The sequence below is a fragment of the Cyprinus carpio genome, chromosome A18, assembly GCF_018340385.1.
Source record: "Cyprinus carpio isolate SPL01 chromosome A18, ASM1834038v1, whole genome shotgun sequence".
In the NCBI taxonomy this organism is placed as follows: Eukaryota; Metazoa; Chordata; class Actinopteri; order Cypriniformes; family Cyprinidae; genus Cyprinus; species Cyprinus carpio.
In genome coordinates this window covers 29,696,262-29,765,468 of record NC_056589.1, presented here as the reverse complement: position 1 = coordinate 29,765,468, position 69,207 = coordinate 29,696,262, and the positions used below count along the sequence as shown (strand labels likewise).

The 69,207-nt window shown below is 41.3% G+C and overlaps 3 protein-coding genes across 7 annotated transcripts in view; 2 read left to right on the top strand and 1 right to left on the bottom strand.

The window, feature by feature from the left end:
* Positions 1-9,814: 9,814 nt before the first annotated feature.
* LOC109091462 (zinc finger protein basonuclin-1) lies at positions 9,815-16,814 on the bottom strand. Of its 2 annotated transcripts, none has more exons than XM_042775791.1 (5): positions 16,349-16,814; positions 14,239-14,341; positions 13,088-13,323; positions 10,750-12,482; positions 9,815-10,488 (listed from the first exon to the last, which is right to left on the bottom strand). In XM_042775791.1, exons 1-5 carry the CDS (start codon positions 16,355-16,357, stop codon positions 9,966-9,968), a joined length of 2,604 nt encoding a protein of 867 aa, XP_042631725.1. In that variant the 5' UTR covers positions 16,358-16,814; the 3' UTR covers positions 9,815-9,965. The 2 variants fall into 2 exon arrangements, with proteins under 2 accessions (XP_042631725.1, XP_018960779.2); XM_019105234.2 differs by having other exon boundaries at positions 9,815-10,560; positions 16,349-16,811.
* Positions 16,815-51,827: 35,013 nt separating this feature from the next.
* hdgfl3 (HDGF like 3) lies at positions 51,828-56,124 on the top strand. 2 transcript variants are annotated; one of them, XM_019070919.2, is made up of 6 exons: positions 51,828-52,122; positions 52,883-52,959; positions 53,071-53,209; positions 53,278-53,430; positions 54,110-54,247; positions 55,204-56,124. In XM_019070919.2, the coding sequence occupies exons 1-6, from the start codon at positions 52,039-52,041 to the stop codon at positions 55,228-55,230; spliced, it is 618 nt and encodes a 205-aa protein (XP_018926464.1). In that variant the 5' UTR covers positions 51,828-52,038; the 3' UTR covers positions 55,231-56,124. The 2 variants fall into 2 exon arrangements, with proteins under 2 accessions (XP_018926464.1, XP_018926463.1); XM_019070918.2 differs by having other exon boundaries at positions 51,829-52,122; positions 55,201-56,124.
* A 9,502-nt stretch (positions 56,125-65,626) lies between these two features.
* Positions 65,627-69,207, top strand: part of LOC109045226 (homer protein homolog 2-like) — an 18,269-nt gene continuing 14,688 nt past the window's right edge. The window contains exons 1-2 of one of the 3 annotated variants that reach the window (XM_042775789.1): positions 65,627-65,811; positions 65,939-66,024. In XM_042775789.1, coding sequence (XP_042631723.1) covers positions 66,023-66,024 — 2 coding nt within the window. In that variant the 5' untranslated portion in view covers positions 65,627-65,811; positions 65,939-66,022. Of the gene's footprint in view, positions 65,812-65,846; positions 66,025-66,451; positions 66,787-69,207 lie in introns of those variants that run through there. The other 2 variants (XM_042775787.1, XM_042775788.1) reach the window with 2 other exon arrangements.

The following is a 69,207-nucleotide window of genomic DNA, read 5'->3' as shown; positions in this document are numbered from 1 at the left end:
AATAAATACTATAAAAACCTTAATATAAAAACAACATTTATTATTGAAAACAATACTCGTCCATACGTTTAAAAATCTCACTATCTGTGGTTCAACGTTAAAAAGACCAAATATATTGGTGGTGAAGTAGTGGGCCTAGGCCGTGGGGGGCAGGCCTTGGCCGAGGCAGGAGAGCGGCCAGAAGGAGTATTGAAGGACTGTGCATTACCAGAGCTGGACTGTGCTTCAGCTCTTGGGTTTTTTTTTTTTTTTTTTCTAATCCTAACCAAACCAATCAAAAAACAGCCAGAAACACTCAAAACCAAGACCAACCCGACCAAAACCACCCAAAACCTAACCAAACCACTCAAAGAACACTCAGAAACACTCAAAAACCACTCAAAACCCACTCAAGAACACTAAAAACCAACACCAAACCACTACAAAAAAACACTAAGTCCAACCCATTTGACTAAGTCACTACCAGCCACATAGAGAAACTCGACTCTAGGGCTGGAACTAAGAAACTCAACCATAGCCCTAGCACACCAAAACTCAAGTAATGGAGCAGTACCATATCTCGGCGCCTGGTGGCGCTAGAGAGACGGCACAGGGTGCATTCGAAAGCCCACTCCCTAATTAGTATACCCACCAAGTTTCAGCACTCTAGGACTTATGGTACCCGAGATAAGGGGGGGGAGGCACTTCGGGGGGAGGCACTCTTCGCATTTATCTATATAACCTACAGTCAGAAACCCTCAAAATCCACTCAAAACCACTCAAGAACACTCCAAACCACTCAAAACCAAGACAGACCCTACCAAAACCACCCAAAACCTAACCAAACCACACAAGAATCTCAGAAACACTCAAAAACCACTCAAAACCAATCAAAACAAAGACAAAACCACCAAAAACCCACCCAAAACCTAACCAAACCAATCAAAAAACAGCCAGAAACACTCAAAACCAAGACCAACCCGACCAAAACCACCCAAAACCTAACCAAACCTACAATGAAGAATACAAATTATTTCAGAAAAAAAAAAAATATTTGCCTTATGCAATTCATAATTTTTTCTTCTATTACATCATACTGATTTTCGTACTGGCATTTAATGTCACAGTTTAATGGGTAAATTATTTTATCAAAGAGAGAAATTCAACAAACAAACACACACACACACTGTTAGGCTTTTATTTGTGCACAAAACATGAATTGATGGAATTTGTGGTCGCTGCTTTGTCCGATGAAGCATGATGTGACATTTGAACAGATGCATCAAAGCTTATGTCAAGAATAAATGGGCGTGCCAGATGAAGCCTCGATTTGAGGCTTGTGTTGTTAACATAGAAACATGTGACCAAAGACAAACGAAGCCTCTTCTGTTTAATCACGTGTGCGATTCACTTTGTGTGTCTGAATGTTTGAAACCCTAGATTTTACTTCATGAGTAACTTTTCGTTCGGACTTACTCTATGACATTTTTAAATAACCAGTCATACAGCCTTATATAAAGAATTCAAATTATTTCAGGAAAATAAAATATTTGCCATATGCAATTCATATATTTCTTCTGTTACATCATATGATATTCATACTGGCAATAACTGCCACAATTTAATGGGTAAATGAATTTATCAGAGAGAGAAATTGAACAAACACAAACATACACACTTTTAGGGCTTTTATTTGTGCACATGAATCATTCTATGGAATGTGTCGGGGCTGTTTCATCCTACTGAGCTTCTTTCAGAGGGTTTTGGCTGCTTTCCTTTTTTACTAACCACCAGATAGCGCTGTTTTCAACACTTTGAAACTTTGAATCTTTTCCCGAAACAGTCAGAGGCAAGTCTCAGTGCTTCGAGGCTTCATTTAACCATCATTACCTATCACTAAAACAAGGTAAATGATTAAAAATAAAGTACAATAAAAAAAAAAACTACATTAAAAAGTTATTCTCACTCACTATGATATCAATCTCCAACAGGATTATTCACTTTCCAACCTCCATCTTACACTGACAATCCTGTGAAACTTCAGCTTGTGAGCATTACTAGTTATGGGCACTACCATTGATAAGAAAGCAAGTGACTAGGAACTACCTTCATGAAATAACCAAATCTCAAGATTATAAATTTTTGGTACATGCATTAATTGACAAATTATTATTTAACAGACATGTATGCATAGTTACAGTAATTAAATAAAAAAAAAAAAAATCAATATTATCCTCTAGTTTGGTTTCTCCCATATCCCATAATGCACCCGGCACAGATACAAAAGTTAATTTCAGGAGATGATCTGGTTTTTCACCCAGTGTCAGGAGTATGAGATGGTTGTGCACTTTCTAATATCTTATGGGAAGTTTTACTCAAGAAGACAATAAAATTATGGCCCATTTATAGAGTTCAGGATGAGTAGACGGGAAATGTTAAAAGTATTTTAGAATGTGTAGGGAAACAAAAAGCAGGACATTTTTATTACATTTTTTAAAAAGAAACTGGATAAGAGAATATATTGTAAAGGCAATTTAGTACAGTAGGTGGCAGTAATGCAACAAATTGGATGCCAGCTGCCTTAAAATCCCCAAGAAGTCAAGTCACTTTTATTTATATGGCACTTTTAACAATACAGATTGTGTCAAAGCAACTTTACAGTACTAAATAGAAAAATAATGTCAATAATGCAAAATGACAATAGTAAATACTCAATTTTCAGTTAAAGGCAGTTCATCATTAAATTCAGTGATGTCATCATCCAGCGCAGTTCAGTTTAAATAGTATCTGTGTAATCAAGTCAACGATATTGCTGGATATTAAGTCTACCCAACTAAGCAAGCCAGAGGCGACAGCAGCAAGAAACCAAAACTCCATCAGTGACAGAATGGAGAAAAATCTTTGGGAGAAACCAGGCTCAGTCAGTCAGATGAACCAGCAGTTCAATTCCAGGCTGCAGCAAAGTCACATTGTGCAGAGAACTCATCTGGTTCCTGTGGTCTTGTCTCGGTGGCCGTGTAGGAGACAAAGTCTTCACTGGGGATCTGTCTCTGGGGCTCATCTAGTTGTCCTGGTCTCCGCTGACATTCAGGGCTGTAGAGGTCCTTTCTAGGTGCTGATCCACCATCTGGTCTGGATACGTACTGGATCCGGGTGACTGCAGTGACCATCTGATCTGGATACATACTGGATCTGGTGGCTACGGTGACCTTGGAATAAGAAAGAAACAAACTAATATTAGTGTAAATGGCATTCTTCTAAAAATGTAGCAAGAACATTGGGTGTTATGGGAAGTTTTCGGCCGGTTCTGGTTGGTTGTCCTATTTAATGCAGGCTAACAATCCTTTAACGGATTTGGATATTAGAAGTGTATTAGTATGTTATGTGTAAGCCAGGTTAAAGAGATGGGTGTTTAATCTAGATTTAAACTGACAGAGTGTGTCTGCCTCCCAAACAATGTTAGCTAGGTTATTCCAGAGTTTAGGCGCTAAATAGGAAAAGGATCTAACACCCGCAGTTGATTTTTGATATTCTAGGCATTATCAATTTGCCAGAATTCTTGAGAATGCAGCAGACGTGGAGGACTATAATGCGTAAAGAGCTTGTTCAAATACTGAGGTGCTAAATCACTCAGGGTTTATAAGTAATAAGCAAGATTTTTCATATCTATACAATGTTTAATAGGGAGCCAGTGCAGTGTTGACAGAACCGGGGCTAATATGGTCATACTTCCTGGTTCTAATAAGAACTCTAGCTGCTGCATTTTTGGACCAGCTGAAGTTTGTTTATGCATGCAGATAGTGTTGTTTTTTGATGACATTTCAGTCTAGTTTTAGTCACGTTCATACTCTTTTTAGTCTAGTCTAGTTATAGTCGACAAACTGATGACATTTTAGTCTAGTTTTAGTTGACGAAAAACTGATGACATTTAGTCTAGTTTTTAGTCAATGAAAATGGTATTTTAGTCTCTTTTTAGTAATGAAATTCTATTTAACCCAGTCAATATAGTACAATTACCTAGAAGTATAGACAAAACCAACATTTTCTTTTTCAATGGATTCTATGGCACCTTTAAAATGTATTTGTTGTTCAGTAGGGATTTAGCTCTCGATGGCGCCGCAGACGGCTGCTTCAGTGCTTGGCTCTCCAGTGTTTGTACTGTTTTTGTTCGTTTTTCCTGTTTTTTGTTTAACAAACACGATCAGTTTCACCAGGGAAGAACTGCTGAACATTCGGCAGAACACACCACAAGATCTTTTACCGGATTTCAATTATTCAGACGTTTTACTGAACGTTGTTGTCGGCGGAGCAGCGGCGCTGATCAAACGCTTCAGGACGCGCAAACGGGGGAAGCGAGCTGGTGCGCTCGTTAGACTCAGGAAGCGCGGATTTCGAACGCCGTTGCCTAGCATCCATCTGGCAAATCTCCGCTCTCTACCCAACAAAACGGACGAAATCCTTCTGCTCTCTCGGACAAATAAGGATTTCTCACACTCTGCTGCTCTGTGTTTCACGGAAACCTGGCTCAATGACGCCATACCGGACAGTGCGCTCCATCTGCCGGGCTTTCAGCTGTTCAGAGCGGATCGCGACGCAGAATCAACAGGGAAATCGCGCGGCGGCGGGACATGCTTTTACATCAATGAACGGTGGTGTACAGATGTAACTTTGTTAAAGAAGATGTGCTGCTCAGATCTCGAAACACTCTTCATTAACTGCAAGCCGTTCTATTCGCCGCGGGAGTTTCACCTCGTTCATTCTGGTGAGTGTTTATATCCCTCCGCAAGCGCACGTAAGTCTGGCTTTACAGAAACTCGCTGACCAGATTACAGAGACAGAACAACAACACCCGGACTCTGTTTTAAATCATTCTTGGGGACTTTAATAAAGCCAATCTCTCCCGTGAACTGCCAAAATACAGACAGCATGTTACATGTCACACCAGAGACAGTAATATATTGGATCACTGTTACACCACAATAAAGGACGCATATCACTCTGTTCCACGAGCAGCTTTGGGACTGTCTGATCACTGTCTGGTTCATCTTATACCAACCTACAGGCAGAAACTTAAATCTGCTAAACCTGTAGTAAAGACTGTAAAGAGATGGACCAACGAAACAGAGCAGGATTTACAAGCCTGTTTTTGACCTCACTGATTGGAGTGTTTTTGAAGCTGCTACCACCAATCTGGACGAACTCACAGAGACCGTAACATCATATATTAGTTTTTGTGAGGATATATGCATTCCTACCAGGACTTATTTAACATTCAACAATCATAAGCCATGGTTTACAACAAAACTCAGACATCTTCGTCAGGCCAAAGAGAATGCCTAAAGAAATGGGGACAGAGTCTTGTACAATCAGGCCAGGAACACACTGAACAAAGAGATTAGAGCGGCTAAAAAGACCTACGCTAAAAAGTTGGAAGACCAGTTTACTTCCAACGACTCAACTTCAGTGTGGAGTGGACTGAGAGCCATCACTAATTACAAGACACCATCCTCCTGCACTGAGGCTAATCAACGACTTGTTAACGACCTGAATGAGTTTTTTATTGTAGATTTGAAACCCCCAACACCCATTCTGACCATCTCTCTACACAACCGTTAACACCTCCTGCAATCCCCCTCTCCACACCTCCTGCTCTTCAAATCTGTGAAGATGATGTGCGCCAGGTCTTCAGGAAGAACAAAAGAAGAAAAGCACCAGGCCCAGATGGCGTTACACCAGCCTGTTTGAAAACCTGTGCTGACCAGCTGGCCCCCATCTTTTCACAGATCTTCAACAGATCTCTGGAGTTGTGTGAAGTGCCTTCCTGCTTCAAACGCTCCACCATCATCCCCATTCCAAAGAAACCCAAGATTACAGGACTTAACGACTACAGACCTGTGGCTCTAACATCTGCCGTCATGAAGTCGTTTGAAAAACTGGTTCTGGCTTATCTGAAGGACATCACTGGACCCTTACTGGACCCCCTGCAGTTTGCTTACCGAGCAAACAGGTCTGTGGATGATGCAATCAACATGGGATTGCACTTCATCCTGCAACATCTGGACAAAACAGGGACTTATGTGAGGATCCTGTTTGTGGACTTCAGTTCGGCTTTCAACACCATCATCCCAAAACACCACCAGACCAAACTGACCCAGCTCTCTGTTCCTAGTTCTATCTGTCAGTGGATCACCAGCTTTCTGACAGATAGGCAACAGCTAGTGAGACTGGGGAAATTCATGTCCAACAGCTGCTCCACCAACACTGGTGCCCCTCAGGGATGTGTTCTCTCCCCCCTGCTCTTCTCGCTGTACACCAACGACTGCACCTCAAAAGACCCCTTTGTCAAGCTCCTGAAGTTTGCAGACGACACCACACTCATCGGTCTCATCCAGGACGGTGACGAGTCTGCTTACAGACAAGAGGTTGAGCAGCTGGCTGTCTGGTGCAGTCTTAACAACCTGGAGCTGAACACGCTCAAAACAGTGGAGATGATCGTGGACTTCAGAAGAAACCCCCCTGCACTCCCCCCACTCACCATCATGAACAGCACTGTGGCTGCAGTGGAGTCATTCAGATTCCTGGGAACCACCATCTCTCAGGACCTGAAGTGGGACAATCACATTGACTCCATTGTTAAAAAGGCCCAACAAAGGCTGTACTTCCTTCGCCAGCTGAGGAAGTTTAACCTGCCACAGGAGCTGCTGAAACAGTTCTACTCAGCCGTCATTGAGTCTGTCCTGTGCACTTCAATAACTGTGTGGTTTGGTTCAGCTACAAAATCAGACATCAGAAGACTACAGAGAACGGTTCGGACTGCTGAAAGGATTATTGGTACTCCCCTGCCCACCCTTCAAGAACTGTATACATCCAGAGTGAGGAAAAGGGCTCAGAAAATCACTCTGGATCCCTCACACCCAAGTTACCCCATCTTTGAACTCTTGCCATCTGGCCGGCGCTTCAGAGCCGCAAATACCAGGACAGTCAGGCACAAGAACAGTTTCTTCCCCCAGGCAATCTACCTCATGAACAGTTAAATGTTCCCCACTTATACAATAAAAATGTGCAATATCCTTATATTTATTTGTTACCCCTTCATCCTAGTACATCCCTGCATCTTACTCAATCCAATTCCATTATCATTTATAGCACAATTGTTTATACACTTATTTATCTGCAAAGGGTTTTTTATTTTTTATTTTTTTGACTGTGTGTTTTTTTTGTCTTTTTGTGTACTGGAAGTTTATGTCACTAAAACAAATTCCTTGTATGCGCAAGCATACTTGGCAATAAAGCTCTTTCTGATTCTGATTCTGATTCTGTAGGGAGCCAGTGCAGAGTTGACAGAACCATGCTAATATGGTCATACTTCCTGGTTATATTAAATTCCTTTGAAAATCCTGCTTTGAAACTATGCTTTGTTTGTAAATTAATTGAACAGCAGAATTTGTAATTTTTTTTTTTTTTTTTTTTACATAAAAAGAAAAATAAATTGATAAAGTAAGATAAGTACATGCACACACATACAGCAGTTACACAAGATGGGTGGGAAATGCCAGAAGATAGTAATTGTTTTGGCCAAAAGTATTCTAATTAATCAACTGTATACTTTTCTAACATTTTAAACATGTGACAACTTGACCTGATGTGAGATTTGTGCTGAGAACACAATTCAACAGAAGTTCTGTTCATCTCACGCTCATGATCCACGATCACAGTCATAATGAACTTCAGCTTATTTCCAGTTCCTCATCCAATTCAAAAGAGTGTGCATGTTGACCTGAGAGGTGGCATGTGGCTAGAGACAATTTAACATTGTATGCCATATGTATACTTCTTTTTTTTATACTTAATTTCATTTACATACTGTCTGTTTTTTATGCCCTGTACTCTGAACCTAATCACAGGTATGTCATATATGAGGTATGTTCATATCTGAACCCAGCGTAAGCTGGGCAAATGACAAATACAAACACAAAACAAAACTGTATGTTGCTTTAGATGAAAAAAAGTTTGAAAAATACATAAAATGTTTGGTCAACGAGGTCACAGCTTCTTCTCAAATGTCTGAGAAACAGACATCTTGTCTGATGTCAGGCTAAGAAACACAGACCTTGTCAAACTTAAGATTGTGAATGCTATGTTTGTCATTATATGACTGTCAAACCACACTTAGCTCGGAAAAGAACAAGAAAAAAAGTATATTTTATTTCTTCCCCCCTGCTTGACTATATGTATATGTATAAAAGTATACGTTTACTGATATTTTTAAATAACTGTTTATTAACACAGACAAAATTATATTATTGAACACAAATAAATGATTGTGGGTTGGATGGTATTAGAATCCTGATAACCCTTCTCATCACATTTCATTATACACTTCTGGTGGTGGGCAGGTTACAAAAGATTTTACACATAAAACATAGCTAAAAGAATAAATGTCCACAGGTTTGTGTGTGCTTGTGGGAACCTCATCGCTCAACCAGTGTAAGACTCGATTCGTTCAGCTCTGATTCACAGACAGCTTTATATGCATCAGTATATCCTCAGCGTAAGCCTTCAGTGGTACAATCCTTTGACTGTACTAATATTAAACATATTATATAGCAACATTACTTTAAACTGATGAAAATGTGTTAGAAAACTGAATCTTAACTGAATCTTTCATATGTGTGCATTACAGCATTCACAAAGACCCTGGTGTGTCCATGTGTGCAGTCTGATGCTTATGTTGTTCATGCTGCTTTACACTGTCCTGGATTAAGAATCTTTGGTCTCCACATGAATAACAACTATGGCAATATAGCTGAAAGCAGCAATGAAGGGGCCAAGCACAACAGTGGCAAGTCAATTCAATAGGACATTATTTAAACGTCAAAATGATTGAGATGCAATGAATTCATACTTAAATAACTAAGACAATGAGACAGATTTTCACGACAAGAAGACAGTGTGAAGACAAAGTGAATCCTGCCAAATAAACATTATCACAAAAAATGTAGTACTATGCCGCATAGTTGAACAGTTACAAGCAAAAGAAATTGAAGATTGAACTGTTTGCTGCTATAAAGTTTAAGAGACAGAAGCCAAATTTGTTACAGGGACATCACAGAATCCCCCAACACAAGAAGAATATGAAAATGATTAAAAACTGCAGGTGTTTGGCCCCCTGAAAATAAAATGTACACACAATAACTTACTCAACAGGACCACAACGGCCTCTTTAAACAGCATATCGATTGAAACAGCAACACAATCTATCAACTTTACTGAATCTTTTGTGACAAAAACAAATCTGAATAGCAAGCAAACTCAAATATACTATCAGAAAATTCATTGCAGCACATGATAACGTGAGTCCTGCACCTTCAAATGGCTCGTGCTCCTCATCACTCTCTCACCAACATTCAGTAGTGCTCACACACTCTTTCTAACAATCACTCTCTCATCTGCTGTTGACTCTGTCATGCTGTATCAATGTTCTGTCTCTGTCTCATGCTGAGGACGGATGTGTTCCCTCAATGAATAAGTGCAGAGAAGGGAAACAATACATGATTGTTATGTGGCTTTGGATAAAGAATGAGGGGCTTAACATACTGTATAACAGCACTGATTGTTTAAAGGATCTCTTAAATTGATTAAAATGATTCTGTATGTGCTTTCTCATGTGTCTCGTGTGGAGAGCATCTCTGTTTCTTTGATCTTTTGCTCTGTCATTTCTTCAGTCATTTTTCTAGGCATCTGTCCTGCTCTTAAAAAAATGAATAAATAAAAGGAATGTTTGTCAAGTAGATATTACATTAGAGATGAAAAACATTTCTCAACATTAAAAAGATAAATGACATTGGGTTTATTATAAATATGATTGTGTCCTTCCAGTTGTGCTTGATTGTGCAGTACAAAAAGCGGAGTGCTATTGAACCCATATTGTAAGAAGTAAATCTTTGACTATGTATATATAAGAGATATGGCTCTGAGTGTGTGCCCTACTCTTGATTCATGGAGGTATTCATTGCAAGATTGCGGTGTAGATTTGGATTCTGACTGTGTCTGTTGCGACTCCGAACAGAGGAGAATGTAGTGTCACACCCTGGAACTTTGCACTTGTGTAGAAGGCGAAGGTGCACCGTTTTGTAATGAGCCCTGAATGTGCCTTTGTTGCTGTAAACTTTCTGACAGAGATGGCAGGTGATGGGTGATGAGCCATTTGTCTGCTGACTGAGGCACGGTGGAGACGCGGCCGTTCCAATGCTCAGCCCGTCACAGCTCTCTTCACTGTCCTCTAGGGGAAACCCTTCCTCACTGCCCATGTCTGAGTCCCAGGAAGAATGGGCACTTGCTCTGGTGCTCAGGTCCAGTACTGCTTCATTCTCCACAGTGCCCTCTACTAGCTCAGATGCTCTCTCTAGCGATTTACTCATGGGGTAGACGAGACCTGTCCGGTGACTCTCTTTGAGGATGACAGACAACTGGCTGAGGGGCTCTTTGTGAAGGAGGTCTGGATGCTCTCTGCGGAGAGAAGATGTTCCTGAATGATCTTTGGTCAACAGCCTGTGGTGCAGATTCAGGTTTGCACTGTGTCTAGAGAATTAAAAGCAAAAATTTTGGAAGAGAAAACCAACATGCTTTTTTTTTTAACCCTTCATGTATTTATTAAGGCAATCCTCAAACTCTTAGTCCTAATACAACAATATGTCATGTGCTTTTAAAAAACTGCTTGGTGTAACATATTACACACACATTAATTTCCCTCAAGGCTAACCATCTTACCTGTCTCTGCTGCGACGGGATGGAAAAGCAGCATTGCAGCCATCCACAGTGCACATGTGCATCTCCTTTAAGTGCACATTTCGATAATGCATTTTGACACTGTAAGCGTTTTTAAATGTCTTACTGCAGATCTGGCATGGGTGCGCCTGCTCGTCTTTATCATCTGGACATATGGTCTCTGGGTCGCTACAGCCATCTGCACAGTTTTCACTCATGTGTGTGAAATGGGCAGGTCGGTGGCCACAGGGCTGGTCTGGCTGCGAACTGCATGCTGGTTCTTCACATTTTGATGACTCCCTTTCTTTTTCATCATTCTGTTTAGTGTGAAAGAAAGAAGTAGACGACAGTGAAACGATACGACTTTCACCCTGAGTCAGTTTCTCCCATTCTTTGTCCTGTGAGTCAGGGCCGGATCGAAAGCCACAGTCCACATGTTCTTGCCCCATGCTGCTAACGTCACACTTTTCTGTGTCTGTACAGGGGCTGAGGGCTGGAGTCTCCTCCTCGGACACGCCCTCTGCTGCCAGCTCATCCTTCTCGATTTTGATAGGCATGCTGGACTTTCTAGACTTCTTTTTGGGCACCGGCTCCGAGCCGGTCTGCATGTGACAGGTGCTCACAGGCACTGAGGAAGACAGAAGCGGGAGAGAGGGCAGGCTGCCTGGTGTATGAGCCAGCTCGGCTGGGGTCACCAGGCTTCGATAAAAGGGAAGCACAGGCTGTACAGTCTTTAGATTGGGAAAGAGGATGCCACTCTGGCTCATGCTGGATAAAGAGCCATGGAGCTTGTGCTCTGAGTTGCGGATGATGAAACTTGAGACCGTCCTGCTTTCTGGGATGGCAGCAAAATCTCTCTTCTCACCCTCGGCTCCATCCTCCTGCCTCGGGCTCAGACCACCCCGCAGGTCCTTGTCACGATTATTGCGGTTCATGGGCATGTGCAGCCGCGGGTTCGGATTAGCACTGTGCCTGTTCCGACTGCGTAAGGAGCTGAAGACCATGTTGCAGCCCTCGATGGTGCACTTGTGTTTGATCTTCAGATGAACAGCATTATAGTGTATTTTCAACGTGCCTTTATCATAGAAGGTCTTCTCACAGGCACTGCAGCAGAACACACGGCCCTTCTTCAAGGATCCGCTCTTCTCTGCACACCGCATCTTGTTCTCAGGAGACATGTGTGTGATTTCAGAAGTGATGGAGGGCGTGCAAGGCGTGGAGGGAGATGAGTTTCCACTCATGTTAAACTCTTCTGACTCCATCTTTGGAGATTCGGTGTCCAGCAGCAGTCCTCTGATCTTATGGGGGCCTGAGTCGAATGGGCCAGCACCTTCACAGCTCACTTCGGGTGTCTCATGTCTCGTCTGTGCCTCCTGGTGGCTAGAATCGGTACTGGAGCTCAGCAATGGTGCCGGAACAGAATTCAGTAGTTGCAGTGGCAGCATGAGGGCCATACTGTTCACAAGCGTTTCAAAATGGTGTCCGTTACTGGAACCGGGTGCTTCAGCTTTAGCCGGCAGACGCACAGGCCGCTGCGTACTGCTTTCAATGAAACTGCGGATGTCAGAATTGGTCCTTGTGGTTGGAACTACAACTGCCTGTCCCTCTTTATCCTGCAATGCCATGAGCTCCACGATGGACTTGGTCTCTCCGAAGCGCAGGAATTGCTGCAGCGTAACGATCTCCTCTTCAAAGGTCATTATGGCCCAGCGGTCCAATACTTTACCAGCCACATCCTAGACACATACACACAAGGAATATCATTTGCATTATCAATTCTAAACTAACAACTGTTCTACACCTGGGTCCTAAAATACTACATAACTTCTGACAGATTGACAGAGTTACTAAATAACAAGTCATCCATACATCTAATGCATGTGGACTTGAGAGGTCTAATTACTGCAGCAAAGCAATTCATTCTGGAGTGTAATTTTTCTTCATTTAGATGATGCAGGTTTCCCTGTCAAAGTGGGAGGGCAGGGGAGAGATCAGAGGGGAGTCAGGCAAGTCTTTCAGTCCGCCTGTAATTACTCTTGAGTGCCAGCAGGCTTTGAAAGTCATGCAGCAGCTTCATGTTGAAACCAGAATAAATATTTCATCATACAGCATTCATCTGGAGGTCTGAAGAGGCTTTAACTTTACATTGTCCACTAGAGGAACTACCATGAATTTAATTCAACCACCTGAATACCTGATAAGCAAATACAACTAAGAAATCTCAGTGGCTCACCACTGAGGAAAAGTGTGACAAAACTGTAATTATCCATCTCAAATTGAAGTGTGGTTTTCTGCATGTCGGGTCAGTGTGAGTCGAGCAAAAGGATCAGCAGCAGCTCACCTGAAGGACGTAACCACGGATGTAGTCCTGGAGAGTCCAGTCCAGTGCATTTAGGATCTGAATAACCTCCTCCTGCTTAAGAACACTGAAGAGTCGGTCCAACAAGATCTTGAGACGCACTGGAATTGCCTGCGTCCCATAAAGCATCAGACTACAGATATCAAATACCACATTGGAGTGAACAATCTCCACCTGGCTTCCTTGGTACATGTGATGAACCTTCAGCTTACTCAGAGCTGCAATTCAGCAAAACAGACACTGGTTTATATGCAGAAATCAGCAAAGAATCTTTATATGTTTCATGAAAACATTTCTGTCATTCATGTCCGAATGTGTGTATCTGTTGTTGTTTTTTTAAGTAACTTTAAGTGTGCATTTTTATCAGTTTTAGAAGAATTCTTCATGTTGCATACGCATTGTAATAAAAGTGTTCTAATTGATTTGCTTTTGTGGATGAGAAATTACAGACAATATTGTAAATGATCTATGAAAAATAATGATTACAGCAAAAAAGAAAGGCATAATTAATTTAGACTGATTTAGTATTAAAATATTTATTTATTTATTTATTTATTATTTTAATAAACCAATTGAAAGAATGCTGATTATCACCACAAAATATTTTTCTTTAAAGAAAAGCACAAAAACATTACGAGGCATTTACTATGGAAATAAATGTGGGTAAATTCTTTGAGGATTTAAAAGCAGAAATGTGAAGCTTATTTTATAAAAGTACTTCAGATCTTCTGTTGAAAGCTGTGTTGTTTGAGCTCATAATTTTGATGGTTGTTTTAGGCATTAAATTGTCATGGAAACCAGTTTGTAAAATTGAATATAAATCTTTACAAAAAAAAAAAGGTTAGTAAGCATTTTTACCCAAATATAAAATCATCTTAACATGTACGGTCTTGTCGATATAATTATGCCTCATTCAGTATAACACAATTTTTTTTTAAGAAAAATCAACATAATTTATCAGTTGAGCTTAACTTGGATTGAACCCAGAATATTCCTTTAAAGTGCTGTTCAAGAGGAGAAGAGACAAAGAGTCAAAGGGAGAGAAAGAGATAACAGTCAAGAGTGTTAACTGTGGTCTGAAGTTGTGTGAAAGTTTGTGTGAAATGTAATATTGTTCAGAATGTGAAACTCACCATGGGCAACCCAGCCGTGCCTGCAGTGCTCACAGAGACGCCGCCTCAGTTTACCAGGTTTGAAACTGTCACAGTTGCAGTTCACCACCGTGCAGCAAATAGCCTGTCAAACACATACAGTAACAATGTCACTGAGCTTTAATACAGTCCACACATTTATTCATCACAAATAGCCCGTCTTCTATCCAATATGCAAAGTTTCATACTTTAATTTATAAATACACTTGTGTGTGTGTTTGTGTGTGTGTGTGTGTGTGCGTATACATATATATGTGTATGTGTGTGTGTGTGTGTGTGTGTGTGTGTGTGTGTGTGTGTGTGTGTGTGTGTGTGTGTGTGTGTTTAAGTATCTATATCGAGAGAGAGACACACACACACTCTGTATTTTTCTCATGCTGGAGAATAAAAAACATCATCATCATTTCTTACCTATCAAAAAAAAAAAAAACACCAGATATAGACTCATTTTCAAAAATTTTCACTTTTTTTTTTACTGTTATGCTAATAATGAATTAATGATAATTTTCTATCAAATCAGAGACTAAATAAAAAAGCAAAATAAATAAATAATAAAAATATTCCTCTGTAATACTTATTAATTAATGTCACTTTAGCATAAATCAACAGCTCAAGTCTATATTGTGATAACACAAGGTAACAGCCAATATAACCGCATCATAACTATTTTTCCTCAAACTGTAACTATGCAAGACATTGGGACTTACACACACAAAGAGAGAGCGATCATTGAAAATGCACAAACTTCCCAATGTACTGTACATATTTATATCATGAGAGGCACTAGAAAGCACAAAACATCTTTCAAAATAAAATGATTTAATGCATTAGGTTACATCAAAGAAACTTCTGAAGTGGTTAATTTCTGAATATATATCAAATGTTTTCTTATGCTGGCTTATGTGTTGTTCATTTTCCAAAGCTCTATCATTACTGTTTTCATTACATTCCTTTTTATGAAATACATGTGAAAATGTTTGTATTATATGGCATTTCAACAGTTTAATAATACAGCTTTATGGCTGATGGTGCGACTGTTTTGTGAAATACATTACGGCAATGATAAAACATATTATTTTGGATTTTATTGTTTAAGAAATAATAACATTTCTTAAAAATTATAACAATTTACTCTTTATTGATTGATGTAAAATTTGTAAACTTTGAGACCAGAGATCACAAGTAAAATCATGACTGATACGTTTTAAACCAGAATGTCCCATAATATCAGCCAAATATTAGTTTAACAAAGTGTACAAGTTAGTAGTTCTACTGGGACCACAAAAACATAGAATTAAGATGTGCAAGTATATGAAGAAAGAAAAGCATCAGCGGTGAAAACAAGTGCAGCGGTGAATCTCTAAAACAAAATGTTTGACTGTCAGATCTCATAAAACAGGCCTGTAGCAGCAAACAACAGTGACAGATCAACATGAGCTTAATGAAGTCAGCGCACACACACACACACACACACACACAAAGCTTTCACGCCCCAAGGCCATTAACTGTGTTTGCCCGCCCAGAAACGGGGTCTTAGTCCCACTTTGGGACACTAACTCGTCACCATTAGCACAAAGACAGAGACCGGATTTGATACAACTCAGAAAAAGAACAGTTTGACTCCTGTTGTCCCATTAACAAAAATCTTTCAGTGATTGTCTATAATGAATGTGTCTTTCACATTGGTCTTTAGATTAAACAAGCATTCCACACACAAACATTATGGCAGAGAATTACTCCTGTCTTGAATTACATTCCAGTGGATGAGCAACAAACACTCACACACTTGTGAAGACACATCACACCCATTTGAAGAGCACAATAAAGTTTCTCCTGAAAAATTTAGCTAGTAAATTGCTCTATTTTTTTTAAAGGCTCTTAAAAATAGATTCATATCTATTTGCACAGTTGAGCTTGTTTTTGTCCCGCACACCAATAAACACACACACAGCACAGAACCGCTCACAGAATAAGAAAGCTTTTAAAAAGTATATTTTTCTCACCATAATGCTGTATGCACATAACTCACAATCCTCTTTTGTTCTTATTTAATTTCTCTATGAAAGACTCTAACCCAAACTACACTTCTTACCTCAGACATTTTGATCAAACTGAAGTTTCCAGTGTTTCTGAGAAGTTTGCCATTCCAGCAGCTCCTGTCTGTACAAGTTCTACCTTCTACTGCGAGAGATCCATCACTCACAGTTCAGTCACACTCACCCACACAACACACACTTTCTCCTGCAATCGACAATCACTGCTCTCGTCCGCAGGCCCGTGTGAGTGTGTGAGCACGTCCAGAATAAGTGTGTGCTGGAACTGGGCGCTGGGGAGTGGAATGAGACCCTCCTACCCGTCGAACTCTCTGCCTCTCACCTTAGGAGATCTCTCTCTCTCACACACACACACACACACACCAAACCTCCCCCACTGGATGGCGGGCCAGTCCCCTCACAGCTGGCTGGAAGAGGGCATGACACACGTCTCTTACAGAGATTTGATCAAAAGGAATCACAAAAGCTGGAGGCTCCTAATGCAGTCAGGAGAGACTCTCTACCTCTGCTCTCTCTCTCCAGCAGTTTGAGTAATGCATTAAATCAATGCAGCCCGGCACAAGACACACTCAAGCACTGGATACTGGATGTGTGTGTGTGTGTGTGTGTGTGTGTGTGCTTTATCAGCCTCTGATCAATCCCAGCAACTTATGCTTTTGCTCACCAGAATCTTATATGTTTCATCCAATTCAATGTTTTCTTTGCAGTGATTCAGTTGTCACATGTCTGCTTTAAATATGGGGCGGGGGGGTTCATTTAAAAAAAAACCTGGTTGTATTTTCTCTAGAAAAAAAATAATGGAATTTTCACCGAAGCACTTGAATTCAAAAACAATTAATTAAATACACATTTCTAGTAATCATGCCTTGAACGTATGGCAATCAATCCATGAAGTTTATATCTACTGAGCTGATGAATCGATATTACATTTGGTGCAGTCACTTGACATTTTAATACACCAATTACACAGCAGGTAAAAACATGCTGCGTTTAATCCAATACAGAGCAGGTTTTAACAAGTTTTGTCTTCTTTAACTCTCAGAGACGGATGAATGAGTGGGCATCTCCTCTCCTTAACTACAAATTTACAACAAGCAAAATGGCAGGAACTATTACTGTGTAACTAATATAGCTTGAAATATTCGGTTAAATCTGTATTACTTACAGGAGATCAAAGCTTTATTTGTAAGAGGCAAATTTTATGAAGTCACACATGGGAAGCCCTCAGTCGTGCAGCGAGACCCAGAGGACGCTTATCAAATCAACATGCAGAAATTGGCTGGATTGCAGTGCTGCTGTTTGTAAGATAGCTTTTTTAAAGACAGAATTGGTTTTGCTGATCTTCTCCCTCAGGCTGCGGTCTGGAGTCGAGTTTGACGCCAAGCAGCGGCTCATTCTGGCAGACTCCCTCCTGCGAACTCCATTTCACATGCAAACACAAATCGCTTTATCTACAACATACAGGGATATATGAGAGTTTTTTGACACACCAACAGTTATAATATCATTTAATTAACACTCACAAATTAACTCCAAACATTAAACAAAAGTTAAAACAAAATCCAAAGAGAATATCCAAAAAAATGAACTTAAATAACTCACTTCTTGTCATTTACACTACCAGGTAAAGTACACGCATGATGTGCTGTATGATTTTAGGCAAATATATCAAAGAATTCTATTGATCCCAGGGGGAAAAAATGGGCTACCGTTAAACTACACTGGCTGTTCATCTAAACATATTTGACCCAATCAACTTAAATAACGTTCAATTTCTATAAACACATTTACAATAAAGCAGTGCTGATTAAAAAAAAATGTGATATTATAATCGACTAATGAGAGTGTTGGGGGGGGGTGGGAAATAGTTTGTTTTCTCCGTTTCAGTTTTTTTTTTTATTTTTTTTTTTTAAAAATATTTGTAAAGATAAAATAACACATAAAAAAAAAACTCTTTACACACACATCTCACACACAAAAATTAAAAAAACAATACACCACAAAAAAATTCACACTCACACTCCTCTGAAAAACAAAAAAGGAAAAAATTTAATAAATATCCAATTGGGTGAACTCATTACAATGCCGGTACATTTTAATTCATTTTAACTGAGTAATCATTTTCCTTGTAAAATATTTTTCCTGTAAAATATCAGGTTGTTTTTCACCAAAATCACTCAGAGCACTTTTAAAGTGATCAGAAGACTGGATGGATGTTTTTGCTGATGCTCTTGGGGGCTTTTATTAAATGTCAAAAAAAAAATAAAAAAAAATAAAACAATGATGTACTGCCATTGCTAGGAATAAAGAAGATAGAAAGGTTTTGAGAGTAAATTACGACAGAAAACTGTTCCTTTTAACCTGCCTAACTCTGCACCAAACACTGAGACTCTCTCTTTCTCTCTCTCTCTCTCTCTCTCTCTCTCTATAATATATATATATATATATATATATATATCTATATAGCATATATATATATATATATATATAAAAATACATTATCTGCTGCACAGTTGTCAGTTCAGTACTGCACAGTCAAAGCATTTCATAGATTATTGCAAAGAAATTACTTAAAATTACATTTCAGTGATTCTGTTAAATTCACTAAAGCATGACACATCTCTGCAGCACCAAACTCAATAAAACATGTTAAATAAGCTTTCCCTCACACCACTGAAAGGATGAAAAGCCTCATAGTGGTTTAATGAGGATCGTTTTAATCCAAAATGTATGGGTAAAAGCTTTGTGCCTGCAGAGAGTACTTCAAAAACACAGAGAGCAGCGAAGAGCAGCTTCTATCTCGTAGTGGCTCTAAAAATACTGCCTTTGAACAAGCTGGAGGCCACGGCAGCCATGAGAAGTCCTCGTATTCAAATCCGACACCCATGCCACTTTCAGAGAGATGTTACGTCGGATGGTTGTGGAGGAGCTGTGTAACCTCTGACCTCTCTCTTCTCTGCGCTCACAGAGGAGCAGGAACGAGCCCTGGGCGAAGCAAAGACAGCTGTATGTAGACGCAGAGCAAAGGTAAGTGGGATAACGTTAAATCTGACCCTAACCCCAATCCAAACCCAAACCCTGGAATTTGCAGAACCGCAAATGGCTGTCAAGCCCAAAGTGATGGTGAAACTCTCAGTGTGTGCGTGGAATCAGGTCTGGACGCTGCAGAGGATTAATAAAGTGCACAAATATCAGTTCCAGTCTGCAGCGTGTGTGTGTGTGTGCACGTCTCATCGCCAGTCTGCTATTGATCAGTCCAGTCCACATTAAGGAGAGATGCTTTTATGATAATCTGCTGTTGTCCATGTAATAGCTACATTAGACACGCTGCCTGCACATCGGACACCTGTTTGGTCTCTTTAGAATTACCGTTTGCATTACAACACAGTTTAATGGCCTTTTAAAAGGGGTGGGGGGTGGAAAACTTTCCAGAAGTTAGAGAGCACTTCAAAAAGCCATCAGCAGATGAATGATGGCGAGAGAGATGGACCATCATTGTGAAGGTGGGACACACGCTGCTGAATGCTCGCTGACAATGTCTGCACTTCCTCTTCTCCAAATAATTTCATAATAAACATTTGCGTCTGAAAATGCAGCCGTCAGAGGACTTCTCACAAAACCAACTGAAACCGCATGCTGTTACACACACATGTAACATGTTTTATCTAGATGAATCAATGATATAGCAGAACAGAGGGAGTGACCGAGTGATACAGAGAAAGAGAAGGAAAGAGAGCGAATGGAGGGATTGCAGCGGCCACCTGGACTCCATCAGTTTCAGCAGCGTAAACATCTCCTACATTCCTGCTGCCACGCTGGCCTGAGGGGTCAGAGGTCATGATGACAAACGCATGACCCAGGAGCCCTGTGAGGAGGAGAAGCTTCTGGAATCTTTCAGCAGGGGACGGCATTCAGTATTACCAGCCAAACACTACACGCCCATCGCCCAGCCATCCATCCTAACAGCACGGGAAACACTGACATTCCCATCAGACACACTCACTCACACGCACACACAAACACACATGTGGCAGTCGGCAGCACTATCACTTTGCAAACATAACCCATTCTTTCACATGTATCTTTCTCTCCACACACAATCCTTGTTATTAGTGACATTAGTGTCAGCTGAAGGAACTGGTGTGTGTTGAGTTGCTGCTAAGGGCCTGCAGTATGTGAGTACTAAATGTTAAAACTCATCTAGAATTACAATGCTGTGAGTGATCTGCCAAACATAATTTTCCAGATTAGAGCAATACAATCTCTGAACATGCTTTGGCTCAACAGTGCCACCAAAAACTGTGTGTGACTATGAAAATATATTTAAGTACACCGATCAAAGTGAAACTTATCAATAGTTAGGTTAGGCTGATTTTTGACTGTGCGCCTGTTCATTATCTTACTGTAATGTAACCCAATTAGTTTCAGTGAGAATTCTTTTCTGAAAGCGTATTATACAATATCAGTGTAACATAAATAATTCATTGGAATGGAATGTAGATGGTGAAACAAGTCATGCGTCCAACCTGCAGGTGTAACCCATCACGCACACACACACAAGTGACCCGGTGTCAGCGAGGGGTGCAGGGAGCAGTGTGTCTGCATGAAAGTGTGTGGATGTGGGCAGGGAGCTGGTTTATTTTAGTATGTGGGTGTATTTGGTGTTTCGTGTCTCCATCCTCTCATCTGTTCATTAGGGTGGAGACAAACTCTCTATGCTGTTTGATTCTCTTGTAACTCTTATGACCCTTTTCCTCCAAAACAGCCTCTCTCCACCTGTTAACACACACAATCTGCACAAATGTGACAAATAGAGAGATGCTTTCTACAAAACCGAGTGAGATTTTTTTATTGCCAGTCTCTTGTTCAGCTTGGTAGCTGAAGTGAAGGGTAAATGTTTAGGTGTTTTACAGAAGTTGTTGGTGGAGAGCAGAAGTTTTAGGCTGTTATCTGTTGATCACAGACGGAGGCATGCGCCGCCCCAGGCAGCTGATGTGTGTTGGGGCTTGTAAGTGTGAAAGCTGCTCTTGGCCCCATGAATACCGTCAGTCATGTAAAGAAGCCCTGCCAGTGCTGAACATACCTGTGCTACCATTCTCCCGCTAGCACTCGGACAAGTTCAACCTTCCCTCTGACTCTGTCACAAGCGGTTAGCTCTACCCACTCCAAACTGCCGCAGAAAGATCATCAACTGCATGTGATTCCACATTTGGTTTCTGACGTTTTCCTTTAAGGGCTGGTGGGGGGGGTGGCGGTGACAGGGTGGAATTAGAAAAGCATGTGGTGTCTGAATTAACTGTGAGACAGATTCACATACTTCCTGCCACACTGCAGATGCCCAATGCTGGAAGCCAGCCTCTCATCACACACACACACACATAGTGAGGCAGCCTCCCAAGAGACATGATTCACCTGAAGGAGCCAAGCACTGCCAGATGTGTCGGAAATGGTCGGGAACCCACGGACACACACACACACATACACATTCATACACTAACACAAGCTAACACTGTATGCAGCATATGCTTTCAGTCAAGGGTGAAAAACGCAGGCACCAGCACATGCCAACAGCCTTTCAAGAATCAGACTGCAGCTTAGCGCACTGATCCTGCTAGTCAGCAGATACATGTCACCATCCAACAAGTCAAGGCTGGTTAAATTATAAAACATCTTAGGGACCTTGTCCAGACACCCAACCTGGACTAACAAAATATACCTCTACATCTCTCTCAAGTGTCTTTGGGCACTCCCACAATTCAACACTCAGGAAAGACAGAAGAATACCAGTTCTCAATATAAAATAGTCATGTGAAATGGCAATTAAACGTACAAGAGCTCTTGACAGAGAACAGGTCACATCAGCTGGATGTTTATTCAGTAAATCAGTCTTGAGCGCAAGTCCCGCAGTTGTGTAGGTGTGTTTCGGCCGTGGTCGCTGCTGGCTCACAGATGGATGTGAAGTGCAGCAGCTTTGAGACGCTCATGTGGCGGCTGGAATGTAGATGTTGCACAATGAGCTGATTGTTTCATGGCGATACGTGTCTGAGCCAAAGACACACCTGCCCAAACGTGGCCACAGCTCTGACACAACTAGAGCAACATCTATCAGCAGTCACACACACACAAAAGCCATTTTCTCTGATAGAGAGGTTTACAAATATCCCACCCTGAGGATTTTCCCAGCTCAAGCTTGTCTGCTTTAATATCATTTTAAGGGATATTTGAGCTGAATAGCAGTTCTGATCACTCATCAGTCTCATAATCATACGGTTTTCCCTGTTCTTAGCATATAGTAAGTTTACATACTACAGAATCTGCAAGTTGTTCATTAAAAATAATAACTGAAGTTACACAAATGACCCTGTGCAAAGGTTTACACATGATTAATTTTCAATATGTTCCCAGGCTGATTCACGACTATTTTTTGTTTGTTTTGTGATCGTTTGTCAGTCCCTTGTTTAACTGCCGACTGTTCTTCAGAAAAATCCTCATTCTTCAGTTGTCCAGCATCTTTACGTTTATCTACACTGTGGTTTTTGTGGCACTGAGCATGTAATGAAACGTCACTCGAAGTGGGATCCATAAGCAGGCTTTATTAACAATAATCAGGGTTGTACAGGCAGTGGTCAGGATCAGCAAACACAACAGTGTGGAACAGGCAGAATCGTGGTCGTTAAACAGGCAGAGTGTCGGGGTATCAAGCAGCGTATCAAAGTCCAATAATCAATAGCAATAGTCAGAAGGCAGGCAGCAACAATCGAAGACTGTGAACAGACAATATCAGCAACAGGTAATCAAACAGAATATGAATGCTCAGAAATGTACACCGTAGTAAATACAAGACCTTCGATGAACACAAGGAAACTGGCAGCTTTATACTGAAGTCCAATAAGCTACAGCTGTAGCATAATCAGAGTCCAAGGACGGGGCTTGTGGGAAATGTAGTGCGAGTCAGTGTAAGTGAGTGAATGGATGCGTGTGCGCTAGTATTCGTGTGATGGAGCCCTCTGCTGGCCAGAGGAGGGAATCATGGGGTTCGTCTCCATGACAGAGGTTTTTCAGGATGGTTGTGGTGGAACTCTTCCACCAGATTGGGATCGAGAATGTCGTCAGCATTGACCCATGACTGTTCCTCTGGGCCGTACCCCTCCCAGTCGACCAGATATTGAAGTAGACGGTCCCAACTACTGGAATCGAGCAGCTCTCGGACCTGGTACGCCTCCTCACCCTCTACCAGGATGGGTTGGGGGCCCTGATCACCGGACCTCCCTTCTCCCTCCTCATGGGGACTAGCAGCGGGCTTGAGAAGGGAAACATGAAAGGTGGGAGAAATACGGTAAGTACTGGGCAATGCTAGATGGAATGAAACTGGTGTAATTTGGAGTGTTATTTGAAATGGACCCACGTACCTTGGACTCAGCTTTTTGCATGGAAGACGGAGGCGTAAGTCTCGGGTGGATAGCCAAACCCATTGACCTGGCCTGTAGTCTGGACCGGAACGTCTTTGTCGATCTGCTTGATCCTTTTGACGATGGATTGCATGTTGCAGATGATTGTGCCTGGTTCCAAGTGGCCTCACTTTGGTTGAGCCAGTTGTTTACAGCAGGGACATCTGAAGGCTCACCGGACCAAGGAAACAACAGAGGCTGGAATCCCAGAATGCACTTGAAAGGAGTCAGGCCAGTGGCTGGTTTGAGAATGGAATTTTGGGCATACTCAGCCCACATAAGGAAGCGGGCCCAAAATGTCTGATTCTGAATACAATAGGATCTGAGGAAGCATGTTAGTTCTTGGTTGAGTCGTTCTACTTGACCATTAGCTTGAGGGTGGTACCCCGAGGTCAAACTGACATTAATGTCTAGGGCCTTGAAGAATTCCGCCCACAGACATGATGTGAACTGAGGTCCGCAGTCAGACACGATGTCCTCTGGTAGCCCATATAAATGAAAGACCCAGTTACATAACAGCTCAGCAGTTTGCACAGCAGTGGGAAGTTTTGGTAATGGGATGAGATGGCAGGCTTTGGAGAATCTGTCTATTATGGTGAGGATGACTGTGTTACCATCTGATTCTGGGAGATCTGTGATGAAGTCAATAGCAATGTGTGACCAGGGTCATTGTGGAATGGGAAGTGGCTAAAGAAGACCTGCTGGCAGCTGTTTAGGTGTCTTGTTGATGTTATGGATTTGGCATCTCTGGACAAAGGAAGTGGTGTCTTTGAGTCTGTTCCACCAGAAGCGATTTTGCAGTAGATGTATGGTGGCGGTATTCTTTGAACCAGGACGATAGCTGACAGTGAAGTTAAAGCGAGTGAAGAAGAGTGACCATCTTGCCTGTCTGGGATTGAGTCTCTTTGCTGTGCGAAGGTATTCAAGGTTCTTTTGAGCAGTCAGTACTGTAAAGGGGCAGTTTGCACCCTCAAGCCAATATCTCAACTCCTCAAACTCAGCTTTCATCACCAGCAATTCTCTGTCCCCAACATCATAATTACTTTCAGCAGCATTCAGTTTTCTGGAGTAGAAAGCACATGGGTACAATTTAGACATAGGACCCTGGCGTTGTGATAGAACTGCACCCAACCCGGTACTGGAGGCATCCACCTCGACCACAAACGGGAGTAAAGGGTCGGGGTGATGGAGTATAGGTACAGAGATGAAGCGCCGTTTCAACTCTTGGAAAGCTTGGCAGGCTGAATCTGACCATTCCAGTCAGCGGACCCCTCTCTTGACCATGGACGTTAGAAGACTGGCAATGGTACTGAAGTCATGGATGAAGCGTCTGTAGAAGTTGGCAAAACCCAGGAAGCGTTGAAACTCCTTCAGGGTGACGGGTTCGGGCCAGTTAAGGACAGCATTGACCTTCTGCTCATCCATCGTGACCCCCTCAGGACTGATGATATAACCCAAGAACGATGTAGATGTGCTGTGAAACTCACTTCTCTGGTTTGGCATACAGTTGGTGATTTATGAGACGTTGTAAGACAGCTCTGACATGTATGTGTTCGTCAAAGGTGTTGGAGTATGAGAATGTCATCAATGTATACGATTACCATCTTGTTTAGCATGTCTCTGAACACGTCGTTAATGAAGGATTGGAAGACTGATGGACTGTTGACCAGGCCGAACGGCATCACCCAGTATTCATAGTGCCCAGTGGTGGTTGAGAAGGCAGTCTTTCACTCGTCCCTCTCTCTGATGCGGATGAGGTTATAAGCGCACGTAAATCCAGCTTGGTGTAGAATCGGGCTGAGCGAAGTTGTTCAAGTGCTGATGGAATCAGTGGTAATGGGTATCGAAATTTCACTGTGATTTCATTCAGTCCACGGTAGTCGATGCAAGGACGTAAACCTCCATCCTTCTTGTGCACGAAGAAGAAACCAGCAGACACAGGAGACGTGAATGGACGAATGAACCCCTTCTCTAGTTCCTCCTCGATGTATTTTTTCATGGCTTCGGATTCGGGTTGAGACAGTGGGAATATATGACCTCGGGGAGGCATGTGTCCTGGAAGCAGATCAATAGCACAGTCACTAGTACGATGTGGTGGTAGTAGTAGTGTGTTGGCTTTGGACTTACTGAAGGCGATGGACATCGGCATATTCTTTAGGCAGGTTGGGTATGGACAAGACCTCTTGAGTGTCAATGACTGTACAGACAGGTAATGGTTTGATGGTAGACAGACAGGTGTGTTGACACTGGGAACTCCACTTAACAATTTGACCCTCCCTCCATGATTTTGGAGGATCACGGCAGTGAAGCCAAGGCAATCCTAGAATAATAGGAGTGTTAGAAACAGGAAGTATATATAAATTAATCTTCTCCTCATGAAGAAGCCCGGTGGACATTTGGAGTTCCTGAGACATAGACTTTATCAATCCAGAGCCCAGTGGGTGGCCATCTATCGTCTCTACCGAGAGAGGAGTAGAACATGGAATTAGAGAGACAGCATGACTATGAGAAAATTCCTCAGACAAAGTTTCCTGCCACTCCTGAATCCAGCATGGCAGTCGTAGTTACTTGAGTTCCATTCATCCATAGAACAATGGGAACAGTAACACATTGTGTGGGGCTGATGGAATTTAAAGAGGGACTCACCGATCGTAAAGATTCAGTAGTGGGGTGTGCAGGACATGAGCTCCGTTGATGACCAGGCTGACCACAGTACAAACATAGGCGATTGGTAAGACGATGATTCTTCTCTTCAGAAGATAGATGATAGGCGTTCACTTGCATGGGCTCGGGTGACTCATTGGGTAGAGTGGTGAGTGGTAGCATGGGACTGCATGATCTGGAACGTCGTGATCGTTGTAGGTTGTCTATGGTAATAGCCAGTTTGATGAAATCTTTCAAGTCTCTGCCTTCATCTCAGAAAGCAAGCTCAGTCTGAAGTTCATGATTTAATCCCTTTCGAAATAATACTTTTAAAGTATCACTCACCCAGTTGGTTTGTGCTGCAAGCATGAGGAAAGCTAGAGCATACTCAGCTGCCGTGCTTCTTTCTTGTGACAATTCCAATAGGCGATCGCCTGCCCCTTTCACCTCTTTGGGGTGATCAAAGACCTCACGAAAGCATTGCAAGAACTCTTGAAATGTAGAGAAAGCTGTTCCATCAGGACGCCACACAGCAGTAATCCATTCAAGCGCTTTCCCAGTCAATAGAGAAAAAACGAATGCGATCTTACCAGACTCAGTGGCATTTAACATGGGTTGCTGTTCCACGAAGAGTGAGCACTGCAGTAGAAAGCCTTTGCATTTCGTTGCATCACCATCAAACTTCTCTTGGAATGTGAGATGCAGGGTAACGTGGGTTGGCGTCTCAGCCGCGTGTGTAATGGCAGCAGGCTCAGATGAAGCGGTGGCAGGTGCCACGGTATGGAGACTTTGAACTGCCTTGACCAATTCCTCCGTAATAGTTATGAGGTGATTCAGCTGAAGCTGATTAGTAGCAATCTGACTTGCCTGGGAAGCCATCGTAGCACATAGATGGTTGAAAGCCGCTGGATCTTTTGCCGGCAAGTCTTCTGTAATGAGACGTCACTCGAAGTGTGATCCATAAGCAGGCTTTAATAACAATAATCAGGGTCGTACAGACAGTGGTCAGGATCAGCAAACACAACAGCGTGGAACAGGCAGAATCATAGTTGTTAAACAGGCAGAGTGTCAGGGTATCAAGCAGTGTATCAAAGTCCAATAATCAATAGCAATAGTCAGAAGGCAGGCAGCAACAATCGAAGGCAGGGAACAGACAATATCAGCAACAGGTAATCAAACAGGATAAGAACAGTGTAAGTGAGTGAATGGATGCGTGTGTGCTAGTATTCGGGTGATGGAGCCCTCTACTGGCCAGAGGAGGGAATCACGGGGTTCGTCTCCGAGACAGAGCACAACACATTTTGGTTATATAGATGTTTAGAGAAACCTCAATATAAGCTCAAGATGGTAAGAGCTCTGAACTAAAATTTATCTCTAGAGCACATTATAAGGTACATGCACATAGAAATACTTCACACATTCTTGTTCCTTAGGCTAAGAAGTGAAAAACAAATGCAATGATGAGGATTGCTCCACTTTTAAGGTCAATTTATAATTGGGATAGATTTGAGTCTCAACCATGATGTTTTTTAGGGGGTATCCTCTGTAAGTATTGTATTTTGTAAGTAATTCTGTTTATGATTGATATAATAGCTTATGCTTGTCAGTGAGGTCTAAAACAGAGATTCCCAATCAGAAAACCAGGGACCACTGTAATTAGTCTTAAAATTATTTTAGTGGTGCTGACATCATATGCATTATTTTATTAAAACAGGAGGTCTTGACAAAAGGGAACTAGTTATTTAAACTATTTAAACTTAAGTAATTTTAATAATTTAATATATATTAGGTCCCCTAATTAGGTTGTCCACCTATATGCTCATGTTAATGCTGTGGATAAACCAACAAAAATAAAACATAGTACTAAAGGAAAGTACTGAGAATAAATTCTCGTATTTGTGCAAACCCTGCAAGGGGTTTATAAATGTAATACACAAAAGTGGGGTACAGAAACATATACACTAAGTTTTCAGACGTATGAGAATTCACACATATATTTTTGGCCACAATTTTCTGGGATCACAAAAAAAAAAAAAAAAAAATCTCTTGGTTACAATGTCATGAAATGTCAGGTTTATTTGTATTTAAGACCACAAACATTTATCAGTTGTTTAGCAGACACTTTCATCTGCTGGAGAGTTCTGGGGTTTGGTGATCATCTTCATGGATCAAAACTCCAGACTTTGTCCCTGCTGTCTCCAGATCAAGGTGAGGTTTTCACTGCATGACATCGTCAAATTTTTTCTTGTTTCTGGAAAACAAAAATTCTCATGTTCTTGATATGTATGGCAACACGCAGACCTGTACAAACACTGTGGGATGTGAACGAGCAGATTAAAGTGCACAGCTCTTCACAATTCCATCACTCCTACACCACCTATATGAGCTGTTCATGAGACGCAGCACACAGGCTTTTCATAGATAGAAAAACAAAAGTGGTCTTACACTTTCAGCGTTTATGCAGTTTAAGGGTTCGGCAGCATGACAAGGTCTTCACCATATCTGCGCTGTCAGTCATGAATGTCAACATCTGGCTGGTCTATGAATGATAAGAATGTTCCAGCATTTATTGTGCTTACTGCTGGAGAAGAGCAGCCTGTGAAAACAGACAGCAGAAACTCTTGGTAAAACAGACGTGCAGCATCTCTGTGGAGAATAGTCCTCTCTCTTTTCTTCTTTCAGATGAGCTGAAGGAAAATCGATAGACTCTGGTGTAATGCCTGCGATGGCACTGGTAATCCACAGTTTGCATTAATGTTTCACACACTGAGAGAGCATCCGTCTGCTTCTGTCTCCCTCCCAAACAGAATAGCCAAGCATTCAACTAAAGTCATTACCAAAACATTTTCTGTGTGAAATCATAAACACAGTCTCATTGGCGATGACATGTATCCCTGACTAAAGAAAAAAGGAATGGAAAGTTACTGGATTTCAGAATGAGAGCTGTAGGGTCACCATGAGATAACACACTTTTCCCTCATGCAGCACTCACTGCTCCTGTGTGTGTGTGTGTGTGTGTGTGTGTGTGTGTGTGTGTGTGTGTGTGTGTGTGTGTGTGTGTGTGTGTGTGTGCACTGATGGTCTCGTAAATAGCTGGATCTCCTCCCTACACACTGAATCATAATCTCCCAACTTATGAGGAATTCACTGTTTATGGCACAGTTTCCATGTTTTCGTTCCATGACATTAGAGGAGCGTAAATCAGCCGTGTGACGGCTCTGACTGGTACGGAAGGGAAGCTGCTCTGAGAAACACCCACATATTCCACCAGATGTGCTTTATAACCCCCCACCATCGCGGCACACTGACACCACATATTCACTCTTTCTCTTTCTCTCTTTCTCTCTTTCTCAAGCAAATCTTTGTGTAACTCCACAAGTCAAAAGGATCCTGATGACAAACAAAACCAAATCAAAGGGATCAACCTTGCTGTGAAAACGCCTCACTGTACTGAGTGAAGAGAGCCTGTCTTCAATGCTTTGCAGGCATCTTGAAGGCCTTTTCACACCAAACACGAAACAAAAAAAGCTAAATGAATGGTTGACAAATGTCTGTTTCAAGGGGTCAAGGTTTTGCTAGTTACAATATTGCTCTGTTTGCCCCTGCTGGTAGATGTCATAATTACACACATATGCACAAAAGCATTATTGATGGTCATTCAAAAAATTTGTGTATTCTGACTAAATAAAATATTTTTCAAGGTGGATTTAATCTGCAAATATTATGTTGTGGAAAATATCACTATTATACACCTCTTTTGTCAGTTCACACCAAGAGTGAAACCACTGTCTCTCAAGATGAGCAAAATGCAAACTGATGCTGGTACAATGCATAACAAAAATGTAATTCAGCTAATCCATACAACTATCAGAAGCCTGGAAGCATAGAAGCAGGTTCAACAGTAATTATAGCAATGAGAATACAAAATGAAGGACTGTAGCAATAAAAATTATCAAATGGCAGCAGTAGAAAGACATAGGTAAATAAATTGAGGGTAAATCCATGAAGTGTATCTGTATTATTTATTGCAGGTTTCATAAAGATTGTGTGTGTGTTTGTATTTCATTCCTTTTGAACATGTTCACAGAGCAGCAGAATCTTGTCTCGTCAGTCCTGTTACATTATTAACAAGAGGGACAACAACATTTTTCAAATTAACTGACACCGTAAACATCACAAGACTCCATTTCCGGTACACCTGTGCTGTGTGAACGGAGCTGCATTATTTAACAAATCTGTCACATAATAGTGCAACGCGTGTCTCATGTGTGAACTGTGTTTTATGTTGTGTTCAAGTTACAGAGATGGAGAAATGAGCTGTGTGTCATCAGAAGCACTCCATCTGGAAACTACAGGTAAACTAATCAAAGTTGCTGTTGATTGACTTGATGGATGAACCCGCACCTCAATTGGAAATCTTGTAATTTGAGTATAAATGTGATTAAACATTCCAGTGTTATGAAAGTAATTTTCTTTGATATTTTAGTCACTTTGGTTATGGGTGTTATCGCGAGAACATTAGTTATCTGTCATTGTTGCAGCATCAACACTGTTATTGAACTGAATTGAATCAACATTGAACTGACTTGAGTTGAATAATGACTGCTGTCTTCAGTAAAGCTGCTTATTGCTGAATTGAACTGGTTTTGTAATATATTGGTGAAATAAATCTAAATTTCACACAGGTTTATTGAACTGAACTAAATGCATATGAATAATGACACTGTTGTCTCGCTACAACTGCTTTATAGCAGTATTTGGTCTTCATTTTGAAGTTGCATTGTTGATTCTGTTACTCTCCTGCTTACTGTGAATCTGTTTTGAAACAAACTGTATTGTATTGAGAACTATAAAAATAAAGTTGACTTAAGTTGATTAGATGTAGGCTAATTTTTGTCAAAGGAATGTGAAATACCTTTTTAGTGAACAGGTTATGTGCTGCTTAATACAGTGCCTGTATGTACAAGAAGAAAGTTTAAGATAAGCTTATATTATTTCACTATACATTTGTAACATTAATATTACTTTATTTTTTTTTATGGTATAAACATTTTGTGAAATTTAGGGTTAGTCAGAATAACCATAAAAAGGACATGATCTTTGTTGTCGGTGAGTCTGACACTGGCCATTCATGAAATACCCGTGTATTCATGCAGCCGCTCTGGAGAAACTGAAACAGCTTTCTTCTCTTCAGTGATTCTCGCCGTGTAAAGTCAGACAAAGTTTCGAAGGACATGTCTCAAATGGCAGACTGCATATGTGGTCTAGTGGACTTACAATGGTCGCCACATGCGTGTGATCATAAAGCCCACAGGACTGTGTAGAGCATTCCATTTGTGATTTTAGGTGTCAGAAGGATGCTCACGGGTTCCCTCTTTGTGGCTGCTATGTGACCTTGATGCACAAGCTTCTACCGACAGTCAAAGCAGCATTACTTCATGAAAGTGTGCAATCAGAAGAGGGTTTAGGGTGCCAATGAGTCTGCTTGAGGTCAAACACACCTATAGCTGTTAGTACATGCAGATTTCCATCAAAAAACACTGACTGGTGGGGGGGGTAATCCTTGCGTTTCATTTCAGCTCTCTAACATTGTGGATTCACCATTAAAGCTCAGTACTGCCTTAATCAAAGTAAAGAGAGCATTAATCCAAGTGCTCAGGAATATGTATGTGTGTGTGTGTGTGTGTGTGCGTGTGTGTGTGTGTGTGTGTGTGTGTGTGTGTGTGTGTGTGTGTGTGTGTGTGTGTGTGTGTGTGTGCGTGCGTGTGTTACAGGCTGCTGGCAGGACAGGCAATAATTGGAGGCATGCAGATATTCAGAGCTTCTGCTCGGATGGCTTCAGTTCAGACCCACCGGTTCAATCCCTTCATTCCACCTGACTGATGAGCAAACATCTGCCTGTTGTTGCCCCAGTGTGTCTTCATTGCTCTTATTAGGGATGCGCTCTGACCAGCATGTCATATATACTACATCACAGCAGATCAGCCAGCCTGCCTCCAGTCACATGCACATCCTTGCTCACAGGCTGCCAAACTCAAGTCTTCATGCTTTGCGGTAGATTTATTGCATTGTAGGATGTGATTTGAATGTGTGTGGAAACATAAACAGTAAAGGTTTTTTTTTCTTACTAGTTCTTCAGTGTGTTTCTGCTTGAATGTGGCCAGCTCCAGTTTACAGCAATGGGTCTTTAAACTGTAATGTCGCCATGTCTGACAGCAACGATACACACCTTTAGTAAGACTTCTCTTATTCTGAAAACATTATAAGAGTCTGAAATATTATTTTTGTTGGTCTTTGGCCTTTAATAACTTTAATTTGATTAGACATTGTATGTATGTAAGTAATGGTCTGGAACCGGACTCAAACATGGGTCGGCCACAGAGAAGCAACACAGGTCAGAGCATGTGCATTAACCAAAAGGACCATGTTTCTTTGAAATAGTCTTATCTTTGAGTGATTAAAGCTGGATTGGTTAGTTAGTGCCATTAGTTAGTCTTTTTACATCATTCATTTCAGGATTTCAATGAGAGTAAGAGGTTAAGATTTTCAAGTACAGTCAGGCTATTAATGTTTAACTTACTCTCAAACCCAAATGATAAAGTCCCACAGAAAAGAAGGGGGAAAAAAGAATTTCTAAAATATTACTTTATTTATTCATTTATTTTTTTTGTCCCTAAGTTTGGGGAAGAACAAGGCAGGGTACAAATCTCAAAGTGTCCATCCTGACGCAGAACCACACACAGTGTGTCCGGGTTGAACTCCAACAGGAAGTCCCAGTTCCTGACACCATCAGTCTTGTCACCCAAAGGTCACACATAAACCCAATTTATGGTCAACAGTGTTTGCTAAGTAATTCCATGTACAATGTCCGAGCAATGTTTTCCTGATGTTACCTCTGGGCAGAAAGAAATGCGTTTAGTAATCTCTTGAGGTGAGTATGTTTTCTTTGCTAGAGAAGTTTCCATATCACAGAGACTCATTATGAAATGGTCCTGGAGTTAGGACTGATAAATATATGCAGGATGTTATTTGAGTGCAGATATGAATGTACATTTTATCCAAGCATCCGGCCCCTCCAGTGCCGTTCACTATCAACACCGTTCAATGCTGGTGTTAGAAGAAGTATATTTGCTAATTTTCTTTCTAGTAGTTGGGATTGTGACAACAGCAAAAACTGATGTTAATCTTCACCGAACAACTGGTTTCAACAAACCCCTTAAGATAGGAAAACCTTCCATTATATTAATAAATGAATGATTATTAAGGGGTTTTGTATCTTAAAAGGTTTGTTGCAACTGGTTGCTGGTGCCTTTTTTATAGCTGCAAGAAGAGTTTACTTTGGTTCTTGTTTTTCTTTTTTTTTTTTTTTTTTTTTTTTTCCCTGTTGCCTGTTGTGTTGCCCACTGGGGATTTTTGGTGTAAATCCAACTACCATTGGTAAAAAGATCAAGTGACACAACACAAATTCTGTTGGTAATCAGCTAATTTTGCATGTTTGTTTAGTAATATTTGTGAAGAAATTGTTACTCAGCTTTATACATATTGCTAACACATATTGCTTAACATTCAGTTGATGATATTATCCTGTCATCTCATACATGAACATGTCAGTTTTGTCATACTCATTGTTGATTCATAGATGCTGACAGGAACCCATGCTGCTTTGCATTTTATGCAAGGTGAGTCAAATTTATTACTATACCGGCGGTGGGGAGCCGGTCAATACTCGCGTCAATAGCCCAGCATTTCTCTCCACTTCACACACATACAGAAAGAAGAGTAACCGCATGACAGCCCTAACCCGATTTTAGCCTCTGTTTCTCTGCTAATAACACGAATAACACTTTGGCGTAAATCACAGGATGTGAGCCCTCATCTTCAAACCGTAAGTGCACTGGACTGCGTCAGCTTGCGTCTGAACAGAGCGAGGTTCAGAACACTGGAAATCTTTTTTTTTAAAATACTTATCAAGGAATTCAGTATACTGCAGCAGAGACGTGATATTGCATGAAACACAGTCCTGTGATATTTGATCTGTTTATTGGATTCCTTTGATCATATGTGAATGTATGATTTAATCTGTATAAATAATCAAGGGGGAATCTGCAAACAGTGTCTGCAAAATGGCCCTGGTTTTGGCTTCAGGTTAGGCCAGGGCAGACGTGGGCTGGTGTCAAACCTCTCTGTGGCAGCGTTTGCAATTCCAGTGTTCAGAAGTCACTGTCTTGGCTGCAAGTTCAGAAACAGCCCTAGAGAAGAGCAACGTGTTATTATATGTTTGTGTCGATTCCTTTGGGGCCGGTGGGTTCTCTGTGTCTCTGTGTAAGTGCATGTGCCTCGTCGCCCATAAGGCTGGATGCTCTTATGCCCGATCTACAGTGGCAGATCCCTATGTGAAGGCAGACCGGAGGCCACTGATTCCATCTCCCTACCCAGAAGGCCTTGTTTCAGAGGAGATGCTCTAAGTGGAGCTGAGAGCTCTGGGTGGGCAATAAGAAAATGGCAGCAAGCGAGAGGAAAATCTACATGGCAGCTGTGAGCCTCGGCAGCAGTCGTATGCTAATGATCCAGCAGATTTCCCAACACACCCTGACAGCTCCAGGTTTAAGCCGCACGCACCAAAACCCTGCGCAAGCTAATTCTGCGTATTCCTGAAGGCCAGTGATTTCAGCCACAAGGGTTTGAAGGACTCTGATGAGTGTTTAAGAGTCAAATGACAACTTATGGGACATCAGGTAGACTCTCCTAAATGAGATATTTGAGTTTTTTCTGTGCTTTAAAACAGGTCTCTTCATTTTGCACAATCCATAATTTTTATATGACCTTCCAACTGAATTTGATAAAATCGCTGTGTTCAATCAATGCATTTAACCCTTCCGGACATTAGCTCAGCAACACTATTTTGTCCAAACACTAAGCAGTACCGTTTATGCCGGGCAAGACAACCCTAATCAAAAACATCCGAACCAGCAAATCAAGGCCAATGTGTCCGAGAACAGCACAATGATGATGTGTCTGGCTAAACAAAAATGAAATCGATGAATGAAAACTTTTTCAAGTGTTTATCTGCAGTGTCTTGCTGAGTCTGTTTTCGGTGGTTCCAGATCTCTTTGTCTGACAAAACAAGCCCACTGTTGCTTATAAAGAAGCATGGCACCACAGAATACATGTGACATTCTCTATCTCACACACATCATCAGATCAGATTTGTTCACTAATGATCATACATTTTTCATTGAGATTTTTTCACTTTGTGCAAGTTCACAATATCTGCCGGACAAAGATAGGCTAATTTTTCCTCACTGCATGAGAAAGTGGAAGAACAGACGGTTCATTCTCATGTAAAATGATGGTTCTATAGTTTATCTTCCAGCATGTGGGTGGATTTTGTCAAAGACAGGCGTTTAGCAGATATTTTAAACAAAATATTTGATCCTAACATAGTCATTTGCCAGTCCTTAAAGAGGGTTTAATTCATTACTTCCGTCTATTTTACCATGCACAGTAAACAGTATTAAGCGTGTTAAGCTTTGTTTGTCACGTTAACCTGTCCCTCACAATCTAGTAATTGTTCTGAAAATGTTTAGCCCCCGCTACTTTCCATCTGAAAGAGCGGGGCAGAAGATCCTGCTTTAAGGCATGGCAGGTCATGGTGGAACAGACAGATATGAGTATGTTTACTTCATTTTCCAGCTTTCATTTGCATGTTTCCAGGAGCATATGGAGATGGTGTTTCCTGCGTCTGTGGGGTCACTGTAGCGCCGCGCTTTAGCCCCGCTGGAAAATACATTTTTAACTCTCAACGACAGATCAAAGGTTGAAGACGCAGATCAAAGAGCAGAGACATGCATCTCTAGTCATATCTGTGTTGTTTACATGAATGCTAAAGGCACTAAAATCAAATATATTTTACTTGAAAAAATGTTTTGTGCCAAAATATTTTGAAGCCACTTTTGAAGTCAATCAACACACCAGGGTATAATTTAAAAATTTCAGATGATGGTGTCAAGCTTTAATGTGATTAGAGGAATAACCTTATACAGTGACCCAGACTCTTTACCCTCACCATGGAAACAAGAGGAAAGCTTAGATCAGTCTTGAGATGCTTTCCAGATGCTGTATTGAGCAACACGTTTGCTCTTTGAATTAGGCAAAATGTTTACATGAATTAGGTATTTTCCTGCATTTGTCTAAACTTCACAGAATTTTTGTGTGTCTCTGTGAAATACAAACAGTTAACTGTAATGCTCACATAAAAAAAAAAAAACTCTTGAAGAAAAAGTTTTTTTAAATGTATTTTAATATTCATTGTTTCTTTTTAATTAATGTCAGACTTATATCTTTATTATATTTGTTATTTTTCTATGCTAATATTAGTCTCTTTCATTCTTATTTCACAAGTTTGCCTTGCAGATAATAAATCGAGAAGAATAGTATGCGTATTTTGCATGGTGTCCAGGAAGAGGACTCCAAGCTCGGCATTTGCCCGAATGCCCGAATTACTGTTTGCTATTGTCCTCTTTTTAGAGCTTTTTACAGCAGAATTGAATTTTGTTCACAATATTGACACACTGCTTTTCTGTTTAACACTGTAAAAGTGCTTTGACGCAATTATGTTGTATAAAGCGCTATAGAAATAAAGGTGATTTGACTTGACTTTCCTCCATTCATTGTTCAGGTTTTCTTATTGTCCTTTTTGGATTGTTTTTATGTTGTCTTAATATTTTATATTTTTATATGTAATGCACTGTCAAGCTCCATTTTATCTATAACAAGTGTTATAAAATTATCATTATTATTATTATTATTATTATTATTATTATTATTATTATTACTATCATCATCTTCATAAGGAAATTTCATGCTGGCAATAAAATATGAGATGCAATGTTTAAAAGTTATGATGACAGTCAGAAAGTTATTCAATGCAACTTTGTGCTTTTTAACATGTCACCTGGATCTAACTGCAAATAAAAGGCCTGAAAAAGAGATCACAGAGGGCTAAAATCTGGAGTTGTAGTTTGGCCAGTAAATGCTTACAGCACTTGTGTTCAAGGGCTGTCAGTGTGTCTGCGTGTGTTTTAGCTGTGGCTCTGTGTTGGAACAGATGCGTGGTGATGTGTGGATGCCTGGAGCCGCTCCAAACAGCCACGTGTGATCAGCAGGGGCAGAAGAGGTGACACATCACATCAGGTGAGTCCACGTCTCCTCCTGCTCTCCTCCTCTCTGTCACAGATGCAGTGCATTCAGAGGCCACATGTTAACCTTTATTCACCATGACAAGCACATGAATGCTTTTCATGCCGTGTAACTATGATCTTCTCGCTCTGCTTGTGGGCAGTAAATGTTCTGCTCGGTCTTAAGGTTAACCACTCCAGCTCCTAATCTCACCCTGGTAACACAGACTCCCAAAATCAAACCCAAACCACGCCCCCCAAATGAAGCCCGGCACTAGCACAGAGTCGTACTGTCCTATTTTACTGATTACAGCCGTGTCGAACCCACCTTTAGCGTGCAAAAAATGACTTTATTTCAAATGAGCTTCATTGTTACATTAATTTGCAGTAAGACCATTTTTACAGTGCTTTACAATATTAAAGCCTGATTTATATTTCAGCAATTTGACACCTTGACATTTTGGCACCCCTGTTTTGAATTTCAGCATGCGTTTTGACATGTATATATTAATAACATTGTGATCTCTGAAGGCCATTGCCCCAGGCTAGTGCAATGAGACTACCAAAGAAAGGCATTTCAAAAGGAATTCTAGAGCAGCAGAGGGACTCCTCAAATCAGCTCTGATACTTTAGGCTGATAAAAATCCATTAGGCCCAGAGGCACAGACGGGGGGAGGAGCGGAGCGCCTGGACAGACCGAGAGCCGGTGGGGGGCAGGAGGGCTGGAGCTGGAGGAGTTTGGCGCTGGAGATCCGTTAATCAGCGGCTCAGGAGACCTCAGGAAAAGAGCCTGGTGTTCTGCAGATAGGTGCTGCTCTTTAAAAACAATCTGTGCTTAGAAGCACGCCCGTCTTTCTGCAGCATTTTGACTGATGATTCATTGCACAGGACGTTAGGCCTCACCGTCAGGCGGGTGAGTGGATGGATGACATGGGGAAAGGATATTGCATTAGTATCAGACATGTTGAAATGTGACACATACGGCAGCAGATGAGATTATATTAGCACACTGCAGGCTCACATTAACTCGTATGATTGAATGAAAGTGTACCATTAGACAGCAACACAGTATATTCCATAAAATCAGCAAAACTGATTTAATCTTTACTGTTATTCTGAACACACACACACACACATCCTAGATTGTTCTGCTAAATTGAGAAATAAAAAAAAAACACATAACCCCATTTTTGTGTGTCTTTGTTTTTTTTTTGTTTATGTGTTTTAGGGCCCAAGCCACTAAGGCACAGGGCCCTATTGATCCCCTAAGGATTTTCTTTAAACCTTCCAGGGCTTTTGGGGGGCCTTAACGTGCTCAAAAACTCTTGAAAATTGACACACACGTTGGAATCTGCGGTCATTAAGATGCCGCAGAGGCTGGGACCCAGGGGTGGCACTGGGGCTCTACGGCGCCCCCTGGAACATAGTCAGAAATCTTGATGTATATCTCACACATACTTGCATTCATATGAAACTCTGTACATATATAGATCTCATTAAGCTGAATAACTTTCGCACTGCATGTTATAGGTTCTGCCCAACAGGAAGTTAGCTATTCAGGGCTATGTTAAAAGCGCATGCTCTGGAATTTGATATATTCCTCTGATTTGATATATTCCTATCTCGAATATGGGTTTGCCCGTGGTGAGGCATTGAATTTATGGCAAGAAATTAGAAACAGGAGTGTTTAATAACATCCACATAAATTGTCTGATTTTGATCAAACTTCAAGGGGTTTGTTTGTTGTATGATGCCGATCGCATAGATGTGACTATTAGGAGTCAATGTTATAGCGCCACCAACTGGCAGCAGGAAGTGTGTCATTTTCAAAATGCTTTGAATTCAGCATATAAGTTTTACTCGATTTGCTTCAAACTTCATCAGAGTAATGTCAAAACACGGCCGATGTAAAACTCTAAAGGGATTATTGATATCTTAAATTTTGTTGCCATGGCAACATGTCAAACTTGAATATTCTTTTCCGGTGATTTTCAGGCACTTACCATGCTCAGAATTTCATGAAACTCGACTCACACAGTAGTATTAATCATAGATAGACACTGGCAAAAGCTCATAAATGGGAGTGGAGCAGGCACTCTATAGTGCCACCTTTTGTCAAAAGTGGGGGGTTCATTTTTCCTGTAGTCACCAAACTCTGTACATATATTGTTCTCATTAACTTTCTAATTTACAGTCATTAGCTACAACCAACAGGAAGATAATCAGAAATGTTTCTTGAGCAGCAAATCAGTATATTATTATGATTTCTGAAGATCATGTGACACTGAAGACTGGAGTAATGATGCTGAAAAAATACAGCTGCACATCACAGAAATACATTACAGTTTAACAGATATTCACATAGAAAACAGCTATTATAAATTGTAAGAATTTTTAAGCCTTGGTGAGCAGAACAGACTTATTTTAAAAACAAACAAACAAACAAAAAAACTAAGAGAGTATTCAGAAAAATATATCAGATCATATAGTCCAAGGTAGGGCTACACAAATTTCCCAGGAAACACAGAGACTGTTAAAATATAACTGAATGGGAAAAATGTCACCGGCATACAGTGTACTGTAAATGTAATCTTTTTAATACACGCAATCAAATCAAAAAGGTTTTGCTGAAAAAATCACCTGTACTCATGTAGCTGAATGTCCAGTAAGTAAAAAGAAGTGATGAGGATGTGTTTTTGTTTTTTTGTCTTTTTAACCACATCAATGAGACCCTCTGCTGAGTACAGCCCAGCCCACCAGGACCTGCCAGAACCCATCACACACTCTGATAGACACACACACACACACACAGAACCCATCACGCACTCACACACACACACACACACACACACACACACACACACACACACACACACACACACACACACACACACACACACACACACACAGATGACTGCCTTACACACTCTGATAGACACACACACACACACACACAGAACCCATCACGCACACACACACACACACACGCACACACACACAGAACCCGTCACACACTCCGATACACACACACACACACACACCTCACACAGACACACGCTCGAAACCCGTCACACACTCCGATACACACACACACACACACACACACACACACACAGAACCCATCACACACACACACACACACACACACACACACACACACACACAGAACCCGTCACACACTCCGATACACACACACACACACACACACACACACTGAACCACTGTCTGCAGTCATGTAAATATCCACTGTCCAGATTTTTTCTTGTGAGTGAATATGTATTGCAATAAACATAATTTTAGAAAAATAAATGTATTTTCTAAATGAAAATAATTTATTTTGATTTGAAGAGAAATTAATATTTACAATAATTTTTCATTAAACTAAAAAATTATTCTGAATTGATTGAAATGCTTTGTTTAGACGGAGTGTCGTGCACGAGTGCTTCAGATTCAGAAAAGATCCATTGTGAAATGACTCAGTCTCACAAAGCAGTTATAGTGTCTTGGATATTTTTTGTTTTTGTTATGATTGTAGTGTGTTTGTATGTGTGTTTGTGTGTTTTGCTCTGCCCTGTGGCCTCGCCTCCATCTCAGCTCTGCTAAAAAACACGAGTCTGTGACCTCTGACATTTGTCTGCTTGCACACTCACCGTCAGGAAGCTCAACACATAGTCCAACAGCGAGTTTCCAGCACTCACATCAATTCAGCTCAAAGACAGAGAAAGATAAAGTCATCCAAGTTCAGGAAAAAGCAAAGATCACAGCGAAGGGATTGAGGGAAAAACAGATTTTAGAGTCACACTGCAGCAGCTCTGAAATGGAGCCTCTATTCATGTGTTTGACACTCGCATCACAGCTCTGTTTACTGGCTGAAGAATCACAGTTATTCTTTTCACAAACTTCCATTCAGCTCTAGGAACTTTAACTGGTCTTATTGATCCATATCATCTAGCAGCAGGTCAGAGGTCAGAGGTGCTTCGGATCACACAGACTCCATGCTACGTTTTAGCCGGTCGTGTGCTTGGATTGCTATGGAAACACTTGGCATGAGCTTTTAGAGCTAAAACCCTAGACTTGTTTTCTTATAAGTGGTTCCCGAGTGAGAACAAAAGGCTTGACCAGAGATTTCTGTGCTCCACAATGAGCTCCGAGCGTCTGATGTGCTCCTTTTGAAAATGCCCACCATCTTTTGAGGAGGATCCATCTTGAAATCATTTTGAGCAACACGTTTCACTTCGGTCCAAATGTGTCAGGTCTGCTATAATAGCTCACATTTATCGCTTCCAGGGTATTATATGATTTTTGTTACCAAGTGTCTTCTTCTCTAACATTTTATTAGACTGGGGGAAGAAAACAAAGCGTTTCATTAGATTTCAGAATTCAGAAGAAATGGCACAAGACTGTGTGTCTGAAGGAGTTCACTGATCCTCTCAAACATGAACTCTGAATTATCATGTGACGCAAGGAAGTGCCGATCGTTATACTTCACATACGGTCGTTCAATCAAAACTAAGATATTATCATCACAGAAACGAAAAAGGCCACATCCCTGTAAAACACAATATGACACATTTGAAGAGTCTTGTGGTTTGAATAAAGAAACTTTTGCACTGTTACAGGAAGAAACAGATTATAATTAGATATATGCATGATCTGCCTCTGAAACAACCTTGCTGTTTTGACTGTAAAGAACATACAGACCCAGTGAAAAGTTTTCTTTCCTGTGTTGTTGGACAAAAGTCTGTGCAGGATGATGTCATCCTTTTTTTCTGATGGAGAGACAATGATGAATTGGTTTTAATATTATGAAGCACTATTTAATTAGTATAAATGTTAAAGGGGTCCTGTTATGCTCTTTTACAAAGTCTTGATTTTGTTTTGGGGGTGTACTAGAACAGGCTCTCATACTAGGTTGTTCGAAAAACAAATAATTTTTCACATATTTTTACATTATTACAACACTTCTCTCCCCAGTCTGGCATGAACAGCTCATATAGTTTCTGTATCGAATGAAGGCCCACTTTCTGAAATACGAAATGTGCTATGATTGGTTAGCTGGACCAGTGTGTGTTGTGATTGGTTAGCTGGACCAGTGTGTGTTGTCATTGGCTGATCTCAGCGCCTGGTCGGGGAATGTCACGCCCCTTACCATAGCCGGCCTGTGAGCTTCAGTGTAAATATTGCGTCAAAATCAAATCAATTTGAACGTGATTTAAACCCGAATGATTGTAACCACTCTAAGCTCATCTGTCTTGGGAAAGCTAGCGTGTCTCTGACATAGTGATATAACTCTCGCTGCCTTCTCTAGTGCAGCTCAACCAGGTCTCGTCCCATTCGTCGTTATTTGTGAAAATATGCATTGTAGTCCATACGAGTCATTTCTGTTAAATAAAATATCTCCTTTTAAAGTGGACTTTGAGCTTTGTAACTTTGCAGATCTTTTTTATGCTCAAACAGCAACATTACAGATTAACTAAAGTTGAAAAAGTGAAAAAGCATAATAGGAACCCTTTAATGTATGATTTATAAAAGCCTCCCTCTATTTCTCTCTCTCTCTCACACACACACACACACACACACACACACACACAGAGTGATGCAACTGAGAATATTGCCTGTTATTTTCTCCTGCAATGTCCAATTCAAGGACGTTGGGAAGAACTTCTCGAGGTCAGCAAGAGAGTGAGTGTGTGTGCCAAACAGGCTAATCAGAGCGCCATCCCCTCAGAGGAAAGTACACACAAACACGCCAAACAAACACACATATACACACACACACACACACACACACACACACACACACACACACACACACACACACACACACACATACACATATTCACTGCCTCCAAAGACTCTGCTGTTCTTTTTACCCACACTGCATCTACTGCAAACAAATCAGGTGAGAGTTGTGCGGAGTTTAGGGAAGATGGGCCCTGAGACTTCATGGACTCAAAGTGTGTGTGTGTGTGTGTGTGTGTGTGTGTGTGTGTGTGTGTGTGTGTGTGTGTGTGTGTGTGTGTGTGTGTGTGAGACGCTGCAACCGGACTCGCACACATCCGTCAGACAGTGGCTCATGTCGGACGCCGCTGATCTTGCGGTCATCATTTATTCATGCTGAGCGAGGCTGAGCGGTCGCTGTTGCTCGCTGCTGAAACCCGTGGCTCAACATTCAACAACTTTACTCAAATTGTGCCTGATCTGCCCATTTAATAATGCATTGCTTGGTTTTTTGTTATGTTAAAAAGCTGCTTTTTGCTGTTTGCAGGACCGTAATGCCGTGTGACACTCGCTCCCTGCAGTCCCTCCTGTGGCCCAGAGACAGGAACGCTGCTCCAGTGATTGACAAGGACAAAAAGAGGTGTGATCCCATTTATGTTTCTGAATCGTCAACCGCAGCGATGGGAGACGGGAATGACAGCTGGGACTGTAACTTTGAGCGTGAGAGGTAAGGACTTCAACGAGACGATCGTGATCACAATCCAGGAACGCGATCAAGGCGAGAAAATCTTGTGCTGAGGATTTTAATTATTTATCAGGACACTGTGTTAAGTTCTTATGAAGAGAGTGTTAAAGCACCAAACTCTCATTTCTATACACACATTACCTTCTTGCCTTTAGCTTTTATACACTCAAAAGTGCAAACATCGACATTTTAGCTCAACTCAGATTTAAATGTTTACTTCCCAACCATTCAGAGCTTCAACTATTCAATATGAAACACGAAAAATAAACTTCTTAGATTGAAATATATTTATTAATAATTCTGCATCACTGAATCACTTTCAGTTTTACAGCAGTCAATAATTGTTTGCTGATATCAAAAAACTAAAATAAAACTAAATGAAAACAAAATTCTCTTAGACTTCTTGCAGCATTTATTTTGTTGTCATTTCCAAATATTGTTTACTTGAAAGAGTAGTGGACTGTCCATCACACATATGTTTTATTCTGTACTCTCAGGATGTAACGATTCACTCAACTCACAATGCGATACAATTCACCATACTGATTTAATGATACAGTTTTCTCACTATTTATTTATTTATTTATTTATTTAATTTTTTTTACAAAATGAGATTTAAGACAAATTATAAATGAAAAGATGTTTCTTTGGTTACTGCTGTAAACAAAGCAGGTACTTATTTTCTCAAGTTAAAGGCAGAAGGCCAGAACACTGAATCTACTCACCAATGTAAGGTTCACCTCAAGAATGAACAAAGTGGCATCAATGAATTTAAATTTAGGTGTTTGGAAAAATGCATTTTATTTATTTATTTTTTTCATTATCATTCCATGCAACATAATTCAAGCCACAAAAAAAAAAAAAAAAAGAAACTGAAAACTGCACAATACACTATTTTCAGGTCTCCATTTACACTTAAAGAAAACTGTGTTGTCGTAGAAAGATGTTTCTAATTTGCGAGGCTTGTTTATCAGTCATAAACCGCCAATATTGGCTAGTGAATTGATATGTGTTACATGCCATAGATTTTCAATATGAAATACTGCTGAAGTGATGAGATTCAGCCTGATGAACTTATGATGAGCTGCAGTTTTAATGAGAGCTGATAAAGTCATGTATGTTAACTGCTGAGCGATGATGTGTCTATGCTTTAGTTTGTGTCAAAGTCCAACAGGATGCTGTTCTACATCTGAAATCAACAGACAGGAACAGGAACAGGATTCAGCTCCACATATGCAAGGCATTAAGGATTAGCCGTTCTTCACCATAAACTGGAGATCCCAGGAGGAAAACACGAGTAACACCAAGCATTTCATTAGTGACAGATAAACCTGATGATGAGAGCAGATCATGTCTGCTTTACTTTCATCCCATTGTTTTTCCATAGTACTTCTCTCATACAGATATAAAGATGAAAGGTGTAAAGGTCAGATTAAGGTTGTCTGGTTACAAGATCATGGTGTTAGGATGATGATGATTGCCAGAACAGTGGCTCTATTCAAATGCACAAGCCCCCGGTGCTGGAAAATAAGCACCTGTCATGCGCCAAGCCAAGTGTTAAGTGCAGAAATTGTGGAGGCCGACCGCTGTTTCCGCAGGCATTTGGGTGGCAGTGCGGCAGGAGCTGAGGGGCATCATGGCAACTGTTATTTACTGGTCGTCTGCCTCATTTCCCACAATTCACTCTGTCTGTGTTACACGTGCTGAGGGGCTGAAATCACTCCGTGTCGAGGCTGCAGGGTAAAAAAGACGACAAACATTTAGATCATTTATTCGGGGTGTGTAGTGTCATCCTCTGGCCGTGATCATGCCGTTCCCTCTGGTGCGGCTCCAACACTGGGATTTACAGCAGCATAAAACTAACTTCACATGAAAGCACAAACACACACAGGGCCACTGCATTACCTTTTTAAATATGTAAAGTCTCTCAGAAGATGATCAATTTCACTTATATAATAAACATAAAATTGTCTGTTCTAAGTAGTCTAGCACAAACAGCAGCATAAATGAAACAGAAAAGCATTTACTGATTTTGACAAGCACTAAAAACACATTCACAATAAATGTATGAGTAAACAGCAAATGCAAAATTCACCTGTATTCATTTGGATTCATATAATGTGTCAAAGTGGATTCATTTATCAATTTATTTTCTTGCCTTTTGTTCCAATCATAGTCCTTTATAATTGGGTCTTCATCTCCACCTAGTGGAGAAGTGAGGAATCACAGTTACAGTCTCAGGTCTGGTGGGACTGTCTTTACAAACTGTTCACATCACATCAGCTGGAAAGAGTAAAGGAGATTCCCCACCATAGAGTGTGAGAAAACTACTAATATATATATATATATATAAACAAGATTTTTGAATCATTAAATCAGTTGTAGTTTCTGTTAAATCTCATTCTTCATGAAACCATTAGCCAGTTAGTTAGTAGCACCAGAGGATCCTGTTACTCTGGAAACAGTGAAAATTGATTAAAAGAAACGCTCCTGTAAAAGTCTTAGATGTGATCTGAAGGCATTGATGAAGAAGCCGCATGTGTCAGTGAGACCCTACAGGAACAACACTGTCACCAGCAGATCCATCACTGAAAGATCATTGATCAGCTGTTGACTGATCTGAGGTCAGCAGGTCAGAGGAGAGAGAGACATCAACTCGTCCTGCTGTATGTTTGATTTAATGCAATGGTACTAATGAATGTTAATGTTAAACAAAACAAATATTGTTGAAAATTCTCAAATGGCAACAAATGAAGCAATAATTCACTGTGAATAATTAATTTTAAACTGCTGATACAGCCTGTCAGAAAAATTCAACTAACTAACCTAACCCTAACCGCAATTGTTAACTAGCAATTCATTTGGCAGAACATTAAATATTTTATTTATTATTATTATTATTCATAAAGGAATTGGGTAAAGATAGACAGTAATCACCTGCTGACGTCTCTTTTAAACATTTAAAATCGTTAGTCTTAGGTTTATTATATTCCGTCAGAAGCAGATGAGAATCACGAAATCTCTAACATTCAGACATGATTGAACTAAAAATGGTATTTGAGTGAAAATATTTACTTAGGTTTCTGTTGTTTCTTGATGACAGTTCTGTCAGTCAGAAAACTGAACTCTACAGCCATTTATTTCAATTCAATTCAAGTTTATTTGTATAGCGCTTTTTATGATACAAATCATTGCAAAGCAACTTTACAGAAAATTAATTTCTACAATATTTAGTAGTAGCTTATCAGTAATGACTGTCAGTTTATGTGCATATGGCAGAAATGTTTGGGAAAATCAATTAAAGACATAATCAAACAGACGATGAACACCATTAACAGCAATTATGCAATCAAATTTATAGCAAAGTTTGGTAGTTCTATATGTTGTTTCAGGGTTAGCATCATCTGAGGGGTTCTGGATCCAGACTAAAGCTTGTGTAAATCCCAGCAGAAACAAATAGAGACGTAATCAGCGTAGCTGCTGTTCCAGCCAAGTAAAATTAGTTTAACCCAAGTTAAAGAATAATGCACAGTTCAGATATAACTGCAGTCCAAAATTATGAGATGCATTATTTGAATGCTTGGCCAAAGAGATGTGTTTTTAATCTAGATTTAAACAGTGTCTGAACCCTGAACATTATCAGGAAGGCTATTCCAGAGTTTGGGTTACAAATGCGGAAATACTCTACCTCTTTTAGTGGACTTTGCTAGCCTAGGTACTACCAAAAGCCCAGTGTTTTGAGATCTTAGGGAGCGTGATGGATTGTAGAAGACTAGTTAGGTACGCAGGAGTTAAACCATTTAAGGGCCTTGTAAGTAATAATATTTTGTAACTGATATTGAACTTATAGGTAGCCAGTGCAAATACTTGTCACGCGACGCTGCCGGAAGGAACACGGAGTCGAGAATAATTGAGAGAGTACTTATTAATCCAACACAGGGGTAAATCCAACACAGGAGGAAATCCAACATGGAAACAGGAGGAAGACATGTACCGACTTGTAGACCCGACAAACAGACATGGGTATTTAAGGACAGAATAACGAAGGGCAGACAGGTGCATGGAATAACCAAATTAACAGGGAGGGACAAGAAACTAGACACACCTGGAATAAAATTTACCAGACACGGGAGACAGAAACTGGGTTACGGGGCAAAAAATAAAAACACACACCACACAAAAGGAGCAGGTGGAGGAGGAGCCCGAGGCAGAGATGGAGAGCCGAAGAGCCAGGGTGACGGGGAGGATCTGGAGGTCCTAGGTGGAACTGATGGCTCTGGTGACCGACGCGGAGATATGGATCCGGGAGGCCGCAGTGGAGCCAGAGTGACAGAGGATTGAGGTGGAGCCAAGGGGATGAAGGAGCCTGACGGAGCCAGAGGGATGCGGCGAAGCCAGAGGAGTGAAGTCCCAAGGCACAGGATGGTCGACGCCAGACCAAGGTGGAGCTGGAGGGACGAGGGAGCCAGGCGGAGCTTGTTGACTACTGGGCCACGGCAGAGAGGGAGTTAGGAGCCATGGTGGAGCCGACGGGTCAACGGGCCAAGGTGGAGTCCAGGTCTCAGAGGCGAAGGAGACTCCGACCATGGCGGCACAGGAGGATCACAGTCCCGCGGAGCTCGCACTGCAATGATGGTGGACTGAGGGTGAGCAGAGGGGCTACCAGACAACAGCGGTGGAGGAAGCAGGAGCAGGTGGGCATTTTTGAGAAGCGGCCACAGGAGGGCACATTCTAGGAACAGGCACTGGAGCGAGCTCTGGGGCTGGAGCCGACATTGGACTTAACTGGGGATCAGGAGCCCATCCTGGGCTTAACTCGGGAACAGGCACTGGAGCATTGGAAGCCCCCTCAGGGCTGGACGAGGAAACCAAGAAGGAGAGCTGGACGGGACCAGCGGAGACGTCGGAGAGAGGAGAGGGGGCAGTTCATTCTCCAGTTAAGATACCCAGTTTATAAAATCCACCTCCTCATTTTGGCCCTTTTGGCATTCCATATTCCGCTCACCCTCAGCTGCGATGCAGGGGCCAGAGCTACTCTCCGTGCTTACCCTGTCTATGTCCTTCTCCCTCACGGCAGGCGGTGTTGCCAGCTCACACACCTGGTCTGACATCATGGCTTCTGGCTCCACGGCGAACCTCAGCTCTGTCGCTCTGTGTGGCGATGGCTCATCGGTCACGGTGGGCTCTGGATCTCCGTCAGTGGCGGGCTCAGGCATGCGCTCTGCACATCAGAGAGAGCGTGGGCTGGGCTCTGGGTACGGAGTGGACCTGGCGAGAGCCTCCATCAGGCAGACGGTGAGAGGTGACCTGTTCCTCGCCAGAGTCCACTCCACAAATGCGGCAAATTCCTCCCAAGGACCATCTTTGGACACAGCACTCTGCACGCAGTGTTGAGGCTTGCGTTAGAGAACGCGCAGAGCACATCGTCCGGGTAGGTGGTGAGATGGGCTAGCAACAGGAACTGCCTCGTATGGTCCTCGAGAGATCGTCCTTCCTGCTCCAGCAGGAGGAGGAATTCGGGGTGAAGGAAGGGATCCATAAACACAACAGAAAGAAAAAGACTGAGGAAAACTGGAAAATAAATGGATGGGAAGACACGCAATTTAAACCTTTTTACGGTTGGGTCTTCTGTCACGCTACACTGCCAGAAGGAACACAAAGTCAAGAAGAATTGCGAGAGTATTTATTATTCCAACACAGGAGTAAATCCAACATGGAAACCCAACAAACACAGACTGAACAGACATGGGTATTTAAGGACAGGATAACGAAGGGCAGACAGGTGAATGGAATAACTAAATTAACGGGGACATGGAACACATGGGGATGAAACTAGACACAGCTGGAATCAAATTTACCAGACACGGGAGACAGAAACTGGGTCACAGGGGCAAAAAACACATAAAGAGTCCAGGGGTGTGACAACACTGTAAAATTGGGGTGATATGATCATATTTTCTTGACCTGGTTTCATGTAATATATCAGCGTATCCGTACAACCCTAAAGACTGTGACTGAGTTGATCTGTTACATGCTTTTTGTTGCTTTTGTAAACCATTTCTACACACAATCGATCTCTATGTGAGATGAGTTTGATCTGAAACAAGCCTGTGAATCTCAAATGTTTCAACAGATTATTTTACTGCAATTACAAGTTATTTTAATTTACTGAAAGTCTGTGAACTTATTCACAGAAAAGGCACTTTATGTGCTTGTCTTAAACTGCCACAGATGCATTTGGACCAACAGATTGTTGAGGATCAGACAATAATGAATCCTGAAGCTTGTTTACGTGTACAACAAAATGCAGAATCTGTGTGACAATGCAAGAAAGACACATTTAGATAACTCTCTGGTTTTGACATTTGAAACGTAAGCAGACATGCATAAGGACGTGGCGAAGGTGTTTACATGAAGAGTGTAATCTGGGTACTGGCCAAAAGTCTAGCTGATTGCTGACTGTATTGTGCCTAAACTGTTTATGATATTTCAGAGGTAAAAGAGCACTGTTGAGGGTGTGTTACCTGTCATCAGTCCATTAAGTCAGTCGCTCTGCTTTTACATTTGATGCAACTGTGTGTTTTGAGGATATGTGTTTAGCTGGAATTAATCTTAAAAGCAGAATAATCTTTTTCCTGAACTTTTGATTTAAAGTCCATGAATAGCCTTTATTAGAGCTTTGGAAATCTTGTTGCTCTCAGATGCTGAATTCATGTTTGTTATGTAATGATTTGTTCTTAATTCTGAGTGCTCTGCAGATCCTCCGTCTGTGGACTTTCATGCGCTGTAACACAGATGAGCAGAACAGACACAATGACAGAATAAGATATTTTACATTAACTTTGTTTGCATATTGTTCACAAGACAAAATAACAGCTGAATTTATAAAAAATAATAATAATAATAATAATAATAATAACCTATTCGTTGATTTTAATGTGAGTGATTGTGTTTTTATTTTTTGCATGATGGTTGTTCATGAGTCACTTGTTTGTCCTGAACAGTTAAACTGCTCACTGTTCTTCAGGAAAATCCTCCAGGTCCTCCAAAACAAATTCTTTGGTTTTCAAGCGTCTTTTGTGTATTTGAACCCATATTCCAGCAGATTTTGAGATCCATCTTTTCACACTGATGACAGTTAAGGGACTCATACGCAACTATTACAACAGCTTTAAATGCTCACTGATGCTCCAGAAGGAAACACAATGCATTAAGAGCCAGGGGTGGCCTATATATGTATTTATATAAAATTTTGCAGATTCTGCAAGGTGTATGTAAACTTTTGATCACAACTGTATGTCTTGAGTGTTACGAAATTCACTGTAAAGTGAAAACACTTGTTTCTACACCACATTCGCTCCCATTAAAAGCATTTTAGGTTGAGTATTGTGTTTGTAATTTGGTGTTTGTTCACTCAGTAAATCTGTTGCTTTGGCCTTTAATGATTCTCCACAGCAGAACACTGCACACATCAGCCACTATTTCTCCTGATGAGGACAGATTCGTTTCAAAACTTTTTTTTTATTCTATTTTTAAAATTATGAGATGTAAGAGTCCTGTTGGGAGAGTATTTCCAGGAGCCTGTCAGAGCGAAATTGTTGGCTAAAATATTGTTAATTGAAGGACATTTTTATTGCTGTTATGGTTCTTATTGTTTTTCTTTCCCATTTTAAACATAAACTCATGTTGAACTGAAACACGTGCTGTGTGTGTTTGTCTGCAATAAAATGAATTATCGTATATTCGACAGAATAAAATCCCACAGAAGTAGGAAATAAAACGTTCCCTAACATTACACGACGAAGGGATCGGGCTGTAGTGTTTAAGGAGGAAGAAGACGAGGGAAGAGGTGTTTCTCCAGGCCCTTTCTCTTCTTTCATTATTTATTTCCTTATTAACTGCGATCAAAACATTGATGGTCGATCATCCGCCGCTGAGCTCGAGACCCGCGGAATATCGTGCAGTCTTTCTCGTCTGTGAGTGTGTGTGTCGCGATGGCTCGCCCACGGCCCCGGGAATATAAAGCTGGAGATTTGGTTTTCGCAAAGATGAAGGGATACCCGCACTGGCCGGCGAGGGTGAGTACGAGCAGCAGCCGAGCGGAGCGGCGCCGAGGCCGGTTACCGGAGCGCGGAGCGGCCGCTGCGCACTCGAGCGGCTCCATCTGCGTATAAATAAGAGCAAAAACGGAGGGAAAGGAATCATAATGCATCAGTAAAATCATCCGAAGCGCGGATCGTCAGCGCCAAAGCGTGTTTTGTGTGTAGTGTGAAATGAACGCTGGTTCTCTTCGTTCGGGGCTCTGCGTTATTTCAGACGTTTATGGAGTACTTGAATCTCGGGACGGGTCTTATTCGGAGTTATTCGGATGTGTGTTGGGTTTGTTGGTGTGTGTTTGTGTCGTTGGTGTCGTTTTTGGGGAGCAGCTGTTCCTCATCTGGGCCGTGAAGCGCCGTTCGGCCCGCGCGCGACCGGAACAGAAACCATTTCATTCAGAACCGCCTGAATGACGTTCAACCGAACTCGAACCCGTTCCGTTCAGTAGCGTGTCTGTATGAGATGATCTGGGCCCAAAATAGCGTTTTAGGTTCAGCTTCCTTTCGAAACCAGCCCACCATGTTCTCAGATCAGTGCTCTTATAGAGATCCACAGAGTGCTTCCTCAAGTCTTCATTAAAGAATACAAGCGTGTAAAGATGTAGAGCGTGTATTATGTGAAATGATTGGTAAAACTGGACCAGAGCTGATCTGTAGGGTTAATGGGTGAAAACCTATTTAAAACTCACATACAGAATCATGTGAGAGTTGAGAGCTGAACTGTTCCTCCTGATCGTTCCAGATCGATGAGCTGCCGGAGGGAGCCGTGAAGCCACCAGCCAATAAATACCCCATCTTCTTTTTTGGTACCCATGAGACGTAAGTCTTGTGTGTGTTTGTGATTCAATGATACCGTCCTGTGTGTTAATGATGGACGGCTGTGTAACCCACCAGTAATCAGACAGCACGTGTGTCTCCTGCGTCCCGTAGCGCCTTCCTGGGCCCTAAAGACCTGCTGCCCTACAAGGAATATAAGGACAAGTTTGGCAAGTCAAACAAGAGAAAAGGATTTAATGAAGGCCTGTGGGAAATTGAAAACAACCCTGGTGTCAAATTTACTGGTTACCAGGTGAGTAGAGTACTAGTATGAGCTCAGATGAGCGCGAGGGTGGCCTGATCCCAAACCTGTGCCTTCAGGTCATGCAGCAGCAGAGCTCGTCTGAGACAGAAGGGGAAGGTGGGAACGCGGCTGACGCCAGCAGCGAGGGCGACTCGGTGGGCGAGGAAGAGGAGGGCAAGATGAAGAGCGACAAGGTCGGATCCAAGCGGAAAAAAAGCGCATCCTCAAAGGTACCTGAGCAGCTTTTTAACCCATTTCTGTGAGTCTCATGTCAAGTAAATTTTTATCTTCATAGCACTTTTCAGAATCATGTGAACATTGAGCAGCCGAAGGTGACTGGAGCAAAAGCGAAACTCCTTCAAGTGTTTGGGTAGAGGAGAGAAAACAGGGCCCGGACTCATCCTCCTGTACATACGGCAAATAGGATCTAGTTACATAATCTGTGTAATTCAGTCGTGTGTGCACTGAATTTATGAAGTGATTCAGCTGTATTAAGAATGAACATGTTCAGTTGAGTTGATGCTAAAGGTCACTTCAGGCTCCAGGTCAGTAGGGGGCAGAATATGCACAGGATCACTGTCAAGTGGTGTGTGAAACAGACAATAGAAATGAACACATCATACTGAGTGTTTGAGATCAGAGAGATCTCTGTTTTTCCCCTACATCCACACACCTGAGTCCTCTGTTGAAGCAGCATAGGAAGTGCATGTGGATTTCCGAACAGAGTTTAGCGCTGAATGCTTACATCCCTCTCGCTGAGCCCTTGCTTAGCAACAGCTGTTGCCTAGCAGCAGAGTCCTGTGCGCTCACATATGTAGTGAAGGTTACAGAGCAGCTAGTGTAGTGTAGAGACCTGACGCAGGACTGCGATGTGAGAATGAAGCTGTTTTTACTCTGATGTTCTCCTAGATGTCTTCCAAGCTCTCCAGGAAGGGTTCGGATGAAGATCTGGAGAAGGATGGGAAAGACGAGCAGAAGAGCGGATCAGAGGCTGGGGACCATGACAACAACATCCAGAACTCTTCAGACAAGACGTGCAGTCAAGGGGTGAGAGTAATGAACGTGTGAAGAAGATCTTCTGTTTGACTTCTTCAGCAGTGATGCCATCAAGTTCATCTGATGTTCATATATAACCATGTTATACTTTATAAACCCACAGTAACAGCAATTGCTTGAAATGGCTAATTACAGACGAAACACACACCACTGCCAAAAACTGCGTAATACAGAGTGACGTTTGTCACGTACAGAGGGCTTTTCAACGCTGTCAGTGAGTACATTTACATGGACAACAATAATCTGATATTAACATGATTAAGAAAATGTAAACAGAGATTTTTGATTACCTTAATCTGGCTAAAGTCATACTCGAAGTAAACACAAATCAAATTAAGACATGGAGTATTCCTATTTTAGTCGCATTATTGAAGTGCAGTGGAGACATGTACACACCTCAATCACACTACCGTCGTGAAGGACTTTTCGCCACATTTTGAGACTGGATACATACATGGCAAACAAAAGAGCAAGAAGGCAAATTTGTATCCGTCGTCGTCTGTTTGCACGTATAGCATGACATATAATTAACTGCACTTGAAGCTTTCATTAAATGAAATATTAAACACCCAAAACTGTACAATACCGAAGATGAACTGCATGTTGATACGTGAAATTCTGGAGGAAACGTCGGATGGGAACCTAATGATGTGTATTAATTGATCTATGTACTATAACATGTAAAACGGGAACATGAAAGGAATATTCTAAAAGCAACTCATGTAAACATCTTAATCATACTATTGTCTTATTCAGAATAAGGTAAATAATCAGATTACTGATGTCCATGTTAATGTACTCATTGAGTGTGTAATGAACTCACGGATGAACGTGAAGTCAGGGTTCGCTCAGATGAGGAACCGGTTTTGCAGTATTAGAGCGAGAGAAACGCTGAATGAAGTCCACAGAACGAGTGTGTTTGATGCTGCTCTTCTCTCTTTCAGCAGAATCTGTCGCTGCGGGAGGATCACTAGGCGATCATCGGATGACGCTCGTGACGCTGATATGTGATATTGCAAATGCATCTTATTACGCTGATCGCTTACAAACTCCCACACATTATTATCTGGTTCAGTCAAACACACACACACTCACACACGTACAGTAAAAAAAAACAACGTCAAGGAGTCACACAAACCACCTTCATTCCTTTCTGCTGTTTTGAGTTTCCGATCTCAGTCATTCCTCTCATGCCACTCATTAATGCGTGTCGTGCTAGAGATTTCTTTCTTTTGCAACAAACACACTGTAGGTCAGACATTCGTCTGTTAAACAACTCGGCCATCTTTCATGCTTTTATCAGAGAAATAAAGAGTGGAAACTGTAGAAAACGTATGAAGTATTGTGCACAAACAGAGTTGCGTGCTGTAACTCCATGTTATCTCTGTACATTTGATTTGGGTGTAGATTCTAGGAGCTCTGTACTATTATCCCAATGCTAGAGGTACTGCTCATCTTTTTTAAACGTGAAATATCCGTTCGTGTGTCAGTGGGTTGGTTGTTTTCTAGCCTTTCTAGTGGCATGCTGGCTTCTGTTTCCATTCCGTAGTTCTGAAGATGTTCTTCTGTCTGTCCGTTTTGTCAGACAGCGCTGATCCTGATCCTGTCTTCTTCCCGACAGAAAACGTGCCCTTGATTTGTTACGTTTTTATTTCTTATCTTTGTTTATATAAAGAATATATTCTATTTATTTTTGATGACAGTAGATGACACATCTGTGGTAAATTCGCACTCTCCAATGTGGTTTTCATTTTATTTGTATTTTTATTGCCCTCATCCATGTTGCATTTTCAAGGTTTGTAGCTACATGTAAACTGTTTTCCTGTTTATTGACAAGAATTTTACAGAATAAACTCATTGGAATGCAAGTGGTTTTCTGTCATTTTCTGTTCTCTCTGCTTTTGTAGTAGTGCTCAGGTGTTATTCTCTTTCTTTAGGGCACCTACAGTGTTCGGTAGTTTTTGTCATCTTGTTAGAGGGCGTCTCAGTGTGAATCATAGTATATTTGTGTCTCTTTATCAAACTCTTTAATGTCACCATCAGACCAAAGTTGTTTCTCCTCATATGATCTGAAGCGTGTGCCTCTTAGAGACGTGATTCTTCTCCCCTCTGATTGATTCCTAATCAAGAGTCCAGTGGTTCCATTTTTCCTCAAGCAATCATCAGATGCTCACCGAATGTGGCTTATGTCATCTTCAGACTAAAGTGGCCAAAGGTTGTTTTGATATATCAAATCATTCTTATTTAATGCATCAGAATTTTATTTTTGTCTGGTATCTTCTGAACTGTTTAGCCTAAAATAATAAGACTGGTGTTTTATGTTTTTTGGGAGTTGATCGTTACCCAGTGCTTCTGAGTCATTTTGCACATTAGTAGCTGTTTTCTGTAAAATTAGTTTTACACATGAGTTGACATATCATGAAGCTTGATTATGTGTCATTGGTTTATGTGTAGGTATGTATGTAATGTGTATATATAGATAAGTACAAAATATGTGTTGTGTTGTGTTTTGTTTTTTGTTTTTTTATTGATTTGAGTCAGCCATATTGCCTGTCTATCAGTTTTTTATTTCATTGTAAGCATACTCGGTCAAACTCATCGGATATTCACCAGATTTGGCTCAGATCATCAGACCACGACGGCTATATATATATATATATATCAAACTATTTTTGATTATGGCTTTTCCTACAGATTTGCCACTGTTGTTCATGTATATTAACATTGTAGGCTTTTCACAGTCAGGATGAAACTTATAAATATAAATACTAGACTGTATCAAAACAAGTCCCTGCTAAAAAGCCCTTGTTTCTAGAGCATGTTAACATGAGTATGTTCATTCATCAGCAGCGGCATCGCTAGGAACTCTGGGCCCCATGCACTGATTTTGCTATGGGGCCCCCATGTAGTAAATGTTCCCATGTGGTGCACAGATGAACTCAATCATGCTATTAGGAGTAGTAGTATCCAGCATTAGGGGCATATGTATATACACTGGTATTTGTCAAGTAGTCATATTTATGTATGGACAGTGTTTTGTGTTGTTGGAGAACTACATTATTTTTCCACTCCACATTTATGAAATGATGTGTGTATTTCAGCCTCCTGTTCATCTCAGATTGATTTGAGAAACCTGACAGAAAGTTCCTGATTAGCTGAAGTGATTGACGAGTCTGAAAAACAATCAAACCATGTTTTTTGTCCTGCAGTTGATCACAAGGATGAGGTTGATCCATTGTCTGATCCTCTTTAATATTCTCAGGAGAACCTGAAGTGTGAAAACACTGCATCTGATAGTGATGTAGTGAAGCAGAGTTACTGTATCTGTAATGAGCAGCAGTGCAGATCCGGATGCATGAGGTGGATGGAGTTCAGAGGGGATTCCACTAGTTGGCAGTGCAGTCCTAGAAACTTCAGTATCAGCAGAATCCCTGTAGTTGACTGACATTTGGTTTTAGAATGATTTTATCTATATAGACATGTAACACCTAGTGCGGATATTAAAGTGAGCAGGAGATTTGTTTGTGCTATTCTGTATTATTTTGTACAGTATTAAATGTATGTAGAACAGCATTAATTAAATAAAATGGTAGTCGTGTTGGTAAAGTCAAAGGCCAGAAAGCACTTTTGCACAACACCACAGTCTCTACTCATTCTTCTTGTAGTATTTATTGTATGTAACGTCTGTGAGACTGTAGATGTTTGATTCTTCTGTGCTTCTGCTTTTCCTTCCAGTTGACTGTATTTGTGTGATGAGCTGATGCCCGAGGCTTAAAATGCTGCTTTAGAGGATAAAAATAGAGGAATATCAGCCGCATTAAACACACACACCTAGACACACTCTCCTCTCTTACTGGAGCACACACTGAACACACACACACACTGGAGCACAATGGCATGCAAGGGGGGCCGGGAGGGCTCGAGCCCCTGCCCCTTTAATCACTGACACTAGAGTGTAAAGCCTTTCGGCCCTATCCAGGTGGCCCTGGACCGTAATTTTTACCGAGGGGGACCCCCAACCCCATCACACTGGAGCACACACACACACACACACACTCACAGTCAGTCCTGACACGGGTCACATTGTGCTGCAGGGAAGAGAGAGACATACAATGATTATTTTCTTTGCCTCTATTTCAGTTTTTTATAATATGTTTTTCATTTCAAACTTTTATTATATTTAGTGTTTTGATATCTTCCTCAAATTCTGTACACTGATTTGGACTCTTTGTATTCTGCACTTGCTCTGAGATGGATCAGACGAGGGCCGCTCGTGGATCAGCAGCACGTGTTCGCCTGGAGTCACGTGAGAGATGAAGGGGCTCTGAGAGAGAGAGACGGGTCAGTGCTGTCACATCACATTCACACACATTCACACTCGCTCCAGTAGAGCTGAATCATGTCTCTGCTCAGACATGGAGATTCAGGGGTGTTTTCAGACCGTTTCCTTGTTTTCTCTCAGATGAAAGTGTTGGTAGGCAGCGACAGAGATGCTGTGTTTGTCCACCAGCCTCATCCTTTATTCTGATTTGTTTTATTCATCAAGGGAATTCTGCTGTGTAATTAATTCATGCCTGGTATTCAGACTGATTTTAAGCATACTATATTGTGTGTACTGTCAGTCTGTACTAGCCAGTGAGGTTCCGAAGTTTCTTAAAGCTTAATGAAATGAAAGACCTCTAAACCCTACTGTGATCCGCTCGAGCAGGTTAGTGAACCAATTCATCAAGCCACATTTAACATCATCAGAGTCGTGTTATGACTGGAGCAAGTGTAGAGGAAACTAGACTAGATAATACAGCTAAACATTCACCTTCTGTGCTGTTTCAGAGGCGCACACACTCTCTCTCTCACACTCACACTCACACACACACACACACACACACACACACACACACACACACACACACACACACACACTGTCACTCAGTTCAATTCAATATGTGCTTTATTGGCATGACAATTGTTACAATGTATTGCCAAAGCATAGTGTTTACACTGAATCTAGAACAGATATATATGCAACAAAAACATGCATGTATATACATTTAAAAAGTAGAACAAATCAACATTTTAGAATTTTATGAACAATTTATAATTCAGTGTGGTGTGTGTGTGTCCGTCTTTTTGTGACAGAGATCAGTGTATCTTGCTGTTAGTAAGATACAATGATGTTTTTTTTTACCTAATAAATATTGAAGTTGTGTTTTCTTGTTTAACGCTTCATAGTTAGAGCAGCTGGTGAGGAAGTGTGTCTGTGGGTCAGTAAGGGCAGATGTGTCCAGTGCTGTGGATATCTGCCCGTCTCTATAGTCAGAGTATGACTGCTCAGTCTGTACCTCGTCATCTGTCTTCTTCATTTACAGTCTTTAACTGTACTCAGATATTCTGCAGTTGTGTAGTCTCTGTTTAGGGCCAAATAACACTTCCAGTTTATTTTGTTTTTCTGTTGTTTCAGTCCAAGAAGTTAGATAATTTTCTTTTTGTGCTTTTATTATTTGGTTGGGCCGAATTTTGTGAATGAATATTTCAGAGTCCTGATGCTGGCTGTTCTTAGTCGTGTTAGTTTGTTTCTGCAGCTTCAGGATCATCTGAATCAGGGGACTTTTTTCAGGGTTCACTTCATGGAGTTGGGGTCGCTCATTTTTAGGAGTTTCCAAAATTTGATGGCTCGTTTCTCAATGCGCATTAGTAGAGGGTATTAGCTAATTGGTATTTCAATTTGGATAGATTTTTTGATGGCATAAAAGGCCCTTCTCACTTTCTCTCTCAGTTCATTCACAGCCAAATTTAGTTTACCAGTTGCACTCATCTTCGGCCCGAGGTGTGTGTAGTTTGTGGCATATTTAATTTAAAAGAGTGAAGTTGTGTCTCTTTCCCTGAACTCTGGGTCTCTTCTGGAATGTTAGTACTTTAGTTTTGTTGGGATTAATGGTCAGGGCCCAGGTCTGACAGAACGTGTGCAGGACGTCTAGGTTCTGCTGAAGACCCTCTTCTGTTGGAGACAGCAGAACCAGATCATCTGCAAACAGCAAGAGCTTTATGTTGGAGTCATGTAGTGTGAGGCCAGGTGCTGCTGATTGTTCTAGGACTGTCACTAATTCATTAATGTAGATATTGAAGAGGGTCGGTGATAGTGGACAGCCCTGCCTCACACCCCGCCCTTGAGTGAAGAATTCTGTTCCTTTATTTCCATTTTATTGATTCTTTGAATACATTGTTTTTATAATATTGTATGTTTTACCCCCAATACCTGATTCTAGAAGTTATGACAGCAGACCTTCATGCCAAATTGAATCAAAGGCCTTCTGGAAATCTACAAAGCAAGCAAATATTTTGGTTTTATTTTGGTTAATGTATTTGTCGATCAGGGTGTGTAGGGTGAAGATGTGGTCTGATGTTCTATAATTTGGTAAGAATCCAATCTGACTTTTGCAGAGGACATTGTGCTCGGTGAGGAAGTGTACAAGTCTTGTGTTGATGATATTGCAGAACAGCTTCCCCAGATTACTGCTCACACAGATGCCTCTGTAGTTGTTTGGGTCTGATTTGTCTCCACTCTTGAATATGGGCGTTATGAGTCCTTGATTCCAGGCTTCAGGGAAATGACCCACACTCAGAACCAAGTTGGACAGTTTTAGTAGAGCCGATCTTAATTTGTGCTCTGTGTTCTTGAGCATTTCATTGAGGATGCCATCTGGTCCACTTGCTTTTTTGTTTTTTTAGGGCCTGGATTTCATCAATCAGTTCATTTTCTGTAATGGGGTAGTCTAATGGGTTTTAATATTTACCAGTTGTATGTTCCATATGAAATATTTTTTTAATATAAATTCACATTTTATATAAAGCTATAAAAAACTTTGTAATTTCACTATAAAGTTGTTCAAAGTGGTTTTTCTAGGTATCTCTGTTTTGTATGGCTGATTGTTCATGATGTTTTTAATGCAAGTAATTCCAGTTCTCCCAGAAATTGTTAGAATTTACATATTCTTCAATAGTTTTTAGTTGATTTTGGATGTACTGTTCTCTCTTTTTTCTGGCGTAAATCTGCATTGTTTGGTTGTCCGTGTTCTTGATTTGATAATTTTCTTAATTTTCTTAATTTTTTCTTCACGGTTTTACAGCCTACATCAAACCATTTTTCATTTTCTTGTGTTGTTTTATGGATTTTCTTAGAGAATGTGAGTTTAGATAAATTGGCCAAATATTTAAAGGGGTCATATGATGTGATTTCAATTTCTCCTTTCTCTTTGGAGTGTTACTAGCTCTTGGTGCATAAAGAAGATCTGTAAAGTTGCAAAAACTAAAGTCTCAAATCCAAAGAGATATTCTTTATAAAAGTTAAGGGTCAACCACACCCCCCTAAAATGGCTCATTCTAACACACCCCCACAAGTCTACGTCACAATGTGGGGAGATTTGCATAACACCGCTCAGATGTTCATGCAAAGAAAGAAGCGTAACATTTATTCTCTCTGTTGCTGCAGCTGCCATGTTGTGGAGTAGCTGTGTGTTTCATTGAAGTGAAACTTTGTTTGTTCTTCCAAAAGAGGACACGACTAGAAATCAGTTGTAAAGTTGTATTTCAACACTGTTCCAGAACAGTTCAACCCAAATATTCCGATTTCCTGAACCAGTAGCCTGCAATGCGTCTGTGGCACAATGTCTGTTTCTATAAAGTTGGGCAGTTCAAACTTTGCAAGGATAGTCTATCTGACTCACAGCCTGTAGGTAACTTTACGTTTTTTATATTTAAATAATTTGTCAATGGTGATTAAAACATGAGTTTTGAGCAGTAGAGTAGGCTTGTTGTTTATTGTTTCTCCGATAGCAAATGCAGACATGGTTTTATGTTTACGCAGTGCTATGCACAACGCAACGCGTAAAAAGACAGTATAAGTCATTATAATCAGTAATTATGTCCCCACTGGATGCAACAAATGCCTCGTTTGTAATGTGTTTTATTGGTTTTGTCTCATCTAGTGATATCCGGATCACGAACGAATCTTTCTATTGAACTGGATCTTCTTAGTGAACTGGTCGAACCAGTTCACCAAATCTATCTGAATCGTACCGTGGCCGAGAAGGGCGAAACATATCACAATTATGAAAACAAAATAACAAATTACAAACACAAATGCAAATCTAATGGCTCAGTGGTAGAGCATTGTGTTAGCAGCGCAAAAGGTTGTGGGTTTGATTCCCAGGGAACACATGTTAAATGCATTGTAAGTCGCTTTGGATAAAAGCGTCTGCTAAATGCATAAATGTAAATGTACGACAAATTGGACAAACCGGAAGAGGTAGGTAAAGTTTGAGAAAGCGCCATATAGCGAAAATACTGCTTTTTTTCACTTAGTGTAAATAAAATCCATTGCTAACTCGATATTTGAAAAGGGAGAAGAAAAAAAAGTTTGGCAAAAGGTGGGATTGAACCCGGGTCGATCGCGTCAAAATGCCAAGGACAGATATTTAACCATCTGCTCCATTGGAGCTGACAAAATACTAATGCCAAAATGCCAATAAGTCAGGTTATTTGCACAAAGTGTAAATAGACACTCCGTATGTTTTAATCCATAGTAAGCGCAATTCATACAATACATTTAAACCGAGCTACTTTAAAACCATCTCCGAACTTTCTACCACGACTCTTCTGTTATTTGGCTGGTTATTTTTGTATAATATGACTGACACATCCATTCATTGGTGAGTAATCCCAAACCAATGGCGCGGTCTCAAACTATACCTACCTCTTCCGGTTTCCACTATTTCCCATTTTTCATTCTGAAATCTTAAATTTTGCCCTTTTTTTGGATTTGTCGTTGTGTTTTATGACTTGTTATTTTGTTTTCGAATTTGTCATTGTGTTTTCTGATGTTTTATATCTCATATTTTATTGAAGCACCCCTGGGCGCCGCCATTGGCTAGCGGACCCCCACCTGCTGTTAGCATTCCATTGACTCCCATTCATTTTGCCCTCTCTCACACACTCAATTTTCAATTTCAATTTCAATTTAGGTGAGCTTTATTGGCATGACAAAAACTGAAGTGAAAGTGGTGACATTTGCCAAGCATGGTGACCCATACTCGGAATTGGTGCTCTGCATTTAACCCATCGTGAACACACCGTGAACACACACCCGGAGCAGTGGGCAGCTATATCCAGCGCCCGGGGAGCACCTGGGGGTTCAGTGCCTTGCTCAAGGACACTTCAGTCATGGGTATTGAGGATGGAAGAGAGCACTGTTCATTCACTCCCTCCCACCTACAACTCCTGCCAGCACCGAGACTCGAACCTGCAACCTTCAGGTTACAAGTCCAACTCTCTAACCATTAGGCCACAGCTGCCAAACATTTGTACATTAGTATTGCCAAAGCAGTTGCAGCTGGGCTGCTTACAAATAGTGCACATATGTATTAACAGAAAAAAAAAGAATAATAGTAATAATAAAAATATGTAAAAGTATTACACATAGTGCAAAATTAATTAGTGTAACTGTATAAGTTAGAAATAAAATAAGATATAGTATTAGATTTACAGAGGCAAAATATAGGCTACATCTAAGTAATATAATAGAGTAATATGGCATGTGCTGGACACATCAGATCAGGGCAGGTGGAGTGTTTTCTCTTCTCTGGTGACAGACAGACACATACTGAGCAGCAAACACACAGCAGTTCTTGTGTTCTCCTCACAGATACAGCAGTTTCTCCTTGTTTGAGAGAGTTTTAAATGTCTGATGGATCTGCTGTATTTGATCACAGAACACTGTCCGTATGACTGTGTTTTTGGAGCATTCTGTTAGGTGTCACACACACACACACACACACACACACACACACACACACACACACACACACACACACACACAATTCAATTCAATTAGCTTTATTGGCATGACAAAAGTACATTTTGCATTGCCAAAGCATGCAAAGGAAAAGAGAACATATACAACAGTGTAATTTGGAACAATATAGCAATTGAAATAACATTTGAACAAGTAATATTAGAAGAATGACATTAAAACATATGGATGCATATAAACATATGATATACTAAAAGTTATGTAACAGATTATTTATGTATTTATTTTATTAGTAAACTGAATAACTGGATTCAGCATTATCTACAGTCATGTGTATTGGTTGGTTTGGTGTGAGTTAGCTGTATATTCTCTGGATATTGGTGTCTTGGCTGTGGCTGTGTCTCAGGAGTTTGCGGGCTGCTATTAATCTTGCAGCTATATTTGCACATTCAGATTTTTCACCAAGAACGAAGGTGAGTTTTTCGGTTGGGGTGCAGTTATTAAATTGGAGAAATATTTTGTTTATTTTGGGGTAGTCGTGGTTTCTGATGGTTTGGTATTTGGGGCAGTCTGTGAGGAAGTGCAGCTCTGTTTCGATCTCTCCCAGAATGCAGTGGGAGCAGAGTCTCTCCTCACAGGAGAGCCAGGTTTGTCTGCGCCGGCCCGTCTCTGCGGCCAGACTGTGCTCGCTGAGTCTGTACATCGTCAATGTTTTCCTGAGTTTGACACCGTCACCGTGCTCAGGTAGTTTGCCATGGTGTACTCTCGATTTAGTGCTGAATAACATTCTAGTTTGTGTTGATTTTTAATGGTGTTTGTCCAATGGGTGATGTACGTGTCTTTCTCTGAGTTGATGTATTGTGTGGGCTGAATGGTTGAGAGTGTGTGTGTCCTGAGGCTGGCTGATCTCTGTCGGTGTGATCTCAGTCAGTCTCAGCAGCAGCTGAAGAAGAAGACTCTCTCTCTCACACACACACACACACACACACACACACACACACACACACACACACACACACACACACAAACTCTCTTTCTCTCTCTCTCTCTCTCAGACACTGAGGGCAGGAGATCATTTGAACTGCTTTATTTACAAATGGAAGTGTAATTCCACCAAGGAAAGGAATGATCAAACAATCATCGCGAACTAGATCAGATGCCGTCGCCGTGTGTCAGTAACGTGACCTCTGGCTGTGAGAGCCGGAGTTCCGTTCATTGCGGCGGTCCGGGAAATGATGTCCGCGGGGCTCGTGCTGCCGCTGCTCCGGGACTCTAACGGGAAACACGCAGATTCATTCAGCAGCAGCCACACATACATCGGTCTTAAACAGCTCTGGATACTTGCACTCACCGTCTGTCCCTGCGCCCGCGCGCCGCTCTCCAGTCCTCGAGCACGGGCGGTGGGTCTAGCGCGCGCTGCCGGTACCGCTGGAACTCCGCGTCCTCCGCGGAGAAACGCGACGCGAACTGCACGTCATAGTCAGTGGCGCAAGACATGGCGCTCGTAACGGAAACAGGCGCCTAGAGATTTTAGCAGACCGTTTCATTATTACTGACAAATAATATAATTTAAACTGATTACGGTAAAATCTCACCTGCACAAAAGCCGAATACCAATACGACAAGTGTCGTGCAACTCTTATTTCATTCCCTAACGTCTTTACCGAAGGTTCCGGCAGATTGAGTTCCCCTTCCGTTCACACGCTTCACAATCCACGCATATTTTCACTGATACACGTTGCATCACTGTGTGAGTGTCTTATTGCGAATATTTTTATTTCATTTATTTATTTTGTCCACTAATGTTAATACCAAAAGTATTTTGCATGTCAAGCGTGTGTGTGTTTTTTTTACTGATCATCGGCTTTTGTTTTAAGCTGGTTGCTGGTTTAATTAATAATGTAGTTGGATCAGTTGCAGTCCTGGAGCCGCGGAACATTTTGGGATCTGACATTGTAGAGATGTGAGTACGGGAAAGTAAACTATAGTGATAAAGAAACAAAACTTAACCCAGTTCATGTTATCTAAGAGTGAATGTAGAGATCAACCTGAATCAAAGCGAAGACGCGTTGGTTTTGTGTGTGTGTGTGTGCGTGCGTGCGCGCGTGGGGGGGGGTGAGAGAAAGAGAGATAATGTTATATTTCTTATACTGTACTGTTCTGCAGTTTTTTTTAATTTATTTAATATTTTCTAGTTTATTGTTTGTGAAAAAAGAAAGTATGCATATACTTATTTACTTAATTATTTTACAAATCTGTTTTTATTTTATGTACTATTTAATCATTTGTTCCTTATTCATGTACTAGACAATGCTTTGGCAATACTGTGTGTGAGAGAGAGAGAGAGAGCGAGTGTGTGTGTGTGTGTGTGTGTGTGTGTGCGCGCGCGCGCGTGTGTGTGGGCTGTTCCGCGGCGCGTCGCTGCTGAAGCGATTGACTGTCGCTCAGTTTGTATTCATATTCATCCGCAGCGGACTGAACTCAACACTCCCACATTTATTGACGCGTCTCAGCATTACAGCCTTTAAATATTAATACAGATCAACCAGCACGAGCTGAAAGTTAGTTTCTCGGCGGCGGAACCCGGAGCTGGAGCTCGGGAATATCACATTTCAGCTCGAGCAAAATATTCGGGGCTGGAACTGATGCGGGAGATTTTTGACTCTTACTGTAACTAAAGACGCTTCATAAACGCCACAGATCCAACAGAAGACAGCGAAATGGGGTAAGTGGCCTCAACCGAGTCACTTCTTCTCGCCTGGTCACCTGCTGTCATTTCGTCGACAAAACTCTTGCAGATTTATTTCTGGATGAGAAATGACAGATCAAAGGTTGAAGGTTGGTTACATTTGTTGCGCGAGTGGCAGAATCGAATCAGATCAAGATGACAGAAAACGCGTGTGAATTCGGCGCACGTCAATCGTTCGAATTCTGTTTGAAAAGTGAATTAATTCTCCTGATTGTCGCCTTAATTCACGCGCTTCTCATACAGAATCTGCGCTCGGTGCCTTTACTTCATTTGCGGAATTGCGCGACGTCCTTCAGGCGTAAGAAGTCGGATTGTGTGTGGATTGTGGGTTTTGTGTTTGAACAGCAGGTGTTTTTTGGCTTGTATTTGAGAAACCTTCCCATGATCTGAGCGAAACCTGTCACGATAAGAGAGTTTGAAGCTTTAGCAACCGCGCATCGAGACAAATATAATGAAAAGAGAGAAGTGGGCTGTTAATGCGAGTGTGGGCTGATGACAGCTGAGACAGCGCCGTGAGAGAGAGTGTGTGTGTGTGTGTGTGTGTGTGAGAGAGAGAGAGATACATGGCAGCAGTGTGAAACCAGCCTGGAAGTGCTGCTGGTTTCTTAAGAAGCTGTAGGACCAGTTTGTGTGGTCAGCTGAGTTTCTCCCACACATGATCAAAACTGCAGTCTAATTATTATATCATGAAGTTTGTGGCACTACAGTCTGTTCTTGTCAGACTCTCAGTATTTCTCTCAGTGTTTTCAACCACAATATCACAGTGTAAATATATATAATGCCAAGTATTCGCCCAGATCACATCATTAAATCTGGATTAAATCTTTCCTTATTGTTCTAGGTTTTCCACACTGTGGGTGTTTTTAACAATGTCATGTTGATCGATTACGGCTCAGTTTTCTGCTGGAGGTTCTTTCAGTGACGAGAGGGTTATAGATTAACCTCGCTCTCCTCATGGAACGCTCTCTCTCACTGCTGTTTGGAGAGGTAGATGGTGATAAAGTGTTAGGATTAAACCCTAAACCGTTGTAGATGAGGAGTAGCTGGACGTCACTGGCGTTCAGGTTGAATGAGGTGTTGGACTGGAGAGTCTATTTAAACCCGTGTCAGAGAGGCCTGTCAACCGCCGCTCAGCTCCAGTTACATGAATGGAACAAGTTTATTGATGCTGATCTGACACAATGTCAAGCTGCTGACTGCAGGTCGGGCCCCGACGGTGTATGTGTGTGTGTGTGTGCGTGTGTTCAGGACACTGTAGACCCCACATACTACTTAACGGCTGGTAAATGACGCCGGCTCTCCGGTGGGGATTGAAGCCTCATCACCAGATGGTGTAGGTCTCAACCATCTGCTGCTGCCCTGGGAGCCAAAGCCAATGACTTACAGCAGCAGAGCGTATCATGAACTCACAGTAGTTCTGATCATCCTGCCATTGTGGCCTTAAAGACAGTGAAAGTTATTGCTGAGAGGCTAACACTCTGAGTTAGCTATCCAAAAATGTGGTCAGACGGGTCGTCTTACACCACAAATGCTCTGAATGCTTGTTAAAAGAGGGAATATTGGTGGAATAAACCACAGCTGTGATTGGGAGAAGCAAATGACACAAATTATATTTAGTTTTTAAAGGAATTAACCATTGATAAAAATGACCATTCTGTCATCAGTGGGCTGCAGTGTTGTTTGAGTAAATGACAGAACAATCGTGTTAACCGTCATCATACTGATTGACTTTGTCCAGTCTGATTGTTCTGGGAAAATAACAGACAGCTATTGATCAGTCCTGTGTTTGTAAGGCCACTGTTGCAGTGACAGCAGAAGTGAATTATATTTGCACCATTGAATCATTATTTTCCTGTTCATCACTGTGAAGAATCTGTATTCCATAAAGAGCTGACGAAATAAATGTGACTTGATTGAGATGGACCTCCTGACCGCCATATAAAGTCTGGTCATTTTTAACAGTTTAAAGCCTGATGGATTCTGTATACAACTAATTCATCCTCAAAATACCCGTTACACAGGTGATACACAAGTTAGCTGTTTTGAGCATTAAAATGTTCGTTGATTAGCAGCTGGAGCTGATAGAGCACATGTTCTGAGAGTTCAGTCCGCCGCTCTGTGGATTTGACTAACGGTGTGTGATTGTGTGAGTTCATGGATCCAGATGCTCAAAATAAAGCAAACCGGTGTTGAGCAGCTAGTTTATGATGTCACAGCGAGTATCGTTACCTGTGATTCTGTGTGAATGTGGTTCTAGTCGTTTGGTGAGTTCGTGTTGGAGCAGTTTGACCTGCTGATGGCACTGCTGGAATGTGTGTCCGGTCACAGCCCCGCCCACTCCATGGTCTGCTCCAATCAGAGCGCGCTGAGGTCAGAGTTCAGGTGCGGCACTGTGGG

What these genes read in the sequence shown, in the direction of transcription:
- LOC109091462 (XM_019105234.2), bottom strand. An exon ending in GCACGGCTGGGTTGCCCATG is followed by an intron (nt 13,324 to 14,238) that starts GTGAGTTTCACA and finishes GCTGAATTGCAG; the next exon opens with CTCTGAGTAAGCTGAAGGTT. An exon ending in TCCCGTCGCAGCAGAGACAG is followed by an intron (nt 10,561 to 10,749) that starts GTAAGATGGTTA and finishes TTAATTCTCTAG; the next exon opens with ACACAGTGCAAACCTGAATC.
- hdgfl3 (XM_019070918.2), top strand. Translation starts at nt 52,039, where the DNA reads ATGGCTCGCCCACGGCCCCGGGAATATAAAGCTGGAGATTTGGTTTTC. An exon ending in TCAAATTTACTGGTTACCAG is followed by an intron (nt 53,210 to 53,277) that starts GTGAGTAGAGTA and finishes CTGTGCCTTCAG; the next exon opens with GTCATGCAGCAGCAGAGCTC. An exon ending in ACAAGACGTGCAGTCAAGGG is followed by an intron (nt 54,248 to 55,200) that starts GTGAGAGTAATG and finishes TCTCTCTTTCAG; the next exon opens with CAGAATCTGTCGCTGCGGGA.